The 72089-nt window shown below is 37.9% G+C and overlaps 1 non-coding gene and 2 pseudogenes across 1 annotated transcript; all 3 read right to left on the bottom strand.

Annotated features, from left to right (window-relative positions):
* Positions 1 to 21510: 21510 nt before the first annotated feature.
* Positions 21511 to 25357, bottom strand: LOC124975491 (dehydrodolichyl diphosphate synthase complex subunit NUS1-like; annotated as a pseudogene).
* A 351-nt stretch (positions 25358 to 25708) lies between these two features.
* Positions 25709 to 54834, bottom strand: LOC124975492 (40S ribosomal protein S4, X isoform-like; annotated as a pseudogene).
* Positions 54835 to 64068: 9234 nt separating this feature from the next.
* On the bottom strand, positions 64069 to 64142 carry Trnav-uac (transfer RNA valine (anticodon UAC)). The gene has a single exon. It is a non-coding gene; the product is annotated as a tRNA-Val (tRNA).
* Positions 64143 to 72089: the final 7947 nt, after the last annotated feature.

Consider the following 72089-nt stretch of genomic DNA (forward strand, 5'->3'; position numbering starts at 1 on the left):
TAGGGCTAGATAATCATACTAGCAAACATAAATTAAGCCTACCTGTGTGGCTTAGGAAGATCTGTAGGCCTTAAACTGACTAAAAATTTCTGACTCTGGCAGTTTCTCTTGATAGTTATCAGGCACATTTGCCTAAGAATCTCTTTTGTAGCTTTCAGTCTTTATTCTAGTGGTCTAACACAAGCGTATTATTAAATTACATTTAACTATTGTTTCTTTTAAATGCCCAAGAATGACTATGTTTTGCTTTTAACTATTTTGCTAGATGTTTAAGATCAATTGATTTTTTCCTGTCTTGTTAAGAATCAGCTTAGATCCCACAGGGGTCCCTGGCGAGGAACTTGAGAGCATCTTCTTAGCTCCTTTAGTGCCATTTGCTAGGTATGGTCTCCTTGATGAGATGGCTTCCCTTGGAAGTATCAGGGATGTTTCCTTTTTCCAATGACCCTCCTTTGCATCCTCCAGTGGTCACATCAATTTCCCTGATCCGGAGGTGGTGTGACCCAGAGTTTCAAAACTCCTTAGAGAAGTCCTCTTGTTCCCTGGATTCAGGATGACTCTGAGGGCAAGAGCCAAATATTCGTTTTTCTTGGCCTCTGTATTTAATCTGAATCTGTAAGTTTGATCTTAACCATCCAGCATGCCAACCTCACCAGTAAAAACAGTACTGTGATTTAACCTCAATATCAATATCTTTACAGTTACTTAACCTTTTCTTTAAGTGGAGTCTGTATTAGTACTGGAAGTTACCTTTATATACTCTCTATTCTGTAGGAGATGGCTTATTATCACACGTTACCTAGGTTGTGTGTTCTTGAAGCATTGCCACTGAAATACTAACAGGTAACGGTTTTACAAAATGAAATTAGCAAGAGTAAAAAGACATTCAGCTTGTATAATAGCTACCTTCAAATTTTTGCTGAACATTTTAGCTGTATATTATATCCCGTTTGAGGTCACAGTAATTCCACTACAAGAACAAATCCTTTGACTATAACTTTAAATAAGCTGACATCTGACTCATTTTGGACCCACTCTAACATGCAGTAAGGTGGGAGGCACAGCCTTATCTGAGGTAAGGCATGGCCCCTCACAAATCTTAAGTGTTGATCTTTGTCTTCCTTAGTATCATTTTAAGTTTACATATATTGTTTTCTGAGTCTATAGGAACATTTGTCAATACAATTTAACATTATATCCAAAACATGAATCAACGAAAGGGTGAGGGAGCTTTTAACTTTCCTTTTGTGTGGCATAGTGGCAAAATGTTTTTTATGTTTCACAATATTAAACTTTATACAAATTAGAATCTCACTAATATTTTGAAATACATTTCATTAAAATTTTTTTATCTCAGTATAAACAGTAACATATTTTACATGTAGCCTACTGATAACAGGTCCTGTATTAGAGCCTTAAATTATAAAAACAAATCCCCAATAAAATTTACTCATTATAAGTTTAAAATTACCATTACAGACAAGTTTAATTTTGAGAATAGGAGAATTTCTGCTTTAAAGACTTGTATACCTGGATGAAATGAACACAATTATTATACAAGTAATGACCATTCCTGTTACATTGATATGTTTATATTAACCAAATTTAGTTTTTAAAGAAAACTTTAGACTCTTCAATGTAGTACAATACTCTAACAGCTGTTGTTTAACCATAATTGTATAAACCCCAATTTTCAAGAGTAATTGATCTAAAGAATAAAACTTAACAGACATGATGTTAAGAGTAAATTAGTGTTTCTAAGAAATCCTTGTCAATTTAATATGTAGATTAAACTTTGGTTTACATCAGTACATTAGTATTTGACTTTAGGAAAAGTCTTAAGTAGTTTTAACTGATTGTATCACACACATATAACCAACGTAGTTAGACACAAACTTGTTGAAAGTTGCCCTTTACTTACACATAGACTGTCTTAGCACTTACTTAGACCCTCATGTTTACCACATAAGCATTTTCTTACCCAGAAAGATTTTGTTCTTCACTAAATGTATTTTCGTATTTAGAACCTTTTATTTTCTCTTTCCTATTTGTTGACCCCTGTTGTTTGCATCTTAAAACAACTCTTATGAAATTTCTGAATTTAGATAAATTACTCCATTTTAACAAGATTAAATATAATGTTGTTTATAGTACTCTAATTGAAACACAGTTGAAACTTTTGGAGCCTTTTATATAATATAGAACTGTACCTGTTAGGACTTAACTCTTAGTTACCTTGTTATTAATGATGACACAAAGCAATTTTAAAACCTTTTAATTCAGCAATCTATAAAGACATCAATAACATTTAAGTATGTTACCCCATGGAATTTAAGGAGTTAAGAGTACTTGATATTATTGAATAATTAACATTTTAACTTTGCAAATTAATCAGATGTCTCTAACAAACACATTGGAGTAATTTTATATATGTTAACTCTAATTTATTTATTTTACTGTAAAAACAAAATATCAGACAAGCATGTTGAAGAGTATCTGCCAGCTCTTTCATGTTGAAGAAAAGGCCTAGAAACAATTGATACTAGACATTTTATAAACATTAACATTTTATTAGTTTGATCACCTAGAGACATGCGAGTTATTTTCAAAGACATTTTTCTTTTATTAGTTTACCCAATTTAAATAGAACCTTTTTAAATCATGTGAATTAAAAGTATTTGGATCCATTTTTTAAATTTTAATTTTATGTGCACTTATTATTCATGTCAATTTTGTTATCAGGTACATACATAGATAACATGACATTAGACAATATAATATACACATAACACAAAAGCGAGGGCCTTGTAATGTTTATCTCCATTGCAATGTAACAGATGCTCAAAAATAACCCTAGAGTTTGATTAAAAAAAAGAACCAATCATCACATCATTAACCCAGGTATGTAGGATCAAAATTGTGAGTTCGAAAAATATAGCATTTAAGAAAAACAAAACAAAACAAGAATCCTAGAAGAAAAAATGATAAAGACCATTAATTATATTATGAGAGAGTGAGAAAGAGGTAGACAGAGCAAAGGAGTGAGAGGAAGGAGAAGGGAGAGAGACAGTGAGTTAGTTCTGTGTCACAGCCCAGGAGAAGTTTAAAATGGACACTTTTTTTTCCCCCTTCAGTCTCAGTTTGGTTCCCTGCTTAAAATGCTGCAGGTTCCAATGCAGGCTTCAGCAAGGCCAGGTTGGGGAAATTGCTTAGGGTCTTTTAACCCTTTTTTCTGGTTGGGAATCAGGTCAGGTTTGGATACAGAAAATCATGAAACATTATCTCCCACTACTTTTGAGGAAAGGGTATATCATACTCCTTACTATGACATGTCATAGTATGTTGGGCTGGTTAGGATTATTTAGGGTGGGGGTCATAAGAAATGCAACCAGACATGTTTTCTCTGTGGAGATGGATTGCTTAGGAATGTCCTGTTCTCCAGTTAATTGCAGAGAACAAAGAGGGGTGCTGGAGAGGGGTTATCTTTTACTATCTGTTCCGCATTTTCTCTGCCATTATCCCAAGGGTGGGAGGGGACTACAGGTTTTGTTTCACTTTCTTCTATAGACCAAGAGAGGAAACTTTTTGGATCTACATTCTCTGTTGGAACTCCCTTTAAACAAGCATAGATCACTGTTAGTATAGGATAAATGGTGCTGGTGGGACTAATCCGTCTCTCACTTCTACCTTCCTAAGGGGGGGCCATATCTGGGAGTGCGGTGGGGATCCAAGGCCTTCCACACCCATCAGGACCCAAATTGATGGGGTATGCTGCAAATGGATTCCTAGGAGAAATGGAAGACCCTTTTAAAAGCTCCGTGCTGATGATGATATACAATGGGGGGTGGGAGGGGGCAAGAATGGAGGAAGGAGGGACTGTATAGAGGGGAAAGAGGGGTGGGAGCAGTGAGAGGGAAGGAAAAAATAACAGAATGAATCAAACCTTATTACCCTATGTGAATGTATGATTACACAAATGGTATGCTGTTACTCCATGTACAAACAGAAACAACATGTATCCCATTTGTTTAGGATAAAAATAAATTAAAGAAAAAAAGCTCTGAGGGAACTCTGTGGGGAGTGAGAGAGGGCGATTCTTTCCAAGGGTATAGAGGGGGAGGAACAGATGGCAGGAGGCCTTTGTTACTCAGCAGGAGGTCTTTGTTAATATTGGTGTTTGTCTCCTCATCCTCAGAAGTCACAATGGAGGTTTGGGGGTCACTTTCTTGTGTTTTGGTTTCATTTAAGCCTGCAGTGTGAGAGAAGTGCCTTTAAAGCTGCGAGCTGCAGAGCTCTCTGCATAGGGGGGAGATTGGAGTAAACAAATCTCTCAAGATCAAAGAGAAGGACTGTAAAGTAACCTGCAATGAGTATCCCTAAGCCTAAGATAGAGGACCCATGGGAGGACAAAGGGAGCCTATCTTCCAAAAACAAAGAGGTGCTTAGGATCTGATAAATCTTGTGGTTAGTGGGAACTTCCATGAGTTGTTATGTCATAACTGTGGGTCTGCATAGTGTCTCCAGTAAAAATATCCAAAGAGGGAGATCTGGTTCTGATTTTGGAGGATGGATCCCTTATGTGAATTAGCCAGGAGAACCAAAATGGAAGATAAAGCCACTGGTGGGGGTGGGGGACACGTAACATGAGCCAGTTGTGGTGTGTGCCTTTTCTTAGGAATTAGGACAATTAGGACAAACAGGGAAGAAAAGATGGGGATAGGGATCCTGTGATCACCCTTACAGGATGGTCAGCACACCAAACATGAAGGGACCCTTACCAAATCAGGGGGGACTTACCAATCCCAAGGAGTGTGAATAGACAAGGCACATGGGATCCAAAATGTAGGGGTGCCAGGCTAGCTCAGGCACAGGTAAGGCCTTTGGAGCCATGACACCCAGACTCTGGGAGTTGGGTGAAAGCAGGCTTGTGGTGAGCAGCCTGCAAACTCATTTATTGTGGGAACAGGTATACATTTATAAGTTTCTTGCCCAATCACAATGTGCCATGGGGGATCAGAACACCAGGCTCCTACACAGGTTTCCTACATCAATTTGGGGCAGTTGTTTACTTTCCTAGGTAGGAGAAGTGGAATGATCCTCCCTGCAAGTTTACACATTTGAGACATAAACTGCTGTGAGCCAAGAACTAGGATTTCTCCCAATAAATCCACCACATGAGATATGAGGTAGAATCCTCATTAGTTTGCATAATCCATGTTAATAATATGGTTTTTCCATCCTTTTCCTTTCAGTCTGTGGATGTCTTTGCTTATGAGGTGTGTCTCTTGGATAGAGCCTTTTGTTGGGTGTTGTTTTTCAATCCAATCTGCATGTCTGATTGATGAATTTAGGAGTTTTACATTCAATGTTGCTAGTGATAAGTGATTTTCATTCCCTAACATTTTGATTTATTTCTGCTTTTTAATTTGAATTAGTTTCTCCTTTGGTTAACTATTCTTCTAGTGTAGGTCCTTTCTTTTCTGGTTATCACATTTATTTCTCATTTATTTTTCATGATACATCTTATTGAGTGTCTTTTGTAGTGTAGGCTTTCTAGTTGTGAATTCTTTTACCTTTTGCCTATCATGAAAACCTTTTATTTCTTTGTCAATTCTGAAGATTAATTTTGCTTGGTATAGTATTCTTTACTGGTGTCCATTTTATTACAGAGCATTTTACATATTATTCCAAACCCTTATAGCTTTGAGTGTCTGCATTGATATATCATCTGAGGTCTGGATTGGTTTGCCTTTAAGTATGACCTGTCATTTCCCTCTGGTAGCCTTTAAATTCTGTACTTATTCTGTATGTTGGCCATTTTCATAATAATGAGTCTTCATGTGGGTCCATTGTAATTTTTTATATTTGGGTCCTGTATGCCTCATGTATTTGATTTTCAATTTCATTTTTTAGGTTTGGGAAATTCTCAGTCATTGTTTCATTGAAAATGTGCATTCCTTTGGGTAGCATTTCCAAGCCTTCATATATTCTGATAAATCTTAATTTTGGCCTTTTTTGGGCTAACCTGTATTTCTTGAAATTTCTGTTCATGGTCTGCTAATGTCTTTTCTCCACAGTCAACTTTATTTCCAGGATTATATATTTTGTCTTCATTGGCTGAAACTCCATCTCCCAAGTGATCTCATGTGAGTGATGCATTCGATTGAATTTTTAATTAGGTTCTTTTGATTTTCAGAATCTATATCTCTTATTGAAGTTATCTTTCACTTCCTGTTTTCTCTCTGATTTCACTCTTTCCGTTGTTCTTTAACTCACAGGTCAGTTTAACTAAGAATATTTAAAACTCCTTCTCTGACCTTTCTATCACTATTGGGTCAATATATTTCATTACTGGAGTATCTTAGTTTCTATAGAACAATTTGTTTCCTTACTTTTTCATGTCATTTGTGTGTCTACACATCTAACTTTATGGGTCTGAGGGAGTAGAGTTTTTACCCTGTGGACTTGTAAAGTCTCTGAAAGTTTCCAGTACCCCAGCAGTTATGCAAGACAATAATAACAACAACTAATGCAAACAATATACAGCATTATACCAAATAGTTCCCACTATGATAGCTACAATGTTAATTGACACATAAAATAGAAATTATATAATCAGTTATTGCCTAAAACTATGGAACAAATCTAGATGCCCTTGAACAGAAGAATGGATAAACTAAAGTGGTGTTTATATATATATATATATATATATATATATATATATATATATATATATATATAATGGTTTATTACTCAGGATTAAACATGAATAAAATTATGGCATTTGGCGGTAAATGGATGGAGGTGGAGAATATCATTCGAAGTGAAACAAGCCAATTCCAAAAAACCAAATGTTGAATTATTTCTGATATATTAATGCTAATACACAAAGGGAGGTTAGGGTTAAATATACTTACTTTAGAATAGGTAAAGAGGAGCTTAGATAGGGGAGAGGGTAAGGGGACAGGAAGGATAGTAGAATGAATCGGACATTATTTCCCTGTGTATAATATGTAACAATCGACCAGTGGGATTCTACATCAAGTAGAACCAGAAGGAATGAGAAATTATATTCCTTTACAAATGGTGCATCAAAGTGCATTCTACTTTCATGTATCACTTATTAAAAAATAAAAAAATTAAAAACCCAACATGTTTGCCTAAGGATTTACAAATTCAAATAGAAAAGAGTGAGAGAACAGAAGTGATATAGAAGGTGATGATTTGAAGGGAGGAGGAGAGAAGACAGAAGTAAATAATGAAAGAAAGTATGAAAGAGAGAACAATAGAAATGGGCTCTTAGCAGAAAAAAAATGAGAAAGTAAATCAAGGGAAACAGACAAGTGAGAGAACAAATGTATATATAAAGTAAAAATATAAAAAATTAAAAGTAAGAGAATAGAAAATAAAACAGAAATACACTAATCAAATATCCTAGTATTAAAAAAAACTAATTCATGAAAAATAATGGGAGTACTAGAAAAATGCTAGAAGTGAAAAAAATACCAATATGAATATGTATAAATGTTTGTGAACCAGTATGGACACAATTAAAGGTACACTACCTTTCTCTTTTAGTAAGGTGTTACCCAATACTTCTAATACTGCTAATCCCTTTAATTTCTTTATCCTTTCACTTTGCTCATGAAGGTCTACTCTTGTTGGTGCCTCTGGCTGTGGCAGCAGCAGTGATCTCAGTATTTCTTCAATATTCCATTATATCCAACCTCCTGAGTCCTTAATCTGTTTTAAAAATCCAGTTTAAATTCAAGTAAAGTCCTCTCCAGTCCTTTTGTGCCCACCCACTGCCACATTCCACACATACAACCCATGAAGACTGTTGAGGGACAATGGAGTATGAAGAAATACACACAAATGTTTACAAAAAGAAAACTGGGACCAGGAGGGACACTGACCTCTAATGGAGGAACAGGGACCCAGACCTAGCACAGCACATTTAGTATATAGGCTTTATCTTCAGAAGGCTATTTGTGGGATAGTTTCTGCAAAGAAGGCAGGCTTGAAGTTCACAGCACTTGCAAGACATTGTGGTTATCTTATTATGCTCAGAATATCCTATCCCTATTGTCAGTCAGCTTGCATCTGACTTCAAGGTCAAGACAGATGTAGCTCCAGGCCTTTGCACAGAACTTCCTCAGGCAAGACATTACCATAGCTCCTGGGAAGTCTTTTCCTGTATGTTGGCACAGAAAGTTCCCAGGGCAAAGAGTAGTCACAGTTCCAAGACAGTCAAAGACCAGGTTCCAAGTCACTGCTCTCCGCATCTCTCCCTTGTTTATTTTATAATGGTAACCAATGTATGTCTACTCTGAAGTGGTGGACCTGGGATCAGATGAGTTGCAGCTGACTACAATAATATAACACACACAATATATCAAATATCAGCAAATTTCTCAGCCTAAACCCTAAAAGCTAGAAGGGCTTGGAACAACATATTTCAAGTTCTGAAAGAACATAGTTGCCAATTAATAACCTTATACCCAGCAAAACTAACCTTCAGCTTTGAAGCTGAAATAAAATCCTTCCATGATAAACAAAAGTGAAAAGAATTTACAAATAGAAAGATTGTGCTACAGAACATTCTCAGCAAAGTATTCCATGAGGAGGAAATGAAAAACAATGATGTATGTCAGTAAAGAATTACCCTAAAGAAAAAGCCAATCAAAGGAGAAACCAAGTCAAGTTAGAAATCAATAAGCCAAATGACTAGGAATACAAATCATATCTCAATAATAATCCTGAATGTTAAAGGCCTAAACTCATCCATCAAAGGCATAGACTGGCAGATTGGATTAAAAAGAAAGACCCATCAATATGCTGTCTTCAAGAGACTCATCTCACAGAAAAAGGTATCCACAGACAAAAGGTGAAAGAATGGGAAAAACATAACACAAACACATACTCAGTGAAAAACAGGGGGCTTTCATCCTCAGTTAAGATATTGTGAACTTCAAGCCAAAATTAATCAGAAGGGATAAAGAAGACCATTCCACACTTCTGAAAGGGACTATAAATCAGGAAGACATAATAATCATAAATATTTATGCCGCAAACAATGGCACATCTATGTACATCAAATAAATCCTTCTTAATTTCAGGAATCAGACCACAACATAATAATTCTGGGTCATATTAACATGCTGCTCTCAGGATGCATGAAAAAGTGCTTTCCCCTCCAGAGTTCTATCAATAGAGAATGTTAGCTAACCTTGGATTTTTGCCAATGGAGAGAGAGAAAATTGTCTTTTCATCCACAGTTTTAATTTATATTTCTCTTTTTGAATGAGTGAAGTGAACTATTGTTTTTATTAATACCAAATTTTATTTCCTTTTTCTGTTTTGAAAGGGTTATGATTTTGTCAATTTACATATTAGGATGTATTGCCTTTGTAATATGAGCTGTAAATATCTCCCTTAGTTCTCAGTCTTAGTTCTTAGTTTTTTTAAAGTTTGTTTATGATGCTTCTTTCCATTAAAAAATTTATTTTTATGTAACAAGAAGTACCAGTGAGATAAATTATGTCTTAGGAATTTTATGTCATGAAAGGTTAGATAGTTCTTCTTACCTACAGATTTGTAAAGAAAAAATTTCAAGTTTTCTTCTTATTATTTAATGGTTGTGTTATTTAAAAAAATATCCTTGGTACATATGGAATTTATGATGGTATTTGAGGTAACACAGGGATATTACATTACTTATCCCTATAACATTTATTTTTTACTTATTTTTCCCTGTGATTTAAGATGATGTCCTCTTTATACATTCAATTTCTATATGTATCTTAGTGTACTTACATCTGGGCATTCTGTTTTGCTAATAGACTAGTATGACATTCTTAAACTATATTGGATTTTAAAAAAACTCAATGTGTTTTAGTGTTGGTCCCATTTCTATGTTTACTTTTTTACTAAATTAAGCACCAGGTGAAATAGCTTAAAACTGTTAAGTTTTCATTGAGAATTTGTTAAATTTAGAAATTAATTTACACAATAATATGATCCTTCTATTTACAAAGGTTAATTTTTGTCTTCAGTGGGCTTTTAAATTTTGATTTTTAATAGGTCTCACATTCTTTATTGATAAATATATTAATATACATTTTGTTACTGTTATATATGAAATATTTTCTTCCATTAAATCTTCCAAAATCATTTGAATATATGTAAACTACTGATTTTTGTATGTTGATTTTGTACTTGGTAATCTAATTGAGCTTACTGTTTATAGTAGCTGTTAATCTAATATCTCAAATCTAAAAAAAGAAAAAAATAGCAAGTTATACTTCATCTGTTTTTTGTTATTCTTGTTTTCCATTTGTGTTTGATATGTCAAATACATTCTACTGTCATGTATAATTATAAAGTACAAATAAAAACTTTTTAGAAAAGATAAAAAAGAATAACAGAATTTCTATACATATCACTTATTGATAGATTTTTTTTATCCATTTACAAAATATTAAGTTACATATGTAAATCCCCAACAAAATTTGCTATTTCTACATAAGTCTGAAAGAGACTACTGCTATAGACAACTTTAGTTTGGAGAACAGCAGTCCAGTAATTGACTCTCCTAAGGTTTACAATTTAAAAGACTTATATACTTGGAGAAAATGAATACATCTTGTATACAAACAAAACAAAACAAAACCAACAATAGCAGCATCACAATACACTGATGCCTTTATATTAACTAAGTTAAACTTTCAAGGAAAAGTTTAGAATCTGTAGTATAGTGTAATAATCTAAAATAACAGATGTTTGTTTAGCCAAAGTTGTACAAACCCTAATTCCTTTAAGACTTCTTCCTGTAAATAGTGTAACTTAACAGTCACATGAAATTCTCTTGATAGATAGGAGCAGACTAATGTTTTAAGAAAACCTTGTACATCAACACATAGAGCATTAAATTTTGGTTTATGTCAGTGCAAAATATTTGACCTCAGAAAACTATAAATAACTTCAACTGATTGTGCTAATTATAGCCAACTGAACCACACACAAGCCTGTTTGATATTTACCCTTCATAAACATTTTGAAACTTATTTAGACACCCTATAACCTGTTACTTTACCATGAAAATTACTTTCTTATACAGATACAATTTTCTTCTAATTTCCATACAAAATTTCCATATTTAGAAATTTCTTATATCTCCTTCCTAGTGGCCAATCATTTCTTAATTTATATTCTGAAACAATCCTTATGAAATTTCTGAATTTTAAAATTACTCCTCTTAATAAGATGAAATACTTGATGCCATTTCTAATACCTTAATTGAAACACAACTGAAATCTTTTTGCACTGTTTGCATATAGAAATACACCTGCTCAAATTTTAACTAAACCTTCTTTTAGTGAAGACTGAGAGATGAAGCAATCTCAAAATATTTTTCATTTACCAATTTATAAAAACACATTTAATAAACAAAAATGAATATTACCTCATGGAACTTAAAAATTCAAGCATGCTTCATTTTATATTCAGCAGCTAATGTCTTAGCACTTAACTTTGATAATTAATCAGATATCTCCTCTTACAAATGCATTTATGAAGATTAATCTCACTTATTTTAAATCTAATTTACTTTTTTTACAGTAAAATTAACTTATCAGACAGATGTAGTTATCATTATTAGCCATCCTTTCCCTGTTGAAGGTAAATTTGAGAAGTAATGGATACTACACTTCAAACATTTTACAGAAACCAACACAGTATTAATTGCCTGATCATCTAAGAAAATTTGTGCATAATTTTAAAGACACCTTTACTCTTATCTTTTTAACTAATTTAAATGGAACTCTTTCTACCAAAGATTTGAGTTACACAAAGCTAAAGGTATTTCGATCCTTTCGCTTTTTTAAAATTTCATTTAATCAGTGCTTATTTATCTACATGCCACATTTGGTAACTTATAAGCAATTATAGACAGACACATAGATAGACAATAGACAATACCCAGGTGTGCATAAATATCCACAAAACCCAATAAGAAACAAGGATTTGTGAGCTTTCCCTTGAGTAATTGAAGTATTAATAAAGACAGCAGAAAAAACAGGTAGAGCAAAAAACAATCAAAGAAACAAACACACAAAAAAACAACCCCTTCCCGAAATTATGGTTAGAGAAAACAAGACTGATCATATCAAAATATCTTTAGATGTGCTGGTTGAAACATGAATTCACCATAAAATGATGAACTCAAAAAAAGACAAATACAAAAACTTTAGGAAAAATATTTTTATGGTCTAGTAAAGGAGCATGTGGAACATCTTTATGGGACTAGACTATGATTCTGAATCAAATTAGTCAGATAATAAAAGAATGTGGGAGGTCATGAAATCCTTATGTAAAGATTCTCATTTTATTTACCTATTTTTAAAATTTTATTTATTTTTATTTCTAGAGACTACATTTTGATTCATTGTACACAAATGGGATACAACTTTTCATTTCTATGATTGTACACAATGTAGATTAACACCATTTTTGTAATCATCCATGTACATAGGGCAATGATGTCTGTCTCATTTCACTATCTTTCCTTTCCCCACCTCACCTTCCTTTTACATAATCCAAAGTTCCTCAATTTTTCTTATTCCCCCAACCCCCCCATTAGGTATCAGCATCCACATATCAGTAAAAACAATCGACCTTTGGTTTTTGGGATTGGCTTTCTTCACTTACCATGATGTTCTCCATCTCCATCCATTTACCTGCAAATGCCATAATTTTATTTTTATTTATCACTGAAAAATGTTCCATTGTGTATATATACCCACATTTTCCTTATTCATTCATCTGCTGAAGGGGATCTGGGTGGTTCCATACCATAGTTATGAATTGAGCTGCCTTTCACATTATGTGGCTGTGTCACTGAGTATGCTGATGTTAAGTTCTTTGGGTATAAACCAAGGAGTGTGATAACTGGATCAAATGGTGAGTCCATTCTGAGTTTTCTGAGGAATCTCCATACTGCTTTCCAGAGTGGTTGCACCAATTTGCAACTCCACCAGCATTGGAGGAGCATGCCTTTTTCCCCACATCCACACCAACATCTATTATTACTTGTGTTCTTGATAGCAGACATTCTAATGAGAGTGAGATGAAATCTTAGGGTGGTTTTGATTTGAATTTCTCTAATTACTAGAGATGTTAAACACTTTCATGCATTTGTTGATCACTTGTATGTCTTCTGTGAAGTGTCTGCTCAGTTCCTTAGCCCATATATTGATTGAGTTCTTTGTATATATTAATATAACATATTAATATTATAGTATATAATAATACTATATAATTATGTATAAGTATATATTGTGTATTACATATTTTAATTATGTAATATTTTTGCATTTATTTCTATGGGATTAATTTATCTACATATTTTTTAAAAACATCCTGAAATAACTTCATCAAAATTGTGCTGGCCTCATAAAAAAGTTAGGAAATATTTCTGCTTTTTCTATTATCTAGAATAGATTTGACTATCTTAGTGTCATTTCATACAGATTTGGAAAAATTCATGTGTGAAACCACCTGGTTCTGAGGTTTTCTTTATAGGAAGATTAGACAAATTCAATTCTTTTGTTGGACTATTCATATTTTAATTTTCTTCTGTCAACTTGATATGGTGCTTTATGTGAAGAACTTGAATGTTTAATCCAAACTGTCAAATACATTGGTAAATTGTTTTCATGTATCTAGTTCTGTGTTTGTTGTCTGTGGGTATGTTCCCTTTCAAAACATTTATAACAAACATATAGCAATACTTTTCAAAGTATTCCATGAAATAGAGAAGAATGGAACCCTTACAAAGTCATTTTATGAAGCTAGTATCACCCTGATACCAGAACTGGAAAAAGTCGCATCAAGGAAAGAAACCTAGACCAATATCTCTGATGAACATAGACAAAAAAAAAATTCCTTAACAAAATTCTGGAATATCTCATACAAAAACATTAAAAAGAGAGAGCACCATTGTCAAGTGTGGTTCATCCCAAGGTGCAAGGTTTGTTCAACATCCGGGAATCAATAAATGTAATTCATCACATCAATAAACTTAAGGTTAAGAATCATATAATTATTTCAATAGATGCAGAAAAGGCATTTGATAAAATATAGCACCCCTTCATGAGCAAACACTAGAAAAAATAGGAATAGTGGGAATAGACCTCAACATTGTAAAGGCTATCTATGTTAAGCCCATGACCAACAACACTCTTAATGAAGAAAAACTGAAAGCATTCCATCTAAAAACTGGAACAAGACTGATATCCACTCTTTCACCACTTCTATTCAACATTGTCCTTGAAACACTAGCCAGAGCAATTAGACCCAAGAAATTAAAGGGATATGGATAGGAAAAGGACTTGCTGATGACATGATTCTATATAAAGAGGATTCAAAAAAAATTCACCAGAAAACTTCTACAGCTAAAAAATAAAATCACCAAAGTAGCAGGATATAAAATCAGTATGCATAAATCTAATGCATTTATATTCACAAGTGATAAATCCTGTGAAACAGAAATTAGGAAAACTAACCTTTTCACAATAACCTCAAAAAAAAAAAAAAAACCTAGGGAATCAATCTAAGAAAAGAAGGGAAAGAATTCTAAAATGAAAACTACAGAACTCTGAAGAAAGAAATTGAAGAAACCTTTAAAAGATGGAAAGATCTCCCACATTCTTGGATAGGCAGAATTAATATTGTCAAAATGGCCATACTACCAAAGGCACTATACAGATTCAGTGCAATTCCAATTAAAATTCTAATGACATTCCTCATAGGAATAGAGAAAGCAATTATGAAATTCATCTGGAATAATAGAAGGCCCATAATAGCTAAAGCAATCCTGAGCAGAAAGAGTGATGCAGGAGGTAGCACAATACCAGACCTTAAACATTAATAACATTAATAACAGAAGGCATGATATTTGCACCAAAATAGACAGGTAGACAAATGATACAGAATAGAAGATACAGAGACAAAACCACATAAAACATAGTTATCTCATACTAGAAAAAGGTGTCAAAAACATACAATGAAGAAAAGATAGCCCCTCCAACAAAAGGTGAGAAAACTGGAAATCTATATTCAGTTAAATGAAATTAAATCCCTATACCTCACCCTGCACAAAACTACACAAAATGGATCAAGGATCTAGGAATTTGACCCAAGACCGTTCAGCAATAGAAGAAAAAGTAGGCCCAAATCTTTAAGTTGGTGTAGGACCAGACTTCCTTAACAAGGCTCCCAGAGTGCAAGAAATAAAAGCAAGAATCAATAAATGGGATGGATTTAAACTGAAGATCTTTTTCTCATTCAAGGAAAAAACAATAATGTGAAAAGAGAGCCTACAGAGTGTGAGAAAATCTTTTCCACACCCACTTCAGATAGAGCACTAATCTTCAAAATTTATGAAGAACTTTAAAAACTTTATACAAAAAAATACAGAGAACCCAATCAACAAATGGGCTAAGGAATTGAGCAGACACTTGACAGAAGAAGAAATACAAGGAATCAACGAACATGTGAAAAAGTGCTTATCATCTCTAGTAACTAGAGAAATGCAAATCAAAACCACCCTAAGATTTCATCTCACACCTATTAGAATGACTCTTATCAAGAATACAAGCAATAATAGGTGTTGACTAGAATGTGGGGGAAAAGGTATTCTCATCCATTGCTGGTGGCATTGCAAATTGGTGCAGTCATGCTGGAAAGCAGAATGGAGATTCCTCAGAAAACTTGGAATGGATCCACCATTTGACCCAGTTACCAAATGCCTCGGTTTATACCCAAAGGACTTCATATCAGCATACTACAGTAACACACTCACATCAATATTTATAGTTGCCCAGTTCACAATAGCTACATTGTGGAACCAACCTAGATGCCCTTCAATAGAGGAAAGGATAAAGAAACTTTGGTATATATACACAATGAAATATTATTCAACCATAAAGAAGAATAAAATTAAGGCATTTGTGGGTAAATGGATGGAGCTGGAGAATATCATGTTGAGTGAGGTAAGCCAACTCCACAAAAAACAAAGGCCAAATATTTTCTCTGATAAGTGGGTGAAGTGGCAGGGGTAAGAGAAGAATAAAGGAACATTGGATTATGTACAGGGAAATGGGGTGGAAGTGGGTGGAGGAAGGAAAGATAGTGGACTGAGACAGACATTATCATCCTATGTACATGTGTGATTACACGAATGGTTTGAATTTACATTGTGCACAACCATAGAAATAAAAAGTTGTAACCCATTTATGTGGAATGAATCAAAATGCAGTCTGTAAAAAAGAAAATAAAATAAAAAACATTGATACCAATAATTTTGATTTTGTTTTATCTGTATCATTCTTGTTAGGGCTTAAATTTTATTCTTTTTTTAAAGAATCAACTTCAATATCATTGATTTCACACTTACATGTGTTTTGTATTTTATTAATTTCTGTTCATATTTTCACATTTTTTTCAACTTACTTGCTTTTTATTCTCTAGTCTTCTGAGACTAAAGTTTAAGTAATTGATTGCTTTTCAGGCCTTTTAAAATTTTATATAACTTTTGCAATAAAGTCTAAAAATTATTTCCAAATACTGCTTTAGCACATTCCCCAAATTTGAAAATGCCCTATTTTAATTTAGTTCAATAACATTGTGTAATTTCTATTTTGATATCATATTTGAAAAAGGATTATTTAATAATGTATCATTTGTAGTTGAATATTTTCTAATTTTTTTGTGTCATTTATTTCTAACTTTCATTCTTTGTGATTGGAGAGCACACTCTGAATTAGTTTAATCTCTAGAAATATTTGAGTCTTCATTTTTAGATTGAGTTGGTTTATTATAAATTCACATGTAAAACTACTTTTTGTGTTTGACTTTTAGCTTTAACAGGTACATGAGTTCATTGCATTTCTGGGATGAAGTCACTTGGTTTTATGTATTATTGTTTTTGTATATGGCCAACCTCTATTTGATAATTTAATGTTGTGGATTTCTTTGTCTATACTCACAAGAGCTATTGGTTTATGGTTTTCTTTCTTAAACTGATTTGTCTCTTTCCCTCCCTCCTACCTTCTTTCCTTCTTTTGTATCAGGGTAATCACTTGTCTCATGAAATGAACGTGAAAGAATTCCTTTTTTTTTCTAATTTCTGGAAGGAATAATGTAGATCTGATGTTAGTTTTTCCATAGATATTTGGTAGAACTTGCCAGTGAAACCATCCAGCCCAACATTTTTCTTTTCAGAAGATTTTAAACTGTAAATTCAGTTTCTTTCATGTACATAAGACTGTTAGTTGCCTGTATTTCCTTGGGTGAGTTTGGTAGATGGAGTCATTTGGGAAGTGCTGTTTCATCTCCAGGTGGGGCCTGTGTGTGGAGCTGTGCTTAGGCCTCCATGCCCTGCCCCCATTGTCCTGGGGTGTTTGGTCACAGCCCCTTCTTCACTTCTGAAATCAGTAATTTCTGCCACTTATATTATTTACTCTTTAATAGTTTCTTTACTTTTTGTTAGTCTGACTAGGAGTACAATTTTAGTCAACTTTTCAAAGGATCAGCTTCCAATTTCATTAATTTTTCTTCATTTTTTTCCATTTTCAATTTATTTCTGCTCTTATGTTTCCTTCCTCTTTGTGCTTTTTTTTTTTTTTTTTTTGCTCTATTCTTTTAGGTTTCTAGTTCTTCAGATGGAGGCTCAGATGATTGAGGCCTTTATTTTTTCTAATATAAGAATACAATACTCTGTTTCCTTCTTAATACTGCATTAGCTCATAGCCTACTAATTTTGACATGTGACAATTTCATTTTCATTTAGTTTCTCCTTTTTTAGATTTTAAATGATTTTTATTTGTGCATTCTTTATTTCTTGTTGGTTTTGTGAGAGATATAGCTTATTTATTAGTCTGTTTAAGGAATCAATTTTGACTTTTTTTCCTCTTTTATATGTTATAATTGTATTGTTTATGTTTATTATTTTTTCTTATTTTACCTACATTTATTCTGTATTATCTATCTCCTGAAAATGGAGACCTAGCTCATTAATTAAGCCTTTTCTTAAATGCATTTAAGACCATACAGTCTAAGTGCTACCTTTACTTTTGGTATTAACAAATTTGGATAGGAGTCATTTTAATTATAATTTAATATTACTTTTACATCTTCTTTTATTATATAGAAGAACCACAAGTTCTTCAGAAGTGCATTAGCTTGTTTTTTCTTTTTTTTTCTAGGAAGAAACACCCCCCAAAACCAAGAATCTAAAATAAACCAAATGGGAATGGTTACCTTTTCCTGTACTTAATTTGTGTAGCCGTAGGTCCCCAGGATCTGGTCCACTGTGTGATGAACATCACTGCAACATCCAGTGTGATCAAAATTATGGGTTCTGTTGAGGGGCAATAGGGGATTAGAAAAATAAAAATTCACAAACAAAATTTTTGAGGATTGGGGCTGGGGATATGACTCAGTGGTAGAGCGCCTGCCTAGGAAATGTGAGGCAGTGGGTTTTATCCTCAGCACCACATAAAAAAATAGATGAATAATATAGAATTAAATAATTTAAAAATAAAAAAAAGATTTGAAGATTAAGCTCACATCAGGTGGAGCTCTGCTCTCTGATGAAGATGCATATCTAAAGAGCTATAATAGTAATCTTGATTTATATATTTCTCATTATCAGGTTAAAGACTATGCAAGCATTATTCTTTGTATTCAAGAAAGTTACAGAAACTAGAACAATTGTGTAGCTTTTCTGTAGTTGAAAACCACAGTTGCAAAGTGCAGTGTTAGGAGCTTTGTGTAGTTCTCAAGAAAATCCATTTTTAAAAGTTACTGTATGAATCTACCTTGTACAAAAACATAGAAAAGATGTACTCCTTTTGTGTACCATGAATCAAAATGCAGTCTGTAAATTAAAAAAAAATTAAAAATAAAAACAAATAAATAAATAAAGTTAACATAAGGTGGGCAGACTCAGAAGAAGCAGAGCTCATGAAACATTGTTGTTTCATGTGAAATATTGTTTTTTCATGTTGACCTTTGCAAAGAAGTGTCCTAGACACCAATGGGACCATCACCTTTTAACAAAGCTTGGTTCAAGAGTCATGCACACAAAACTCTGCAGTTCACAAGTGCACACTTGAAGGGATGTTTATTAGATAGCCACTTCTGGAAACAGTATGCAGATCAAGTGACTAGGGACAAACCTCCAGGACTCTTCTGTGCCACCTTGTGGGTTTTAAACCTCCAACCCTCTAAGAAGGTGGAGGCTTCTGAGCAAATGTCTATCACTGCTGAGCAGTTTGGTCTCCACATAGCATCCTTTTTATGTGTTCTGGCCTCTGTGTCTGGTTCTCTCACTGTCCTTACTTTGAAATTCGTGCATAGGCTTGTGTGTAGCTGGTCTTGTTCTCATTGCGGCCTAATGCTGACAGAGCATTGCTTACCGATTCATCTGTCTGCAGGTGGACATTTTTTCAGGGTCCAGTATATACAGCTAACATGTGGTGTTTTACGTATGCCACCATGTCAAGCTCATCATGTGCTGTTTATATCTTTCTTATCTTCATGGACTTTTCTTGTCTGTTTTATTGGTTATACAAGGATTGGCTGGTGTGGTGTCTAACTCCTGAAATCCCAGCATCTCAGGAGTCTGAGGCAGGAGGATCCTAAGTTTGAGGCCAGTGTAAGCTACTTAGTGAGGCCCTACACAACTTAGCAAGACCCTGTCTCAAAAGAAAAAATAAAATAAAACAAAATAAAATAAAATAAAAAGAGAGGGAGAGAGAGACATTTTAAGACACCACACTTTAATAATAATGTGTCCGTTTTTGAGCAGCGGTCCCTAGGTGGTCTTGCTAAGTGCATCTACACTTAGGGTGTGCCCAGTGCCCATGGGTTCATCCTAGGCTTTCTTTTACTCTGGTAACCTTCCTGCCTGACACTGGCCCTCTGCCAGTATTGTGGCAGTGGCACCAGCCTGTCTTGCCTTGCTTCCTCTTCTGTCCCCATCATTTTGCTCTCACCCTCTCTGGTCTCATATTCGACTTACAACTGCGTCTGTGTCTCTGGCAATCTGAATGTTTTCCTTGACTTGCTGTTGGAGCCAGACTTTTCCTCTCACCTGGGCGGTGGCCCTGCCCCTGACCCAAATCCTGTGTGGTCCTCTTGCTCGTCTCAGCCTCACACGTGCTGATGCTGGTCTTCCCTGCTCCTGTGTCCATGCAATCCTCTTCAGTCCCATGAGGCTGGCTGGGTAACATGGCACACAGTGCTGACGTTGTGATGGTGTGGCACATTTGTACTTCCATGTCACCAGGGAAGCTGGCCCACGAGGCTGCTGTGCCCTGTCCTGCTTCTCTGTGGTGATGATTTCCCTGCCATGTGCTCCAGGCTCTGTGCAGTCCTCCTGGTGTTGCTCTGCAGTCCCCAGTCAAGTGACTTGGCCATATCCGAGCTCCAGCCTCCTCCTTCCCATCTATGCTTCTGAGTTTGGAGGACTTCCTTCTACCTGAAGAACTGCAGTTTGTTTCAATATGGAACACTGGGGACAGGTTCCCTCCTGGGTCTTTGTCAGAAACTGTCATTATGTATCAGACCGTAGCTGAGCCCAAAGGTCCCAGGGAAAATAAGCATTGGCTTGTGTCAGCTGCTTTTCCGGGGACTCCAGTCCTCACTTCTCCCTGATCTGGGAGGGCTTTGTCCCCAGGCACCACAGACTGAAAGAGATTCAGCTTTGCCACATTTTGGTGAACTCAGTGCTGCACAGGTGAAGCCTTTAGATGCAGCGAAGCTGTTGTGGAGGCCCTGGGTCTCCATCTGATTACTCCAGCCTCCTGGGACCACCTGGGTCTGTGCCGGTTTTTCCCCCAGAACTAGCCACTAAGTGGACAAGCTTAGCGTGGATTATATCCAATTTACCTTATTGTAACATGATTATATAAGAAAATTTTTATCTAACTATATAATATGAACTGTATATTTTATGATGCATACCTATTTATTTTAGCGGGTATGTCCTATTTATTGTCCTAGAAGCTGCCTGGCTGGGGGTGGATGGTCTATATCCTGAGAAGCCTCAGCAAGGGCTCTTAGGGTCTTTAAAAGGTGAAGGGAACTTGCTCCCTGCACCACAGGTGTGTGCTGTGCCTGATGGCTCAGGGGGCCCAGGGCACTGTCCAGGTTCTCTACGTGCATGCACCAGGTGACCCTACTGGGTTTCAGGCCCATAACTCCTGGACAGAGCCCAGAATGTAGCAGCGAGGTTCACTGGGCTTCCAGGTGAGACTCCCTGCAGTCTGTCACCCTCCCTTGGCACCTGCCCTGCAGTCACAGAGATGTGGCCTCCTCAGCACCATCCCAGCTGCCCTTGGTTAGTGGCTGAGTGCCTTTGCTGTGTTCTTTCTTTGAATAACTGGAGTTATTTCACACCCCTCACTTGTCCCTCGCAGGTGAGAGCAGATAGACCATGACACGTCAAGGGGCCATGGGGAATGCCTGGCAAAAGTCCTGAGCAGTACTCACAAAGTCTGCTTTCCCATCTTCTGGGGACAGCACCTTCACTGCCAAATGGCAATTTAAAACTCGATCATCTTCGTCGTTATATTTGCAAACACTGGTGAGTACTTGGAACAATCTAGACCCAGAAGTTCCTGCTGTTGTTTTAAAATTTCATCATCAATCTGGAATTATTTCTTTTTTTATTTCTTACTTTTTCTTTTATTATTTATTTTGATTCATTGTACATAAATGGGGTACAACCGTTTGTTTCTCTGGTTGTATTTTTCTTTTGAAAATACCTTGGTGGTCGTAGACACTAATGTAGGAGACACCCATGGCCATACACCACACCTCGATGCTGATGATGTCCTAGAAACTGGGCTCCTGCTCCTTGCGGTGATCACCAGGCCCATGTGTACAGGCAACTTCTACAGGAAATGGCCATCTGTGCACCAGTGCATCCAGGTGGGCAGTGGCCCAACCAAGCCCCCCAGTGAGGGTGCTGGTGGTGACAGGGGTTCCTGCCTACTGCCTGGTGCTTATGAGCATAAAGCCGAGTGGTACTAGGGCTGCAGTGGAGGCTGCACGGTAGCAGCACCTCCAGATCCAGTTCCAGGTACCAAACCAAAAGCAGAGCCAGGAGGTGAGCTGTGCCACAGGTAGAGCAGCACATGGAGCACCAGCTGCACCACCTCCTACGCACCCGCCAAACTCTTACAGTGTTTAGGCTCCCATGAGTGCCTCCCAAGCACACCGTGGCGCGGTGGCTTTCATCCTCCCCTGCTGCCATCACGGGCGTCGCTCCGTGTCCCCCCACCTGCCGCAGGTCCTAGCCCCTTTCCACGGCTGACACTTTAGCTTTCCCCCTCCGCCATCTTCCTCCTCCTTCCCAACTTACTCATTCTTATCTGTAAATCCAAGTTATCAGACAGGTGTAGTTACCAGTATTAGCCGTCCTTTCCCTGCTAAAGCTGAATCCTAGAAGCAATGGATATTATACTTCACACATTTTACAGAAACCAACACACTATTAGTTGCCTGTCCACCAAGGAAAACTTATGCATAATTTTAAAAACAACTGTACTCTTATCTCTTTAATCAATTTAAATGGAACTCTTTTACTAAAGATTTAAGTCACATCCTCCCAAAGGCTTTAGGATCCACACCCTTTTTCACAATTTTAATTTTTGAATGCTCATTAATCTACAAGCCAATTTTTATAAATTGTAAGGGATTATAGACAAAGACACATAGATAGACAATATATAATACATAAGTATATATAAATATACATAAAAACCAACAGAAAAAAAAGGAGTTTTGTGCTTTCCCTTCAGTAATTAAACTCTGAATAAAGATAGCAGGAAAAAAACAAGTAGAGGAAAAAATATGGTTAGATAAAACAAGACTGATCATTACTAGGTATATTAATTTATGTTTGTAGGATTGAAACATGAATTTGCCATGAAACCATGAACTCCGAAACAAAGATACATAAGTTCTGGGAAAAAAAATTATTTCAGCCATAATTACTGTAGTAAAGGATCATGTGAAACATCATTATCAGACCAGAGTGTGATTTTTGGATCAAACTAGGGTCAGTCAGATATTGAAAGAATGGGGGAACCCATGAAATCCTTAGGTAAAATTCTCAAGGTAAAGAAGTTTCATACATATGAGATCTTCCCATTTTTCCTCCCTGTGTTGCAATGTTTAGGTAGGAACTTGAGAGAACAGATACATGGAGTACAAGATAAAATAGCCATTTAGGTCCCACAGCAGTTAGAATTTTAAAGTGACACTTGTTTCTCCTCTGGACCCAAACCAGTTTTGGACAATTGCCACTGCAGCTTACATTCCAGATGCAAGTCTTACAAAGACAGATATCTGACAGAAAGCTAAGCAGTAAGGAAAGATGCCATTTTGAACCTAAGAGGTAAAGATCATTGAATAAGGAATCCTAACCCAAAGAGATTCATGGGGTTGTCATAGATAGTGCCCATGAGAAACAAGGGGAAGTTTTAGTAATGGTCACCCAGAACATTGAGATTTGGGGAAATTGCTTAGAGGCCCCATGTGGGATCTTGTCATTGCATAGAGGTGATTTTGGGTATAGGGACATAAAGGCTTGGGTTCATGGGACTTCTGACCCCTCACTTTATGTCCTGCAAAAGAGGTCCTCTTGCGGAATGGTATTATAATTTTGGTTTCCATTCAGAGACCATTGACCTGAATTCCCTAGCTCATATTGGGGCACATAATAATTTTTTAAAAGGAGTTTTATCAAAATTCTCAAGGTGGAAGCATTTCCAGTGGTTGGAGGATACTTCCAAGCATGGATAACTGAACTAGAGATGGTTCTTAACATATGGGCTATTCTGGAAGAGAAGAGGGTTTCTGTTTGTCAGTTGGTTGGTTTTGGGTATTGCTGGGGATTGAACCCAGGGCTTTGTACATGTTAAGTATGTTCTGTAGCACAGAGCTATGTCTCTGCCTTAGAAGAGAGCTTTTAAGTTCTGTAATTAAGTCCCTGAATTCTATCCAAAGCATCCCTCTGGGGAATTAGGGACATCTCATTGGTGTCCCCATAGAAATCCTGCACTAAACTTCGTAGCCAGATAACTCTGACTGATATACTGGGTGTGCACCACATCCTTTGAGTTCCCATGACCAGGACCATGAGTACCTTCTGTACCAATTTGGGCATATGCAATATTTCTCTTTCCCTTTCTCAATACAGCCTTTTGTCTTGATGTGGACCCTTTCCTTGGACTTTGTAACTTCTCTAAGTTTTCCTCTGTCCATAGCACCTTGACAATTATTCTGCCTTTTCCAGTGGTGTCTATCTCCCTACAGATGCCAAAAAGAATCCATGTAACCTTATTTGTGAGTGGCCACTAAATGGCATCCCAGCTGTCCCTATCCTACTTTTTGTAGTTTTAGTAAACCCAGAAAAAGGAAAAGACTGGTTTTGTGTTAGTATGTTTTCTTTTGGCTGATGGTAAAATAGATGAGTAACAAATGCATCTAAAATCCCCTATTCCCCACAGGGAATTTCTGATAAACATGTAAAGAAAAAGGATATGTGTTTTGGATGAGGTGGTGCCCACAAGCAGGGAAAAGTGATTGACGGAGAAGTGATTGACAGAGAAGGAACAAAAATCCCTAGGTGGCAGGAGAAGTTTGGGAAGGAGCACAGGTACAGACAGTCAGCAACATGTTGATATTTGATTCAGCTAATCTCCTTGTGGGTAAGCCATGAGGTTGGGGTAATTGGATGGTTGAATAATGTGCCTGTGTGGGTGAACTTTTTCTTGTGTCCAGCACAGATTAAGTTTAACTGTGGCTCACTACGATTATCCTGTCACAGGAGTCTTCAAGTGGCAGGTGCCCTACTTGCTTGACCCATGCCCATTGAGAATGTGGCAAGGAACCAAGAACTTTGCCATGACATGATGAGCAAGTAAAGTAGTTGAGTAATGAGGGAGAGCACTCAGAATCACCAGGAGATTAACACGACAAACAGTGGAGCTCCAAATGCCAAAAGGCCAGGTTAAGCACATGGTGGGGGCACTGAACCACAATGTAGAGTTTGGCAAGGTCTCGGGGTCTCCACCCTTCTGAGCTATAGAGTTCCCAATGATGTGAACAGGGGCACCTTCTGATCAGGAGCATTCCTGGTGGACACTCAGTTGCTCCTCAGTGTGCATGTGGTATTATCAGAAAGCCTGATAGAAAATGCAGGTAGAATTATGTGGGTGCAATCCAGTGTCCCCAGAAAAGTGCTTACCTCCTGGCCAGCCGGCAAAAATCTTATTGTCATTATGTCCAGATGGGGTCCAGGTTCTTGGTGTCCCAAACCAAAAACTGAGCAAGACATATTCAATTAACAGGCAAAGTACAGATTTATTGAAGGTGAAGGTGAAAGTAGCACTCCGTTAGGTAGAGTGGAGTGGGCCAAGAAAGAGAGAGGATCCCAAGGCCCTAATATATGGAAATTAGGGTCTCATATGGCAAACTGTGAGACATTCTCTTCCCTTTATGGACCTGATTGAAACCTTACCCCATTTGCTCCCATTGGTTACTTTATGATTCTTTTTTTTTCCATCCTGCTACATTTTAATTAAGTACAAAGACCTCTACTCTCCAGGCATGTCACCTAGAGTCCATTTATTTACCCACTGCTCTGTTTGGCCTCCAACCTCTTGTCTCTCTCTTCAGCAATGGTGAGACGGATTCCTTTTCCTCGGGGAAGAGAAATACATGGTTTGTTGCCTTTGCCAATAACAAAAATGTTGGAGAGCCAGGTGGCAAAGCCATTGCCATTGGCATCTTTCACAGGAACCACGTCAAAAGAGCCAGGATGTCTCTCTCTGTGTTGGTAATCACACCAGTTCTTCCCAAGTTAGCACCTCTGGTCACCATACACAGGTTACCAGTGTCAAACTAGATGAAATCAGTCATCTTGCCTGTCTCCAAATCAATCTGAATGGTGTCATTCACCTTGATTAGGGGATCAGGGTAGCGAATGGTTCGAACATCATGGGTCATCCAGATGAGGGATTCCTTTTGTGCCCTAAAGATCTTTCTCACATTGCACAACGTGTACTTGGCTTCCTCAGGTGTAATGTGATGAATAGCAAAGTGCCCCTTGGTGTCATAGATCAGATGGAAATTCTCTCTAGTCTTATCAATGCTGATGAATCAATAAACCAGTGGGATAGGTTATATCAGTTCAGACTTTGCCATCAATCTAAGTGAAGTGCTGTATGCAAATCTTTTTTACTTTATCTCCTGTAAGGGCATACTTCAGTCTGTTCCTTAGAAAAATGATGAGAGGAAGACATTCTCTCAGCTTGTGGGGACCAGTGGATAGACAAGGAGCAAACACGCCAGTCAATTTGTCTAGCATCCAATGCTTAGGAGCTGCTACCTGCTTCAGATGCTTCTTGGGACCATGAACCTGGCAGCTCTAGGCATGGAAAGGGCACTGGTTACATTAGAAAACCTAATTAGAACACTGTCCACTTTAGCCCCAATGGTCATGTTAAAATACTGCACATGTGGTGGGAGTTGTCATGGTGATAAGTCCTCCATGGCAGGAGTTGTCATGGTAATGGGATTTGTAGTAAACTGGAACAGGATTGGTCTCCTTGTCTTTTCCTCCAGCAACTTCTTTCTAATAAACTGTCTTTGCCATTTTTGTGTCTCTGAACTCCTACCTAACAAAAAACACCCTAAGGGAGGAAAAGAAAGGAAGAAATGAAGACCAAAGCAGAAAGAAGTGGAATAGAGCCTGCCAAAGTAATAGGAAGATTAGCAAAACTAAGAGTTAGGTTTTTGAAAAGATAAACACAATTGACAAATCTTTAGCTCAACTAACAATAGAGAAGACACAGATAAACAAAATAAGAAATGAAAGAAGAGACATTACCACTGATATCACTGAAATGCCAAGAGACTACTATCAGTAATTACATGCCAATCAAGTGGGTAACCTAGGGGAGATGGATCAGTTTCTAGGCATGCAATGTAACAAAATTAACTCAGAAAGAAATAGAAAATCTGAACGAACCAATAATGAGAAAGTGAATCAGAAATGAAAGCCCTCCCATATAAAAAGCAAGATCCTGATGAAATAACTGCTGATTTTCTTCAAGCATATAAAGAACAACTAATACCAATCCTCTCAAACTCTCTCAAAAATTGAAGGAGAGAATACTAATAAACACATCTTACCAGGCCAGAATTACCCTGATACCAAAACCAGGAATGAAACACAAGAAGAAAAGAACAGGTCAATGCCTCTGATAAACATAGATGCAAAAATTCTCAACAAAATACAAGCAAACTACATTCAACGGCTCATTAAAAGTAGCATTCACCATGATCAGATAGGATTTATCCCTGGAATGCAAGAACTGTGCAACATACACTAATTAATCAATGGGATACACCACGTTATAGGGAGGAAGAACACAACCAATTTATTATCTCAATAGGTGCAAAAGGGACATCCTACAAAATGCAGCATCTTTTAAAATCATTAATTACTCTCAACAAATTAGGTATAGAAGGAATAAACCTCAACATAATAAAGATCATTTATGTCAAGTCCTCAGCTAACATCATTTTCAAAAGCAGAACATTGAATTTAGTTTTCAATTCTCAGGAAGAAGATAAAGACACCCACTCTTGAGGTTCCCAAAAACTCAGTCCTTGTCCCCAATGCCAAACCAAAAATAAGGACACAGTATTGAGAAGAAAGAAAAAGAAGTTTTATTGATTTACCAGCATAGGAGAAACGTAGCAGATTTCTGACCCAGGGGCTGTGATTCTGCCCATCAGGAAGAATAGGGGCTTTTAAAGAGGTGAGTCAAAAGCAGCATTTCACGTGTTCTCTGTTGCAGTTGTAATTCACTTGTTAATTTGGGAGAGAGTCATTTCACAGATCTTCTGGTACCATCCCCAAACTATGGACTACTTTTTTCTTATGATGTGTATGCACTCAAGGACAAATGAACCTGCCTAAAATGAGGAAGAAAAGTATTCTTGTTTCCTCTGAAATTGGGAAGAAAGAGAGATTATGGAGGAGCAGGGAGAAAGGAAGAAAAAGAAACATATGCATTTAAAAAATAAGGTGCTGTAGCAAAGTAGCAATGATTATATTGAAAGCATAAGGTGGGCCACAATTACATTTCCCCTCTGTCAGTTTCTACATTCCATTTCTAAAGAAAAATGGTGAAGACATCTCCAAGCTGCATCCTGCTGAATGAGGGTGAAGATGGGGGAAGTAACCCAATGTCCTTGTTCTCTATCAGGTGAGGCATGGACAGTTAAGAGTATTCAGCATCAGAGCATCCTGAGGTCCACAGGGGCAGATGGCAGCTTACTGGACAAGGAATACATAGGGCAGAGATCATGCTAGGCAATAATAAGCAAGAGAGCAAAGCATTAACCTTTTTTGGTAAACAATTAGCACAAAAAAATTAGAATTTCAATCACTCTCTAAAAACCACAAAGACAGTAACTGGTAATTATGTCAGTGAAAAACATATCAAGTTTATCAATGTAGGAGGTAAAGAAGATTTGTAGGTCTACGAGATCTGGCTCAAATTAACTCAGGACAAACTTGTGACTCTAGATTGCTTTGTGACCATTATTATTGGGCACTTCCACACAAGAACATTTCCCTTAGAGCCTCCAGCTTTACTTTCCATTGGTAGGGCTGACACAAGTGTTCATCTTAAGTGACATTAAAAAAACATTGTTGTGCTTGCCTCACAAGCACAAGGCCCTGGGTTCAATCCCCAGCACCAAAAAAACCACAAAAACAAAAACAAACACAAACAAACAAACCAAACCAAAACAAAAGATAACCCCAAACCCCCATTTTTTTCTATTTAAATGTTCTTGTAGAACTTTATTTAGGCTATACTCTCCTGTCAAGTGTTTAAAAACAAATTGGTGAAAACCAACCATGTTCTATCTACTGCTTACAAAGAGTCAACTGAGATTCCTCATAGATAACTCTTGGGGATGTGTTCAAAGCCTCTTGGCTCCTTTAGCTTCTCTGTACAGTGGTGTCATCTGCCAGGATGGGTCAGGGTTTTGCTGATCATATGTGTCTTCTTTTGGTAGCATTATTGATATGTCCCTCTCCAGTGAACCTCTTCTTTGCAGAATATGGACTTGGTTTCCTGTTCTGTAGGGTCCTCTTGATCTCTTTGATCAGCAGATATGGTGATTCACCAGAGTTGCAGGGTCTAGAGGGTCTCATTATTCCCTGGGTAGCTGACCTTAGAAGTGAGGTCCAAAATGTTGGCTGTTTTTCCTTAGTCCTTTCACTTCCTTGAGTTCAGTCTGCAAGTGTTTGGTTTTAAACATCTGGTAGACCAGTTTCACCAGTCTTAAAGTGGGAGAAAAGGTTACAGCTTCAATATCTATAATTTTACAGTCACCCCTTTCATTTAATTGGACTGAGGATTAGTACTGGAAGTTAGCATTACATACTCTTTGTTCTATACCTGATGACTTATTATCTCAAATTAACTTAAGTTGTTTTATTAGAAGCAGTGCCAACAAAATGCTGGAAAACTCTAACAGGCAACAGTCACAAATTTAGAAGGAAAATAGAAAACAAAATTAATAGAGCAAAAAATATTAATTTTGGTAATAGGTATAAATGAAGAAAAATGATTTCTATACTTTTGAACAATTACTTCTATATCATATCCCCTTTTTTTGAGATCACAGTAATCTTCTCAACAAAATTGGTCTTATGAACACAACTTTAAATGAGTTGAAATCTGGCCTATTTTGGAGTCATTCTAACAGGGACTGAGGTGAGAGGCAGAACATTATCTTAGATAGGGTGGGGCTCTTGACAAATTACAATATAACAGTACATCCAAAACATCAATGTAACATTACAACTGAAACATGAATCAAAGGCTAAGAGAACATCAAACTTTCTTTTGTGGAAAAAGTTGCAAAATGCTTCCATGTTTAATAATTTCACTTTTAAAAAGATCAGACTCTCATTATCTTCCAAAAGTACACTTAAGTTCCTATTCCAGTGTGAAGAGTAACACAAAGTTGTATACATATAACCGGCTACATTTATCCAGCTATAAAACAGCAAATGACATGAATAAATACCAAACAAATTTGTTATTTCTATAGAAATACAAGATTATTACTACAGATAGCTTCAGTTTGAAGAACAACAACTTGGTAAAATTGTCTCCCCTAAGCTCTACATTTAATAAGTTCAACTTTTAATGTACAATTTAGAACCCATAGTGTATGGTACCAATAATTGTGGTCTGCATAAGTTAGCAGTAGTAGCAAAAAAATAAAAGAATAGCCTTGAATCTCTTAGATATTTAGGAAACAGTGTTAAGACTTAGTCAAAAGTGTTGTACTTAGTCAAAGCAAATAGATCTAAGACAGGTTGTCAAATGACAGCGTGTCTCTTCTATGTCAGATAAAATGTATAAAAGAGAGCACTGATTGGTTACCTTGCCAGGAAACATAGGTAAACATTCATTTTATAAACTTTTACATAATACTTACACAAGGCTCAGCTAGATATAGTTCTCAGATGAATACTTATATATAGTCATATATATTCAGGGTGTCAACTATATTTTTATAACTTCAAATACTAGTTTTTAATCTATGCAGTTAGAAGTAATCATTTAAAAGATGTTTAAACAGGTAAAACCAAATTCTTTTAAGAATTAGTTTCCATGAGTAGGAGAACCTAACAGATGCAAGTAAAATGTAGATAAGAGCAGATATCTATCTTGATACATAAGAACAGATTAATGTTTCAGACTTTGTTTCATACCAGTACATTAAAGTTCAAATAATTGCATTAATTATAGTCAATAAATCACCAATGGAAACTTTTTCAGATTTATCTTCTGCAAACCTTCTTCAATTTAGACATTCATCACTTGCCTTTTACATCCTTAATTTTGTCCTCTCTTAAATCTTGGGCTTTCTTCCAAAAATATTACTTTACCAAACACAAAACTTTCTAATCCAGAAACACTGCTTCTCATTTTACTAATCTTTTTTCTTTCTAAAATATATTTTCCTATATAACATCCTTTTACATTTTTTACTTTCAAACCCTTTCTTAAATTCATATTCTGAAACAATTCTTATGAAGGTTATCTGTGAATGGACTATACACAACAAATTTCATCACAGGAGAGGAATCAGACAATCTGGCATATAAAAAAACTGTGCCTTAATTTTATTCCTCTCTCAGATTGCATTCAAGGGGTTGGAGTACAGGATATTTGAGCATGACCTGTCTCCCTTATTATTATCACAATGCCACCAACTTTAAGTGAGTTCCCCACTGTTGATTGTACTGAGATCCCTTTTGGGCCTTTATCTTCTGCTAGACATATCGCTATGCACTGAAGGAGGCCCCTCTTATCCATTTCTTTGGGCTTCCTTGATTATCCCCTTGTGGAGATTGCCTAGAAAATATGGGTTGCCCTTCAATTTCTTCCTATTTCTTTCTGGGTCCAGTTGTTTATTCTGCCAGCCTTCCCATGCACTCAGTTTGATGGGATTCCCTCATATCAAGAATTGCTTTGCCCCAGTGATGGGTGTCCCCTGATCAAATGCCTTGTCAGACCTTAAAAGGGGAGACCATTCCTCCCCCCAGGTTATGAACTAACAGTGCTGGAACCCACTGACTTGTTCTTTGTGACCGGCAGCCTTCATCCCCCATGGGCACAAGGAGCTGGAAGGAGGACAGAGACCAGGTCCTTTTTTGCCAATTTCTATAGCCCAGGCAGCTTTTCTGATATTTTTCCCAGCATAGGCCTAGTTTTCTTGATCCACAATGAGATGTTGTGTGACTGCCTGGGGCCAGGCCAAGAAAAAGTGCTGGCGATGTTACCACTGGATTTTAAAGATTTAAATCCCTTTTAACACTGTCTTCCAGGGTTCTTCTATCCTTGTGCACCAGAGGTAGTGCCTTGTGCCACCTTCAACTTATTTCTTGACCTTTCAGAGCCCTTATCATGCAACTGCATAAATGCCTGTACATACAGAATGTCTTTCATATACTTTACCCTGACAGATCAACTTCAACTTGAAGATTGTATCATAATCCAGAAAAACATTCAAAGGCCAGATTGTGTTACAGTAAAACCTGTTTTCTTAGACAGGTCTATTTATCCAAAATGTCTCTGCTCAAGTGACTATCAGTGAGATCAATGTACCATGGCCCATGTCTTAAAGGGCTTGTAACAGTTAAAAAAAAAACAGATAAGAGAGGATGCCCAAAGGCAGGAGTGACAGAGGGGAACCTTTAAAATAGACAGACCTGTACATGTACACGTTCTTCCAGTTATTTTTAAGTTTGACAAACTATGTCCAACTGCAAGATTGTATAATAATCCAGAAAGCTATTCAAAACCCAGGCCATTATGATATAATATTAATTTAGAATGACTTATACCTATAGGTGCACCTTTCCTCAACACATTTTACCTCTTACAGACCAACTCAAATTGTAAGATTGTACAAAAGGAAGCACGGAGAGAGACAAACAGAAAAAGTCCCAGAACCACAGCTGGCAGACAGGAATCTTTAAAACAGTGCAGCCAAGACCTTTCCCAAGAGACTACCTACAGGATGAGTACAATATTGGGCATGTCTTCAAAGGGGCAGTATCAGATACAAACAAAACAAAAACACAGACAGACAACCAGAGGGAATTCCCAAGCCTAAGGTCAACAAACTGATGAAAATCTAGAACAGAGAAGGAGGGGGTAAATATTCCTAGGTTTTCGAGTCACACTTAAATATGACTCCTACAATAGTGGTGCCAAAGATGTCCCCATAATGACAGATCAGAAATTACCATAAAGTGGAACCAGATGTGTATGATCAAGGATGTCAGTTTTCACATCAGAGGACATACCAGATGACCAAGGGTGTCAGGATTTTACTGAGTTGGGTTTCCTTTTTCTCAATGCTGGAGCAAGCTGTACCATTCAGGGAGAGAAGGCAGGAGTTTCCTAAAACAAAAGGAGCTCCACCAACTGCTCAGATGTTCCCTTAATCCCTCCCTTATTCACAGAAATACCTCCTCTTGATTGGTATGGAGATCATTCCCTAATTCCCCTGAGTTTGACTCAACAAGTTCACGAACCACCTTGCATGTTCAGCATGGAAGTGGGGTTTCTGGAAAGTCAAACCTTCCCAAAATATCAGAAGTGGGGGTGGCTCTTGGATCTCACCTGGGGTATCAAATTTGTTACTGAAAGCTCAGTTCTTATTCTTAATGCCAATCCAACAATGAGGACATGATATTGAGAAATCGGAAATAGAAGTTTTATTGCTTTGCTACCAAAGGAGAAACACAGGGGACTTTTATTCCCAGAGACTGTGATTCTGCCTATCAGCAGGAAAAGGAGATTTTAAATAAGTGATTTAAAGGCTACATTCCACATGTTCTCTGTTGCAATTTTAATTCACTTGTTAACCTGGGAGATAATAATTTTGGAGATCTGGTGCCATCACCAAGTCCTGGATTACTTTTTTACTATGGTTCATGAGTACTCAAGGAAAGATAAATTTGACTAATATGGGGAATCAAATTAATCCTGTTTTCCCTGAGATTAGGGAAGGGGAGAGATTAAGGAGGAGCAGTGAGAGAGGAAGAGAAAGAAATGTGTCTATTTACAAAATAAGTTGCATGGAGATTTCAAGATGGCAGAATAGAGAAGGTTGTTCCATGGCATGAAACCAAGAAAGCACTTAGGCAGTTCTTCAGAAGGGTGGGTTGTGGAGAGCAGTGACTTGGACCATCAACTTTGACTGCCTTGGAGCTCTGGCTGTGCTTTGCCCTGTAAACATTCTGTGCAAAAGTGCATGACAAAACTGTCCAGAAGCTATGATAATGCCCTGCCTGAAGTTCTGTGCAAAGATCCTGCAGTATATCAATCTTGAACTCGAGCTCATACACCAGAGACATGGGATAGAGAATTCTGGGCATAATGATAAAACCAGAATATCTTGCAATTGCTGCAAAATTCAATCCTGCCTGCCTTGCAGGCCCTTCCCCATGAAACTATTTGATGATAAAAACCTAAATAATAAACATGCTGTGCTAGCTCTGCATCCCTCTTCCTCCATCAGAGGTCAGTGTCTCACCTCGTTCCAGTTTAATCTTTTTAAATGCTTGCACGTCTTTCATAATCCCCCATCAACCCTCCCAAGTCCTTAGGGTTTGTCTATGTGGGTCAAGGCAGATGGTGCCAGGACAGGGTCTGGACAAAGGCGATCTTCAAGTATTATATGAGGGTACATTTTTGAGGAGGCAGGTCAGATAGAGAGGTAAGGAGTTCAAGTATATCTCTGGGTTTAAAACATGGGACATGCAGGTTCTGAAGAGAGGAACTTTATGTACAAATGCTTAGAATAATCCTTAAAGCTTTAGTTATGAAAGAAAAAGGATAGGGGGAGGAAGTTTTCAGAGAAAACATAAACTATAGCACCACACCTTAAAAGACTGATTTTACTAAGTAAAAAATGGTTAAATGCTCCTATGGAGGCATCACAATACCAGACCTCTAACTGTACTACAGGGCTATGGTAATAAAAGCGTCATGGTATTGGCACCAAAACAGACATGTAGACCAATGGTATGGAATAGAAGACAGAGAAAAACCCACATAAATACAGGTATCTCATACTAGACAAAGAGGCCAAAGACATTTACTGGAAAAAGGATAGTCTCTCAAAAAATAGGGCTGGAAAATTTGGAAGTAACATTTAACAACATGAAATTAAACCTTTATCTCTCATGCTGCATGACAATGAACTAATGGTGAACTAAAGACTTAGCCAGTAGAACATAGACCCTGTGACTACTGGAAGTAAAAGTGGACCCGAATCTTCACCATGTCAGTCTCGGATTTGACTTAAGAAGACCCCTAATGTAGGGGACCTCTCTGCTACATCCCATGTGGATGAGAAAATGGTTAACTGCTTGAGGAGGATATTGGCTCTATAGCACTCAATTTCCCAAAAATGTATCTACTCAATAAACACACAAGAGCCAATATTCTTTTTAAATGAGAAGGAGCATGACGGGTCTGGTCATACCAGCTCTGGCCTCTTACAACAACACCTCACACAACTCTCTTTTGTTTATAATATATAGGTAAATTGGGTAAGGACTGGGAGGAGCCTCTTCTGTGATGGACAGGATAGGGTAGAGTTAAGGGAGCTATTCTCTTAAGGGTAACTATTACAAAAGGAGACAGGGAACCACTCCCACGCAGTGCCACACATTCCCTGTCAGTCCCTAGAAGCCAGGCCTCTGCATCCCAAGGTTCAAACCAGTCTGATTCTGCTAAGTATGAATGGCGTCCCACACCCTAATGTGCAAGAAGTTAAATCAAGAATCAATAAGTGGGATGGACTCAAACTAAAAAGCTACTTTTCAGCAAAAGACTCAATCAATGTGAAGAGAGAGCCTACAGATTGGGAAATAATATTTACCACATGCACCTCAGATAAAGCTTTAATCTCTAGGTTATATAAATACTCAAAAAACTTAACAACAGAAACACCACATATAACCCAATCAATAAATGGGCTAAGAAACTGAACAGACACTTCACAGAAGAAAATATACAATGAATCAACAAATACATAAAAAAAATTTCAACATCTGTAGCAATTGGAGAAATGCAAATGGAACTACTCTAATGTTTCATCTTATTCCAATCAGTATGGCAATTATCAAAAATAGAAGCAACAATGAATGTTGGCAAGGATGTGGTGGAAAACGTATACTCACACATGGTTGGTGGGCATGCAAAATGATTTAAGCATTATGGAAAGCAGTAAGGAGATTCCTCAGAAATCTTGGAATGTACCCATCATTTGATTCAGTTATCCCACCCCTTGGTTTATATCCAAAGGACATAAAATCAACACACTACAGTGAGGTAGCCACATAAATGTTTATAGCAGCTCAATTCACCATACCTGAAATATGGAACCAACCTAAATACCTTTCAACAGATGAATGGATAAAAAAAAAATGTGATATAATGCTACGGTTGTGGCTCAGTGGTAGAACCCTTGCCTAGCATGTGTGAGTTACTTGGTTTAATTCTCAACACCACATATAAATAAATTTAAAAAAGCAGTTCCGTCAAAAACTAAAAAATGCTTAAAAAAAAAAGAAATGAGAATGTGACATATAAAATAGAATATTATTCAGCTTAAAAGAGGAATGATATTATGGCATTTGTTGGTAAATGGATTCAGTTAGAGAATATCATGCTAAGTGAAGTAAACTAAACTCATAAAAAGCAAAGGCCAAATGTTTTCTCTGATATGCAGATGGTAAATCAAAAAAGGGTGAGGTAGGAAAGAATAGAGTAACTTTATATTAGATGGTAGTGAAGGGAAGAGAAGAATTATGAGGATAGGAATGATAGTACAGTGAAACAGACATTATTACCTCATATACATATATGACTACATGACCAATGTGATCCTGCATTTTGTATAATCAGAAAAATGAGAGATTATACTCCATGTATGTGTGATCTATCAAAATGTATAAATGCACTCTGCTGTCATGTACAAATTAGAGTAAGTTTAAAAAATAGTTTAAAAAAGGCTCCCACATCAGATTTTCCACCTTAGCTCAAAACAGCAGCTTTCCTTAATTCCTAAGCTCTGCTAGATATCTCTCTGTCCTAGATTTAAATCAAAAATATCAACTTCAGAAGTGATTATTCAAAATGGGCTTGAGATCAAAGGAAAGAAAAAGTTTCACTTTTTCATTCAAGGCACTGTGGGACCTAAATGAATGCTGTCTTATCTGCTCAGCCTACTATCCTGCATTCTTAACAAGTTCCTCCCTAAGCACTACAGCACAGTGAGAAAAATGGAATTATCTCATATATACACATTTTCTTTTTTTGACCATTTAGGACTCTCACATTTTTTAAATACTGGATTGACCCTTTTCTTAACTATCTAATCTGACCACAAAGTGAACTCTGACCTGGTAAAAATGTTCTACATGCTGATTTTGTTAAAGTAATTACAGCTGAGTCAGTTTTTTAGAACTCCTCTTTTAAAATTTTCTGTATTTTTGAGGTCATTGTTTTATGGTGATTCACTTTTGTTCCTAGATGCATAAATTAATATATTTTGCTGATCAGTGTTCTTTAATCTAACTCTAGAGGATTTTATACTCTTTATTTAGAGCCCAACTTTTCAAAGCTTGACTCTCAAGTAACTTGAAAAACCTTTATTTACAAAATCCTAAAATGACCTAGACATGGAGATATTGGAAATAAGTCTGAAATCAATCAAAGAAAAGTGACCACCTGAACCTTTAATTTCAGTATCCATCATGGATCTCTGACTTTACATCTAATATTTCCTACTGTACAGCCTACCCTATGTGTAAGTAATAATGTAAAGGTCTGATAGGCTCAATTTAATTTTTTTATTCCTTTTTTTATTGTAAACAAAAGGGATACATGTTGTTTCTCTGTACATGGCGTAAAGGCATACCATTTGTGTAATCATAAATTTACATAGGGTAATGTTGTTTGATTCATTCTGTTACTTTTTCCCTTCCTCCCACCCCTCCCACCCCTCTTTTCCCTCTATACAGTCCTTCCTTCCTACATTCTTGCACCCCTCCCTATCCCTAACTCTAACCCTAACACTAACCCCTCCCACTCCCCATTATGTGTCATCATCCAGTTATCAGTGAGATCATTTGTCCTTTTTTTTGAGATTGGCTTATAAATTAGCGTGATATTCTCCAATTTCATCCATTTGCCTGCAAATGCCATAATTTTATCATTCTTCATGGTTGAGTAATATTCCATTGTATATACATACCACAGTATCTTATCCATTCATCAATTGAAGGACATCAAGGTTGGTTCCACAATCTGGCTATTGTGAATTGAGCAGCTATGAACATTGATGTGGCTGTATCTCTGTAATATGCTGATTTTAAGTCCTTTGGGTATAGGCCAAGAAGTGGGATATCTGGGTCAAATGGTGGTTCCATTCCAAGTTTTCTAAGGAATCTCCACACTGCTTTCCAGTGTGGCTGCACTAATTTGCAACCCCACCAGCATTGTATGAGTGTACCATTCTCCCCACATTCTCCCCAACACCTGCTGTTACTTGTATTTTTGATAATTGCCATTCTAATTGGGGTGAGATGGAATCTTAGGGTGGTTTTGATTTGCATTTCTCTTTTTACTAGAGATGTTGAACATTTTTCCATATGTTTGTTGATTGCTTGTAGATCTTCTTCTGTGAAATGTATATTCATTTCCTTAGCCCATTTGTCGATTGGATTATTTGCATTATTGGTGTAGAGTTTTTTGAGTTCTTTATAGATTCTGGAGATTAGTGCTCTATCTGAAGTATGATTGGCAAAGATTTTCTCCCACTCTGTAGGCTCTTTCTTTGCATTGCTGATAGGTTCCTTTGCTGAGAGAAATCTTTTTAGTTTGAATCTATCCCACTTATTGATTCTTGCTTTTATTTCTTGTGCTTTGGGAGTCCTGTTGAGGAACTCTTGTCCTAAGCTGACATGTTGAAGACCTGAACCTACTTTTTCTTCTATAATCTGCAGGGTCTCTGGTCTGATTCCAACGTCCTTAATCCATTTTGAGTTTAGATTCATGCATGGTGAGATATACAGGTTTAGTTTCATTCTGTTGCATATGGATTTCCAATTCTCCCAGCACCATTTCTCCATTACATATTTTTGGCCCCTTTGTCTAGTATGAGAAAATTGTATTTATTTGGGTTTGTGTCCATGTCCTCTATTCTGTACCATTCATCTGCCTTTCTATTCTGGTACCAATACCATGCCATTTTTGTTACTATTGCTTTGGAGTAGAGTTGAATATCTGGTATTGCAATACTACCTGCTTCACTCTTTCTGCTAAGGATTATTTTAGCTCTTCTGGGTTTTTTAATTCTTCCAGATGAATTTCATGGTTGCTTGCTCTATTTCTGTAAGGTACCTCATTGGGATCTTAATTGGAATTGCATTGAATCTGTATAGCACTTTTGATAGCATGGCCATTTTGACAATATTAATTCTTCCTATCCAAGAACATGGGAGATCTTTCCATCTTCTCAGGTTTTCTTTAATTTCTTTCTTTAGTGTTCTGTAGTTTTCATTGTAGAGGTCTTTCACCACTTTTGTGAGATTGATTCCCAAGTATTTTTTTTATTTCAAAGCTATTGTGAATGGGGTAGTTTTCCTAATTATTCTTTCCAAAGATTCATCACTTTTGTATAAAAATGCATTAGATTTATAAGCATTGATCTTATATCCCGCTACTTCACTGAATTCACTTATGAGATCTAAAAGTTTTCTGGTGGAATTTCCTGGTCCTCTAAGTATATAATCATATTATCTGCAAATAGGGATTGTTTGAGTTCTTATTTTCCTATTTGAATACCTTTAATTTCTTTGGTCTGTGTAATTGCTCTGGCTAGTATTTCAAGGACGATGTTGAATAGAAGTGGTGAAAGAGGGCATCCCTGACTTGTTCCAGTTTTTTAGGAGGAATGCTTTCAGTTTTTCACCATTTAGAATGATATTAGCCATGGGCTTAGCATAAATGGCCTTTACTATGTTAAGTAATGTTCCCACTATCCCTATTTTTTCTAATGTTTTGTGCATGAAGGGGTGCTGTATTTTATCAAATGCGTTTTCTGCATCTATTGAAATAATCATGTGATTCTTGACTTTAAGTCTATTGATATGGTGAATTATATTTATTGATTTCCTGATGTTGAACCAACCTTGCATCCCTGGGATGAAACCCACTTGATCATGGTGCACTATCATTTTAATATGCTTTTGTATGCGATTTGCTAAGATTTTGTTTAGAATTTTTGCATCGTTGTTCATTAAGGATATTGGTCTGAAATTTTCTTTCGATGATGTGTCTCTGTCCTGTTTAAGTATCAGGGTGATATTGGCTTCATAGAATGAGTTTGGGAGGGTTACCTCCTCTTCTCTTTTATGGCATACTTTGAGAGGTTTGGAATGAGCTCTTCTTTAAAGGTTTAGTAGAACTCAGCTGAGAACCCATCTACGCGCACTGTTCTTTGTTGGTAGGCTTTTGATGACTTCTTCTATTTCATTACTTGAAATTGGCCTATTTAAATTGTGTATGTCCTCCTCGTTCAGTTTAGGCAACTCATATGTCTCTAGAAACTTGTTGATGTCTTTGAAATTTTCCATTTTGTTGGAGTATAGATTTTCAAATAGCTTCTAATTATGTTTTTTATTTAAATCGTGTCTGTTTTAATATACCCTTGTTCATTCCAAATTTTAGTGATGTGGGTTCTCTCTCGTCTTCTCTTTGTTACTGTGGCTAAAGGTTTATCAATTTTGTTTATATTTTTGAAGAACCAACTATTTATTTTGTCAATTTTTTTATTGCTTCTTTTGTTCCAATTTCGTTGATTTCAACTCTGAATTTAACTATTTCCTGTCTTCTACTATTTTTGCTATTGGTCTGTTCTTCTTTATCTAGGACTTTGAGCTGTAGTGTTAGGTCATTTATTTGTTGAGTTTTACTTCTTTTATTGAATGCACACCATGAAATAAATTTTCCTCTAAGTACTGCTTTCATAGTGTCCCAGAGATTTTGATATGATGTTTCTTTTTCTCATTTACCTCTAAGAATTTTTTAATTTCCTTCCTAAAATCTTCTGTTATCCATTCATCATATAATAGCATATTGTTTAATCTCCAGGTGTTAGAGTAGTTTCTGTTTTTTACTCTTTCATTTATTTCTAACTTCAATCCATTATGATCTGATAGAATACAAGGTTGTGTCTCTATGGAATATTTTACTGAGACTGTTCTGTAATGCTGGCTTTCTTTTTGTAAATTCTTTTAGCTTTTGTTTTTTCATGGAAGGATTTTATTTCATTGTCATATTTGAAGGTAAGTTTTGCTGGATATAAGATTCTTGGTTGGCATCCATTTTCTTTCAGGGCTTGAAATATGTTGTTCCAGGCCCTTCTAGCTTTTAGGGTCTGGATTGAAAAATCTGCTGATATCCATATTGGTTTCACCCTGAATGACATTTGGTTCTTTTCTCTCACAGCCTTTAAAATTCTGTCTTTATTTTGTGTGTTAGGTATTTTCATTATAATGTGCCTTGGTGTGGGTCTGTTGTAATTTTGTGTATTTGAGTCCTATAAGCCTCTTGAACTTGATTTTCCATTTCTTTCTTCAGATATGGGAAATTTTCTGATATTATTTCATTGAATAGATTGTTCATTCTTTTGTTTTTTTTTTTATCTAAGGCTTCCTCAATCCCAATAATTCTCAAATTTGAACTTTTCATGATATCCCATAATTCTTGGAGATTCTGTTCATGATTTCTTACCAAATTCTCTGTTTGGTCAACTTTGTTTTCAAGGTTAAATATTTTGTCTTCAATACCTGAGGTTCTGTCTTCCAGGTGTTCTATCCTATTGGTTATGCTTTCTATGGAGTTCTTAATTTGGTTTATTGTTTCCTTCATTTCAAGAATTTCTGTTTGTTTGTTTTTTTCAATATCTCTTTCAGTTTATTCCAATGATCTTTTGCTTCCTGTATTTGCACTTTTAACTGTCGATTGGTGCGAACATTCAATGCCTGCATTTGCTCTTTCATCTCATCATTCAATGCCTGCATTTGCTCTTTCATCTCATCATTTGCTTCCCTGATCATTTTAATTATGTACATCCTGAACTCCCTTTCTGTCATTTCTTCTGCCATGCTGTCGTTGGATTTTATTGATGTAACATCTAGATTTGGTTGGGGCATTTTCTTCCCTTGTTTTCTCATATTGTTCAGGTATCAGTGGATCATTAAGATATTGCAGATTTCCTCTATCGACTTATAATGTCCCTGAAGTTTTCTAGTATATCCCCTCTTAGCCTTCAGTAGCCTGAAATCTTGGAGGAAGTTGATAATGTTGTGGTCCACAAGGAAGCTGCCTCTCTAGGGGTGGTGGCCTTCAGTTGGGGTATATTCCCTGCTAGTAGGCAGAGGTGCCTCACTTGTTGACCAATGGTCATTCAAAGGGGATCTAGGCTGTGGGCTGAGGCAAGACCTGTTTGGGCCTGTGTCTCTGGTTTTTCCATCCTTGTGGGAAAACCTCATCCGGCAGGTAAGACTCACCTGTTGGGGAAGTCTCGCTGGTCAGTTTCCCTCCTAGAGGTTCTCCTCAATCCACAACTACCTCCTGGGCTGGGCTGCCTTCCCCTGCAATGTTCTCAGGGACCCGGACCTACCTCCTGGGCCTGGGATCCTCAACCTTCACAGACAAGTCCCCTTAGGCTGCCTTTCCTCAGAGAATCTGCCCACAGTCCTGGAACATTCGCTCCGCCCCTAATTGTGTCTATGTGCATCTCTTCCAACAAGAAGCCTCCTAGGTCCTGGGACCCTCCTCTGCACATAATCACCTGGCTATGTGACCCCTCCTCTTAGGAGCCACCTGGAGCCCCATGCAGTTGCTCTGAATCCCAGAGACCTGCCACTTGTCTCTTCCTCCGGGCAGCTGCCTGGTGTTCTGGTGCAGTCACTAGGAGTCCAAGCAATTCACGGTGTGCCTCCTTCTCCCACCAACTGCTCGTAGCCCTGGGCAGTCACTCCGAGTCCATGTGACCTGCTGTCCTCTTCCTCCTCCTCTGGGCTGCCCCCCGGGTGTTCAGGAGAAGTCACTCTGAGTCCAAGCGAGCCACTGCACTCCTCCTCCTTTGGTCAGCTGACTGGAGCTCTGGTGCGGTCCTTCCAAGTCCAAGTGACTCGCCGCACTCCTACTCTGGGCAGCCCCCAGGTGTTCAGGAGCGATCACTTTGAATACAAACAACTCACCACTCACCTACTCCTCTGAGCAGTTGCTCAGAGCTCTGGTGCAGTCACTTGGAGTCCAAGTGACCCACTGCACTCCTCCTCCCCCTCCCGTCAGCACCCCAGTGTTCAGGAGTGGTCACTCTGAGTTCAAAGTGCTTGCCGTGCAGCTTCTCCTCTGGCAGCCACCCGTAGCCTTGGTGCAGTCACTCCAAGTCCAAGTGACCTGCCGCACTCCTCCTCCTTCTCTGGGCAGTCCCCCCATTGTTCAGGAGAGTTTGCTCTGAGTCCAAACAACTCACCATGGACCTCTTGCTCTGTCAACCGCCTGTAGCTCTGGTGCAGTTCCTGCAAGACCAAGCGACCCACCACACTCCTCCTCTTCCTCTGGGCAGCCCCCTGGTGTTCAGGAGCAGTTGCTCTGAGTCCAAACATCTTGTCTTGCAGCTCCACTTCTGGACAGCTGCATGGAGCCCCAGTGGTTGCTCCGAGACAAAGCGCTGTGCTAGCGGCCTCCTCTAAAATGCTCCCAGTTCTCCAAGTTCACAGTGGGGTGAGGGGTGTCTCGTTGGGCAACTCTACTTCACAAAGTTCCCTGTGTTCCGGGACTATTGCCACATCCGGCATGCCTCCCCAACGGGAGAGACTCACCTGGCAGCTTTGAGTTGATCCCAAGTCTCTCAATATCTCCTCTTTTGAATCCTGAGTCCTGGAGCTACATGAAATGCAGCCACCCTCTAGTCCACCATCTTGAAACCGGCTCAATTTAATTTTTAATATGTTAGGTCTAATAGAGATTTTAATCAACATTTTTAGCATTGCCTTTTACCTGTGGAGATCTACCTATAAGTGGCTTCTAGATCTCTGTTTCCTGTCTTTTTTATGTATGTGTGCATGCCTGTATATTGTATGGTTGGGTCTATGTATGTGCTTGTTTCCATATATCTTTCACATGTTATCAAAACTGGCATATAGATAAATGAGCGCTCATAAATCAAAGTTTAAATAAGAAATGGATCCAAATGCATTTTAGTTCATGGAACTTAAAACAGTAGTTCCACTTAAATTATATTAAGAGGTGAGAGTAAAGGTGTCTTTAAAATTACTAACTCACAAGTTTTTCTAGGTGGTCAGACAATAGAGTGTTGGTTTCTATTAAATGTCTAAAATGTAATATTCATTGCATCTTGAACTTTTCTTCAATAGGAAAGAGACGGATAATACTATTAAGTATAATTTTCTGATAACCCAGTTTTATACATAAAAATGAGTGAATTTAATTTAACATAAATGGGATCATGCTTGTCAACATGTTCTGTAAAGGAGACCTCTGATTAATTTACAAATTTAAAATGCTAAAACATCAACTACTAAATGTAAAATCAAGAACTTTTAACTTCTTAAATTCCAGCAGGTAATAAATTTAAACATTGAATGTGTTTTCATAAATTGGTAAGTAGAAAATATTTGAGAATTCTTTGTTTTTGAGTCTTCACTCAAAACAAGGTTACTAAGAGTTAAGAATCTTTCAGATATAATTTTATATACAAAGGGTAGAAAAATTTTCAGTTAGGTTTCAATTAAAATACCATAAAATATGTATTCCTTCTTACTAAAGTGGATTAATTTATCTAAATTTAGAAATTTTATGAGGATTTTTTAAAATATGACTTTTAAAAGGTGTCAACAGCAAGGGAACACACATACATGTGTTGTAGGTATGGAAATATATTGCAATATAGAAAGTAGAAAGAAAAAGAAATGTTTCTGGATAAGAAAGTCTTTTATGTGGTAAAGTTAACAATTTTAGAATGCTTAAGTATGTCATGTATGTTTAGTGGAGGATAAATCTCACAAATATTTGTGTATCTAAGTTTGTCATAATTAGTACCATCAGTTAAAGTTATTTAAGGCTTGTTCCTAAGTTGAAATATTAATGTACTGAAGTAAACCAAAGTTTAAACCTCTGTATCTTAAAGTACTAAGGAGCTCTTTTTTTTACAAAGTTAAGGACATATTTCAGACAATGTATTTCAAAGGTATATTCTTTTAAAAATATTTTATTTGGTTCTAATTAGTTATACATGACAGTAGAGTGCATCCTGACCCATGTCAGTCCTCATCTTTGTTCAATCACACTCTCCAGCCTCTCCTCCTCCACCAAGCCTTCACTGGTATTTCTGTGTGGTCTCCCAGGTAGCAATAGCCAGTTTGTTCCTGCTCCTTACCCTGCTCTCTGCATGGTGGATATTCCCCTAGTCTTCAGGGTCCTGTGAAGTGAGAACTGACCTATGGAGGAGGAATCAGTTCCAGAGACGTCAAGTCCATAGGCCAATGTGTGTGTATCCTAGGTGCTGATGCCAGTCATCTTGATGGTGGAACCTGGAGTTCGGTTGTAAAAGCAAAGTTTATATCAAGACTGGAAACAGACATGAGTTGTATCCATCAGTACAAATCAAATGTAACTAAAGACAGATTTTGAAACCAGAACAGTTGTTACTTCTAATTTGCACCTGTTGCTCCATATGGTATGGGGATTGGAGTAGGGGAAGGAATATTTTATCACTGATGTTTAGAATTTGATAGGCCTTTCATACATTACTTACTGTTTTTAAACTCTGCACAGACCACACCTCTTTATTGCTTATAGGGAGAGGGGAGGGCAGATCTTTCCTGAGGTCCTTTTGGGTGTCCCCAGAAGTCACTTTTGTCCCAGGCAGAAGGGCTGCAGGTATCTGTTCCCCTCTCTAGCTGCCACCCTCCTCTCTCTCCTTCCATCACTCCATCCTCCCGCAAGGTTCTGTGTCTGGTCCCCACTTTTCCAAGAGGTTGTCCCTGGCAAGATGAGGCAGTGACCATCCCCTGAAGTTGTTCTGGAAGGACAGGCTGCAGTGGCACCGAGGAGCCTGACTTGAGGTCCTGTGATCAGCAGTGACAACTCCTTCATCTCGTGGCAGCCTCTGCCATCCTGACAGGCCTGGCACACACCTCCTCAGGCCACTTCCCTGGTTTCTCTGCAGGGCAGCTTCCTCCTGTGCTCTGGGGGTCAGAAATGTTTTTCCCTCTCCTGCTGGGGCACTGGTTTCTCCCACCACTGTGCCCCACTGCCTAGCTCAGAAACTGTCACACGCAGTAGTTGGAAAGCCCAAAGGATGCCAAGTCCATGGGATGCTCCTGGATGTAGGGGACCACCCTGAGGCTGAAGGGGCCATAACTCTCTCTATTACTGACCTTTAGGTCCTTCCCACAGGGCAGAGATCACACTGAGGCCAGGGGAGGTGTAGGTTGAGTTTTCAGGCCCCATAGGGGCCAGGCATGGTCTGTTGCAATGTGGCTTGAAGAAGAGACCAAAGATTAAGGTAAGTGAAGTGGGCAGAAAGGAACCTCTAGGGTCTTGGATGAGGCCAGAGAGTCAAAGGCCTATTGGGGGTTGTGGTGGAGTTGTGGGAATCATGAGCAAAAGCCCTACAGGATCAAGTTGTGAGCCCCATGAAGGTATAGGAAGTCTCCCCTCAATGAATTTCCTGTCCCAGTCACTGGCTAGGTTAATGACCAATTCATGTGATTGGTCCAGGTGGATGGTGATGGAGCTGCCTCACTAGGTGACAGTTGCTGATCATGGGAGGTGGCAGGGGATGTTCAAGAATTTGCCCCTGACCTGGGTCCAGGGCCCAGGGAAGACCCTTGCCCCACACTGGGTCCATATGGTCTTCACAGGAACACACATGCTGTTAACTTTTACTCTTGGGAGTTGGGGTCGCCCTCCCAACAAACTACCCTCTGGGCACAGGAGCTCAAGTCCCCGTGCCTGGGAACCTGCCCTGACTGTGGGTCTTCAGTTCCTTTGGCCTTCCCATCCACAGGGACTAGCAACCACCTGAAAACCATGCCTGAAGCACCCTGACCTCCAATGCCCTTGGAGGGCATCTTATGCCTGACCTCCCCACTTTCCCACACTGCTTCACAGTTTGAACACCCGAGGACACTTGCTCTTAGAAGAACTGACAATTTACCACAAAGGACTAACAGTCTAAGGTGAGAAACTGCAGGTGATGCTGATGGGGTGAAGGCTTTCGTGTGTGTCTGCATGTGTGTGCTCCTGCACATGTGCACACATGTGGGGACATTCCCTGGTGGAACAGAGTTCCATGAACAGGTCACCTCAGAGATGGTGCTGTGGAACTCAGAGGTTTCCAGGCCATTTAGCAACAGCTGGATGGGCCACAGGAGGACTCCACACTCTCCAGGCTTCAGGAAGCAGCATGAGGTCATCACTGCCCCCTACCCCATTCCCCAAGGATCTCCAGCTGCTTCCCAGAATGAAGGTGGGGACTGCACCCTGGCTGAGGTTCTGGTTCTAGGCTGTGCCTGCCTGCAGGCTGCTCAGCTAACAAGGGCACAGGCCGCTGTGCATGGGACAGGTGCAATACCACACTGTTATGATTGGGGACTGGACAGAAAGTTCAAACCCACAGAAAGGTGGAAGGCCAAAACAGTTTTTGTTTGTGGTCCTGTGATTGAACCCAGGATGCTCTACCACTGAGCAACCTCCAGCCCTTTTAATGTTTTACTTTGAGACGCAGTCTCTCTAACATATGGAGGGCTTGCTAAGTTGCTGGGGTTGGCCTGGAATTTTCACTCCTCCTGCCTCAGCCCCGAAGTGCTGGGATCCCAGATATGCACCACCATGCCCTGCAGTCCACAATATTCTTGTGTAGTTCTTCACAATTGGTAAGATTTAGTGTCATTTGTTTGCCACTCTTCTTATGTATGCATATTTTTATGGAATCATTTGAAAGTAATTTGCAGACATCGGTACACTTCACCTCTATGAAGTTCTGGCTAAGCATTTGTAGCATTAAATTTTTATAGAAAACATCTGAGCAAGTTCTCACATCAACAGTCTGTGTACATTAGGAAACCAGAAGAACATCAAACAAATCTAAAGCAATCAGAAAGAAGGAAATCAGAAAGGCTCATATATTCATTTAAGGACACTGGGAATCCAATCAGAGTCCTTACATGTGCTAGACAAGCATTCTACCACTGAGCTGGATGCCAGCCAGGGAATCACAAATATAAGACTAGTGACCAATTAAGTTGAAGGCAGACACAATGAAAGGAAAATCTATTTTTTAGAAAAAAACTTTACTGCTGCAAGTTGTGGTGGTGCACGCCTGCAATCCCAGCAGCTGGGAAGACTCAGGCAGGATGAATGCGAGTTCAGAGTCAATCTCAGGAAAAGCAAGGCACTAAGCAACACGGTGAGACTCTGTCTCTAAACAAAATACAAAATATGATTGTGGACATGGCTCAGAGGTTGAGTGCCCCTGAGTTCAATTGCCAGTATGCCCCCCAAAAAACAGGTTTAGAATTATATCTTCATTGTTTAGATTAATTATCTGACTGGGAATGGTGGTGCTCACCTGTAATCCTGCCACCTCCAGAGGTTGAGGCAGGAGGATTGCAACTTCAAGGTCAACCTATACAAATTATCTTGACCATGTCGCCAAATAAAACATAAAAGTGACTGGAAATTGCCCTGGAGAGTGGCTCAGTGGTAGAGCAGTTACCTAGCACATGTGAGACACTGTGTTATATTGTCAGCACCACATAAAAATAAATAAAGTAATATTCCATTTTGTATATATGCCACAGTTTCTTGATCCAGTCACCTATTGAAGGGCATCTAGGTTCATTTCACAACTTAGCTATTATGAATTGAACTGCTATAAACACTGATGTGGCTGCCTCACCATATTATACAGATTTTAAGTCTTATAAGTATAAACTGAGGAGTGGGATAATTGGGTCAAATGGTGGTTCCATTCCAAGTTTTCTAAGATAGCACCATACTGTTTTCCAGAGTGGTTGCACCAATTTTCAGTCCCACCAGCAATGTATAAGTGTAATTTTCCCCCCAAATCTTTTCAACACTTATCATTGCTTGTATTCTTGATCATTGCCATTCTTACTGGAGTGAGATGATATGGAAGAGCAGTTTGATTTGCATTTCTCTAATTACTACAGTTGTTTTTTCATATGTTTGTTCATTGATTGTTTATCTTCTGTGAAGTGTCTGCTATGTTCCTTAGCCCTAATTAGAAGACATAGAAATGAAAATAGAAAAACAAATTAGTTAAAAGTATTGTGTATGTCTGCAACTAAAATATATACATATATATATATAAAAGACTGGGAATGTGTCCTTGTGGCTGGTGGCTTATTCCAGGATCTGTCAGAGGGTCTGCTTTTGGGGACTGCTTCTGGCACCAGTGCTGTTGGTTGTGGTCCTCCTAAGGTTCTTCCTGACAAGAATATTTGAGAGCAGAACTCCCCTGGGAAGGCAGTGGAGATGTGGCATCTGGAGGGGACAGAGTCATAAAATGTTATAAAGTTGGTGACCACAGGCACGGATGGGATCTGTGGGAAGAGGAGTAAAAACAGCCTTGGCATGGACTCACTTGAGGTGGTAGGAGATCCTGCCTTTTCATGCACCAGTCACAGCGAGTCATTGTGCTCACATTGTGCTTATTTGGGGGTTGCTAAGACGCCAGCAGGCCCCGTGCCTGGGCAAAAAGTTCTCAGGCTTGAGTCCTCTGAGGCAGATGGTGGCACATGGATGATGTCTGCCACACTCAAGCACCTTCACCCAGAGGCGTGGTTACTCACTGAGCTCCTCACCAGTCAGGGACTACAGTGGTGGCTGAGTCCATTATCTCTTCCTTTTTAAATATATTTTATAGTTGTAGATGAACACAATGCCTTTATTTCATTTTATTTATTTTTGTGTTGCAGAAGATCGAACCCAGTGCCTCACACTAGGAAGACAAGCCCTCTACCACTGAGCCACAACCTCATCCCCCACTTCTTGTACGTGAATTAACTTTTTCATAAGAAACTTTCCCTTCTCTCTTGCTGTTTTAGAATGTCACCGTGGAAGCCAGTATTTATCAAAAAAATAGATAATTTGTGAACTTGATTATATATGTTAATATTTTAATTATTATTGCATACTCTTTGTACAGGACCATGGATTTCATTGTGGTAAATCTGCATGTTCATACATTGTGCTTGGATGGTAGCTTGCCCTCTTGACTCCCCTAATTCCTTCCCCTTTCCTAATGGTCCCCTTTCCATTTTCATGTTGTCTTTGTTTTTCTTCTAGATCCAACATGTGATACTCGCCTTTCTAAGTTTGACTTAATTCACGAAACATGATGATCTCCTGTTCCATCTCTTTTTCTGTAAGCAACATGATTTTGTTTTTCTTTATGGCAGAATAATATTCCATCATGGACCACCTTTTCTTTATCCATTCAACCACTGATGGGTGTCCCACTGATCCTACAACTTCTCTGTTGTGAATAGTGCTACAGTAACGGGGATCATGCAGGTTCTCTACAGTATGGACACTTTGATTTCTGAACATATGTTCCCAAGGTGAGTCCAGTTGGACTATGTAAGAGATCTACTTGTGATTTTTGAGGAAATTTTTTATTGTTTTTCATAGTGGCTATATTAATTCGCATTTCCTCCAACAGAGCATGAGGGTTTTTTTCCCCCACTTCCTCTCTAGCACTTGCTATATTTTTTCTTTGCTCCTCTCTTTTTGGTATGAGGGATTGACCCCAGGGGCATGTAACCACTGAGCTACATCCCCACTCCTTTTTAATTTTTAAATTTTGAGATGGAGTCTCACTGAGTTTCTTAGAGTCTCATCATGTGGCTGATGTTGAACTTGAACCCAAGATCCTCCTGCCTTAACCTCTGAAGTCTATAGGGTTACAGGAGTGCACCATGACTCCTAGTTTGTTTTCTTGATAATAGCCATTAAGATGGGAGTGAGAGGGAATCTCAATGTAATATTTATGTTCATTTCCCTAATGGCTAAGATATTGAGCATATTTTGTGCACTTACTGGTCATTTTTCCTTCTTCTCTCAAGTAGTGTTTGTTCAGCTCTTTTGCCCGTTTATTAGCTGGATTAATTTTTGTTGTTGATTTTTGGTGTTCTCTATGTACTGTGGATACTCACGGGGAGGAGCATCTGGCAAAGCTTTCCTCTCATTCTGAAGACTGTCTCTTCACTCTCTTGATTGTCCAGTTTGCTGTGTAGAAGCTATCTAATTTGAGAACAAGAATCTGTGAATTCTTGTTTTTCTTTTCTGTTCCATCAGAGTCCCATTCAGGAAGTCATTATCTGTACCTGTATCTTCATGTGTTTTTCTCTAGCAGTTTCACAATTTCAGGTCTTTGTTAAGGTCTTGATCCATTTTGAGTTGACTTCTGTGCAGGGTGAGGGACAGGGTTTTAGTTTCAATCTTCTGAAGGTGGAGGTCCAGTGTTCCCAGCATCATTTGCTGAAAGAGTCTGTCTTTTTTCTAGTGTATGTGTTTGGCCTTTGTGGAGAATTGGATGATCGAAGATGTGTGCATTTATTCCTTGGTCCATTCTTCTATCTCATTAGTCTGCATGTCTATTTTCATGCCAGTAGCACACCATTTTGTTACTATGGCTCTAGAGTATATTTTGAAATTGGGTATTGTGCTGCAGTTGGCAATGGTTACTTTTGTTCAGGGTTGCTTTGGCAATGTGGGGTCTTTTATGCTTCCTTGTGAATTTCAGGATGGTTTCTTTTTCTGATTTGAATAGAGCATCCTTGATATTTTGATGGAGATTGCATTCAATCTGTAGATTGCTCTCAGTAATATGGTCATTTAACATTCTCCCAGTCCATGAACATGGGATAACTTCCCATCTTGTAGGAGTTTCAATATCTTCCTTCACTATAAAGCTCTTTTACCTCCTTCAGCTTATTTGTAGAAATTTTATTTTAATTTTTTTAGTCTTTTATGTGCTGCTTGCCGCTTGCCGCTAACCAACGGGACAAACGACATGTACTCTTCAGAAGTTGATGCAGCAGCTTCCACTTTATTCAGATAACACCCTCAATATATAAACAGTCTCATGCATATGCAATTGTAACCAGATATGTCCATCCAATCCTATTAACGGTCAAGCGATCATGAGCTCAAGCATATATGTAAGATATATCTGTCCACACGCTAGGCAGCTGAACTAATTATCATACAGTGAATGGTAAATGCTTCCTGTTTTTCTCAAGGTGCATTCAGCACGCCATTTGACTCTCTGCAAGTTGCCATCTTTGGATGCATGTGGTTTAACACTGGGCCCCAGGTTTTGCCCACCACATTTCCCCCTCTCTGTTTATAAAGGAGACTGTGCCTGTCTTAGGTTGTCCATGGTAGAGCAACATCCTTACCCGTCATTGGACAATGAGGCTCTAGCCCTAATTTCCTGTCTTAGGTCGGTATGAGCTCCCCATGATTCTTACTCGTCTTTGACTACTGGTCTAGCACATTTAATCAGACTTGGGGGGATGAGCCAGCATCAATTGCGATGAGAGCTTGGTGAATAATGGCTGTTTCTCTGCACTGATGTATATGCATTTTGTATAAATACTGTATGCACAGAACAGATACAACACACAAGAGAACTCCCGCGGACAAAAACCCAAACCATTCTTTTCCCCATTGAACAGCAGACTGGAAAAATGTAGCCAATTGTTGTAAAAATAGGAGGATATAGAATAGTTGGTAAGGGGTACAGGATAGGGCCACGTCTTTACTATCCCCCAGAGTTCATGTGAGTCTCCTCCATTAACTTGGTGAGAAATCGCCAGCACCATCAGCGGGAGAAGCCTCCTCATCTTCTTCCTGTTTTTGGGTCTCTGTTGAGGCCTTGACCAATCTCCCCGGCACCCAAATTGGCGATTGTGCGTTCTGTGGGAAAACACAAACAGACCCAGGGGTGCAAATTAATACCAGTTCCGGGCCTTTCCATTGTCCTGATAGAATGTCCTTCCAGAGAACTTGAGGTAGATGTTTTTTATTAGGCTCTGAATGATGGACAGCAGCTGATCGGCCCTCAGAATCAAGATTTTAAAAATTTAAGATGAACAAGGCAACAGATAATTTGTCTTTTGGGGATCAGTATGATGTCCCTATGCCCCCTTTTTGTTTATAAAACATGTTTTTAAGCATTAAATGGGCATGCTCAACAATGCATTGTCCAGTAGGATTATAGGGAATTCCTGTGACATGTTGAATACCAAAGGTGGAAAGGGATACTTTTTATGCCTTAAGGATTAATTCTGTCACACATTCAGTAAACAAGGATAAGACCTTGCTAGGGGCATAATTCATGTGAACCCATAGAATAGGACACTTTTGCCAAAACACTCCTGTGGGTAACTTATTTGTGGCCAAGACAATGAATGATAAAGGCTTAGCTAGGTCAATACAATCAAGACGATCCTTTTCCATAGCTGTTTCAACAAGCTTGAGAGCTGTTTGAGCCTTAGGGGTAAGCACCCGCTTAGAAAGGGGGTCAGAATCACCTTTAAGAATATCAAACAGGGGGCCCAAACTTGAGGTGGGTAAATGAAGGTAAGGTCTAATCCAATTAATATCACCCAAAAGTTTTTGAAAATCATTTCAAGTTCTAAGTTTGTCCACATGAATGGTAATTTTTATGGGTTTAACCATAGTTGCATTTATGATAGATCCCAGGAAGTTTTTGGTGTCTGTCATTTGTACTTTATCAATGCCATTATGTAAGCCCCATCTTTCCAGTGACTTTAGTAAGGAATTATAACATTGCTCTAAGACAGGTTTTTCTTTATGAGCTAGCAAAATATCATCCATATAATGATAGATTAAAAGCTGAGGGTTAACTTGTTGATACACACCAGGGTGGAAATTAATCTGATTACCTTGCCATTCATATGGTCCTTGGCCTGTCAGCATGTTTGGATTCCATTGAGGATTGCCTGCAACTGCATTACATCAGGCAGTATCAGAACATAACTCCTGGTTAGCCACCTTCCATTTTAATGTGGCTGCACTTTTGTAAGGATTGGAAGCCATACCCAATCCTCTTAAAGTCTGATCTGTCTGTTGAAGTGGCCAGGCTTTGGGCCATTCTGCAATTTTGATAATACTTTTGTCAGCCCCAGTATCTAATAAGTCCTCAAAACTTTTGCCTTCTATCACTAACTTTGTCATAGATCTATCTTTTAAATCCAATGTTAACATGACCATATTTTGGCCAGTAGAACCTAATCCTTTATTTCCCATAATAATATTCTTTGATGGATATTGATCATGGCGGCTGGGTAAGACCAACAATTGTGTTATGCGATCACCCTGAGCTATTATTGCTACACTTCTGGGTGAAGAAGCAAGGATTTTTATTTCTCCTGTAAAACCAGGGTCTATAACTCCAGGGACAATATTTAATCCTTTTAAATCAGATGAACTCCTCCCCAGAACTAGTCCCACTGTTCCTTTAGGTAATGGGCTGACAACCAAAGTTGGTATTTGTTGTACTCCCATCTCTGGAATTAATACCGCTCTGGCGGAGGTACAGAGGTCTGAACATCTACTTTCTCTTTCAGAAGTTTGACTTGATTGTTCTTCTTTTACAGTTTCTAATATCTTTTCCCCTTCTCTTAACTGTTCTTGAAATTTTGGTTTTTTGGAAGTCACACAGAAATGAACTAATGTCCATATTGCCACAACAAAAACAAACAGAAATGAAACAAGAAAAGGTAACATAAATAACACCTTACACACCACAACAACAACAAACAGAAACAAAACAAGAAAAGGTAACACCTTACACATATTCATTCACTACAGGACGTCCTTCGCTGTCTCTTGGGACAGTCTTTCATTACATTCCCTCTCTAGGGGAATCTTCCATTAAAACCTTAAGGCCACCATTTCCTCAAATATGGAAACCTTCTCATTAATTACGCTAGCGAAACTGTCTTTTACTTACCTGAGAGCTCACCATTCCCGGTATGGGCCACCACTTGCTGCTTCCCGCCTGCCGCCGACCAGTGGGACAAACGACATGTACTCTTTAGAAGTTCATGAAGCAGCTTCCACTTTATTCAGATAACACCCTCAATATATAAACAGTCTCATGCATATGCAATTGTAACCAGATATGTCCATCCAATACTATTAAAGGTCAAGCGATCACGAGCTCAAGTATACATGTAAGATATATCTGTCCACACACTAGGCAGCAAGACTAATTATCATAGAGCGAATGGTAAATGCTTCCTGTTTTTCTCAAGGCACATTCAGCACGCCATTTGACTCTCTGCCAGTTGCCATCTTTGGAAGCATGTGGCATAACCCTGGGTCCCGGGTTTCGCCCGCCACAATTATGAATGGGATTGTTTTCTTGGTTTCCTTCTCAGTGAGTTCATTGATGACATATAGGAACGTTACTGATTTTTATATATTGATTATGTAACCAGCAACTTTGCTAAATTTCTTGGTTCTAAGATATTTTTGGTGGACTTTTTAGATATTTCCAGCTATTAGAATAATATCATCTGCAAAGAGAGGGAACTTCTCTTGCTTTTTTCCTATGTGTATCCCTCTTATTTCTTTCTCTTGTTTGACTGCCCTGGCTAAAGTTTCCAATGTTATTGAAAAAGGATGGTGGGAGTGGATACTCTTGTTCTATTCCAGATTTTAGAGGGATTGCTTTCAATTCGTCCCATTCAATGTGATGTTGGCATTTGACTTATTTTACAGAGACTTTATTGTGTTGAGGTATTTCTTGTGCAACCAGGTTATTCAGTTTTTGCCTTAAGGGAATGTTGAATTTTATCAATGTTTTTATGCATCTATTGAGATGATCTGTAGGGAACATTCCTCAAACTAATCTGACAACAGTCACTGACACCATGGTCTAAGTAAGTCAAACAGCCTGAACAGAGAAACTGAGGTAATGGTAAAGACTCACCAAGGAATGCATGTCTTTGCAGCTGCTGAGGCTGAGTTTGAACTGAGGGGAGGCCTCATTCTGTCATGCATCACAGAAAGCTCTGATGTGAGTGCACCTGCACTGCCTAGCCTCATGCCCTTCACTGGAGCTTGGCATTCCCCCAGTCCTTTTCTTCAGACCTGTTGCTGGGCAGAATTACTTAGGCATACTTGGTTTGTTTGTATTACCTCAACCCTTGACGTATAGTTCACCTACAGGCTGACTCTGTTATACTTTAACAAGCGTGTTAACCTGATTGGATAATGTGCCTATATATGTTCTGTGCAACCCTAAATAAAATTAGATCTGTGCCTTCAGAGTTCAATCTCCAATGTGTGCTGGGTAAGGCTAGGTAGGGTAGGCATCATTCATCCTCACCCTCAGCAAATGCATCTCTGAACAGCTACAAGTGGCATCCAAACAGGGACTTGCTGACATTTCTCCCTTGCTGACATTCTTCAGGTGGGGTAAGTGACCCTTTATAATGGGTAATTTACCTCCTCCAGCAAAGGAGCCTCAAGTGAATGCTTTGAAAGAGTTATTATGGAGCAGACAAGTTAAGGTGTCTGAAAAGGAGCTAATAGCATGTTGGGAAAAGGTTCAAAAAATAGTTCCTTGGGTTTCGGCAGCTAAGGTCTGGGAGCCTGAAGTTTGGAGAAAAGTTTTATATGTTGCTAGGAAGGCAGAAGTGAGAGAAAGTTTTGTCTCACCAGCATCATTTTATCCTATAATGGCAATTTATGCCTGCTTAAAGGGAGTTTCGACAGAGAATGTAGATCCAGAAATTTTACTCTCTCAGACTATAGCAGAAAGTGAAACAAAACCTGTAGTTCAGCCCAGGAAAGACTGAGGGAACCACGTGGAGATAGTAAAGAATAGCCCCCCTCAAGCTGCTTCTCCTCTTTCTCCGCAAGTAACTGGAGAACAGGATATTCCTAAGTCATTAATCCCGGTGGATAAAACTGTTTGTCCACATTCCTCATGGCCTCCTCTGCCCTATCCAAAGCAAAAGAGTAAAGCGAGAGCTCCCTCTGGTGAAAAAGGAAAGTTCCCATGTGAGAAACTTTACAAAAACGTGTGATTCTAAAGACCTTACTGCAGGTTTGAATGTGTGGCCCTTCGCATCATCTTTTAAAATGTATTTGGAGCTTAATGATGATGTAATTCAAGCCTTTCCAGCTAATCTTGTAATAAATGCTCAAAGGTTGCTAAGGTGGTATCTGCAACCACCTGAAACCATAAAATCATTGAAAAAAGCCACCCTGGAGGACAGCATAAGATCTCCATACTTTGATCAGATGATAGATTGAATTAGCCTGAATTTAAACTGTCCCTATGACTGGATGCAGCTGATGCATGCCTGTTTGCCTAGAGGGCAATTTTTACTCTGGAAAGCTGCTTATATTGATCAATGTGAACAACAAGCAGAAAGAAATAGAACAACTGATGTCCCTTTAAACATGGATTGTTTACAGGGTAATGGAATTTACATACCTCTAGCTATACAGGCATTGGGACCGCCCAATATTTTGATCAGGTTTGATCATGTGCTCTCAAGGCTCTAGGACAGGTCCCTACTAAGGAATATTCTAAGCCATTAGTTAAGCTAATCCCAAGGCCTAATGAAAGTTTGGCAGATTTTGTGGCAAGAGCCACAGATGTAGTTAATCACAAGGTAGAACTAGCTGCAGTGGCAGAAGAGCTACTTAGAGAGCTGGTATTTGAAGGGAGAAACATTTGAATGCTTATGAGCAATAGCTCCAGTTAGAAATGGAGACATGGATGATTGGTTGTTAGCATGCGAAGGTGTAGGAACAAATTCTACTCAGGCTATGGCATTAGCAGAAGTGTTAGCTGCTTCCTTAGATGTAAAGGGAAGGTTTCCAGAGAAAGACTTAAATATATGCTGCACTTGTGGAGGAAAGGGACAGTTTGCAAGAGAACGCCCATCTAAAAACCCTAAACAAGGTCAATCACGGAAGATCCCGTCTTCTAAATGTCCAAAATGTCATAAAGGTTTTCAGTGGGCTAGAGACTATAGATCAAAATCAGATAATATGGGGAAGCCTTTAAACTGGGGGATAAAGGCAGCCCTCAGTCCCGCAGTTGAGAGGGACAAATAATCCAAAAGTAATGTGGACAATTCCAGTGCAAATCAATAAGCCTAGAATGCAAGTTAAGATCAATGGAATAACATTTAATGGTATAATAGATACAGGAGCTAATGTAGCATTATTAAGAGCATTATTAAGAGTGGAAGAAGATGTCAAAATAGGATGAAAAACAGAAGAAGGACCTAATGTTCAGGGGATAGGAGGACTACAACCTTCCCCAAAACTTAAATATCCTGTAGTTTGGGAGGACATGGATGGTAATAAAGGCTCAATTACTCCTTTAGTTGTGGAAGGATTACATAACAACTTATTTTGCAGAGATTTATTGGGAAGTATGGATGCAGTGATCGCCACAGATGATAAAGCCTCCTATGATGATATAATTGTTTATGACAAGACAGGTCAACGTGGGAGATACCCCCAATTCTAAAGGCCACTCTCCTGCTTATTAAGTCAGATCCCATAAAATTGCAATGGGACACTACAGTCCCCTTATGGGTGGAACAGTGCCCATTAACTCAGGAAAAGCTCAATCATTTAAATTTATTAGTTGAATAACAATTAAAATCTGGTCATATTGAGTCTTCTATTAGTTCCCATAATACTCCTATATTCATTGTTCAAAAAAGAGTTAAAAATAAATGGAGATTATTACATGACTTAAGAGCCATTAATGCTCACATGAAAAAAATGGGGCCTTTACCATCAGGGCTGCCACACCCATCCTGTATACCAAAAAATTGTTATATTACAATAATAGCTGTTAAAGTCTGTTTCTTTTTGATTCCTGTACACCCAGAAAATAAACCATATTTTGCATTTACTGTTCCCACAGTTAATCATAGTCTGCCCTCAGAGAGGTTTCAATGGACAGTATTACCTCAAGGGATGAAAAATAGCCCTACAATGTGTCAACATTATGTGGCACATGCGACAAGATCATTGAAGGGATTATGAAACAAAATTCATTACATGGACAATATCCTAATAGAATATCAGGATGCAGACATATTAAATAAATTATTTAACCAACTACATCAAAATTTATTAAATTTGGGCCTTAATATTGCTTCTATCAAAGTCCAAAAGGTGCCAATTTACTCTTTTTTGGGGGGTATGTTGCATCAGACAAAGTGCACCCTCTAGAGCCACAGTTACAGATTGCAGACTCCTATTCTTTCACTGAATTACAACAATTATGTGAAAACATTAATTGGATTTGTAAAGCCTTGCCAGTCACTATAAATCAATTACAACCAGTATTTATGCTTTTTGGAAGACTCATCTGATCGTAACAGCTTTAGAATTATGACTAAGAAAGCTAAGGATACCAGAAAATTGATAAATAAGCAAATTCAATCATTGAACTTAGGACGATATGATCCCCTCAGACCACTTCTGGGTATAGTCCTATCTACAAGATCTACTCCTACAGGGTTAATTGATCAATCAGAAACTTTATATTTGGATACATTTGGCTAGAAGTAAATTGTCTAAGATACACTCATGAGTGCATACACTGTTACTCTTAGCTCAAAAATTACAAAATATAATGTTCTCCATATGGATGGGAACCTAATACTATAATTCTCCCTTTTTCACATGATCAATTTGCCTCATTACTAGCTAACAATTTAAATTGTGAAATATTGATGGAAGGATTTACTGGAGAAATCATTTGCCTAAAGACAAACTTCTTCAAATTTTGAACACTTTACCTATTGATACTCAACAAGTTTTTCCTCAGTCTAAACCTTTGCCAGAAGCCACAGTAATTTTTATGGATGCAAATAGAACTTGTTTGGGAATATTAATGATATCACCCACAAAAAACAAAGAGTAATAAAGGAAAACTTTAATGGAGTACCACGATTAGAAGAGTTATTAGCAATAATTAAGGCATTTGAGGTTTACCTGGAATATTTTAATCTCTTTTCTGACTGCAATTATGCAACTCAAGTCGCAAAAAATCTCCCATACTCTACTCTTAGACCTTCTTTTTGCCTGCTGGATCAAGCGATGGACACATTAAAGCTTCTAATAGAAATTTGAACTAATCCTTGGCTTATTCAACATATAAGTTCACATACTAACTTACCAGGACCTCTAACTAAAGGCAATTAGAGTATTGATAAATTAATGATGTACATAGATTCTTCTCCAATTCAACATGCAAAAGAGCTACATTGTAGATTTCACATATCTGCTCATTCTCTACATCGTTTGTATCCAGATCTAACTATTTCCTCATGCAAACATTTGGTCTGAATGTGTGCTAAATGTGCACCCTTGTTGCCTTTAGAACCTCTTAAATTTCAAGGTGTAAATCTTAGAGGTCTACAACCAATTAAGTTATGGCAAATGGATGTCACTCATTACCTTCTTTTGGAAAATTAAAATTTGTTCATGTATTTATAGATACATATTCAAGATAAACTTATGCTACTGCTTTAAGTGGTGAGAAAACAAAACATGTCATTCAGGCATTAAAGGAAGCATTCTTGATAATAGGAATACCTTGGTCTTTGAATACAGATAATGAGCCATGTTTTGTTATTTCTCAATTTAAATAATTTTTGTACATCATGCAACATTCGTATTCTTACTGGTATTCCTCATAGCCCATGAGGACAGGCAATCATAGAACATGTAAATCATTCTTTGAAAGCTCAAATATAAAAGGAAAGGGGGAACTCATCCTCCCCTGGAGAAAGATTAATATCTTCCCTATTTACCTTAAATTTTTTAACTTTTTGATTCGCATGGAATATCCCCTGCCTATAAACCCTGGGGATCACTTCTATCATCTCCATCACCATTACCATTGGTTAGATGGAAAGATCCCTTGACAAATGAATGGAACAGTCCTCATCCTCTTCTGACCCAAGGTCGAGGTATTGCTTGTGTCTTTCCAGAATTGGCTACATTGCCCATCTGGGTACTGGCAAGAAATATCAGACCAGCAACAATAACAAAAGCAGATGACACCACCGACAAGACAGATGGAGCAATTGAAGATTGAGGGTGAAGATGCTCAATTCACCCCAGGACCAATACAACGAACAAGATGCCCATGCTTCAGAAGACATCATGCCATAACATGGGGAGATTTGAAGAATCTGATGCATCAAGCAGAACAGATGCTGCCGGAGGCCAATCCAGGGCCTGTGACATTATTCCTATTAGTGCATGCTATTATCACAGCTAATTCCAATGCTCATGTCTCTGTGCTATCATCTTCTTTTTTAACTGATTGTGTTCATGATAGTATTTCAGTTTCTTTGGCAGAAATTGCTAATTCCTCAGAAATTTGTATCCATCAAGATACACATATGAGCATGGTGCTAGGATCTTACCTTTTACCTGTTTGTCACCCTGTCCAAGAGATAAGGAATATGACAATGTTTACGGCCATCAACAAAAGTATTTCCTATACAGAATGCTATGAGTGGAATAAGCCTACATGGGAAAAACCCTCTAATACTATGAAATTCCTGACTCTCATAGTGGCCATTAATCAAACAGAGACATGTGCTGAATTTAAAAATTCTAGCAGGAAATTTAGGGATGTAGAAATCCTTCTTTCTGCTGAACTAGTTAGTTATGCATATGCACATGTTTCTTTTCCTTTTGGCTGGTTCTTTTCCTGTGGACCTTACACATTTAATTATAGTCCAGCCAATATGTCACATGGTATATGTTGTTGTCTTAGCAGACTTACTGTACTTCTACCCTTGTCTCATGATCTTTTAGGACACCATCCCTCTCAGAGAATCAATAAGTGAGCCATTCCTCTTGATAAAAATTGTGATGACTCTGTAACTTTGTTATCTAAGGCAGAGTATGATGTGTTAACATATTATTTAGTGCAAATTCCTCCACTGGCTCTAGGGTCATATGAAAAAGTCATGAAGTTAGCCTGTGCCATGGTAAAAAATATTAATTATACCTCTCAGGCTATTGCAATGCTCAATGAGGAACAAAGGTAGCATCATCAAGCTATTCTTGATAATAGAGCTGCCATTGATTATTTGTTGCCATTACACCATAAGGGCTGTAAGGAACTTAGGAATATGTGTTGTTTCAACTTAACTGGTAATAGTAATTCTAATTCCAAAGAGCTAAGTCATTTAAAGGACATCATTGATAACATTCACTGAGAACCTGGAAATATAGGCCTGCAAGATTGACTAACTTCTTGGTTACCAGACATGTCTTGGTAAAAGCAATTCTTTGTAACTGCGCTCATACTTATATTTGTTGTACTCTTATGCAAGGTATGTTCTTGGCATCTTTCTTGAAAACCCATTGATTGTCTGTTCATGTATTTATTGCTACACACTGTTCTGACCCATTGGACTGGGGGACTGCATTTATGCAGCACCACCCTATTTGATTACTAGAACTTTGTAGTAAGTTTTTAAATCAGGTAGTATGATACTTTGACTTCGCTCTTTTTGCTCAAGATTATTTGTTATCTATTGTGGTTCCATTATTTTAGACTATTTTTCTATTTATGTGAAAAATATCATAGGTTTGATGGGAATTTCATTAAATCTGTAGATTCTTTGGGTGGACTAAAAAATGTGGACTATCTTGTAGGTGCTGGGGATAGAGCATGTGGCACTTTACCACTGAGCTACATCCTCAGGCCTTTTAATATTTTATTTTGAGACTGGGTCTTGCTACATTGTTGAGGCTGGCATTAAACTTGTGATCCTCCTGCCTCAGCCTCTCAAGTCACTGGGATTACAAACACGTTCCACTGCACTTGGCTTGTATGAACACTTTTAACAACATCAATTAGTCCTTTTAATTGATAAACATGGAATATGTTCCCATTCATTTTTGTCTTCAATTTCTTTCATCAGTATTTTACAGTTTTCAATGTAGGAACCTTCACTCTCTTGGTTACACTTATTCCTGATTATTTAATTTCTTTACAATTATTATACATGAGATTGTTTTATTGATCTTGTTTTTCAGAGAGTTTGTTGCTAGTGTGTAGAAATGCTATTGATTTTAGATGTAGATTTTGTATCCTGCAACTTTATCAGATATGAAAAGCCCTGCTATCTTGTGAGATCCATGTGAATGCTAAGTTTTTTCCCCATCCTTTTGTTTAGTCTGTGGATGTCTTTGCCTCTGATGTGAGTCTCTTGGAGCATATTATGGGTCTTGTATTTTGATCCATTCTGCCAGTCTATGTCTTTTTTTGATGAGTTTAGGCCATTTACATTCAATGATATTTGAGAAATAAGTTTTATTCCCTACCTTCTTGATTAATTTCCCATTTTTAACTTGAATTAGGTTTTTCTTTAATTGAGCATTCTTCTAGTGTAGTTCCTCCCTTCACTGGTTTTCACCTTTTCTTCATGAAATATTAGAATATTTTGTAGTGCAGAATTTTTAGTTATGTATTCTTTCAATTATTTTTATCATAGAAGGCTTTTCCTTCATCATCACATCTGAAGCTTAGTTTTGCAGTGTATACTATTCTTGGATGGCATCCAGTTTTCTCCAGAGCTTGGTATGTGTTATTCCAAGACCTCCTAGCTCTAAGGGAATGGGTTAAAAAATTAGCTTAGATCTGAATTGGTTGCTCACTAAATGTGACTTGACATTTATTTTGGAAGAGTTTAGAGTTCTATAACTATTTTGTTTAAGGCATATTCCTAATGTGCCTTGATGTGTTTCTGCTCTAATTTTGTATTTTTGGATTGCTGTGTGCTTCCTGTGTTTCATTTTCCAATACCTTCTTTAGGTTTGGGGAAATTTCAGTCATTATTTAATTGAAGAAATTTTGCATTCTTTTGACTTGCATCTCCAAGATGTTATCTATTTTGATGAATTTTATTTTTTGTCTTTTCAAGTTATCCCAAAATTTTTGGTAGTTCTGTTCATGATCTCTTAACATCTTTTCTTCATGGTCAATGTTATTTTCAAGAATATGTACTTCTCTTCATTGCCTAGACTCTGTCTTCCAACAGTGCAGTCTACTGGTGATATTTTCCATCCAAAAGTGCAGCCTACTGGTGATATTTTCCAAGGAATTTTTTATTTGCTTTATTGATGCCCTCATTTTGAGGTTTTCTGCATTTTTTTCCTAGACTCTCTATCTATATTTTTCTTACAGTGCTGGGGATTGAACCCAGGGCCTTGTGCTTGTAAGGCAAGCTCTCTACCAACTGAGATATATCCGCAGTCCTTTATGTGCCTTTTGAAATGATCTTCTACATCCAGTATTTTCTCCTTTACATCATACTTCACCTCACATATCATTGTAAGTATGAACATTCTAAACTCCATCTCTGAAATTTATCCCACTGTAGTGTTGACGAATTCAGTTTTTGATGCATTTTGGTTTGTTAGAGGCAATTTATTCCCTTGGTTTTTCATGTTGTTTGTAAGCCTATCCATCTAAAATTTGGTTTTGAAGCAGTAGGTTTTCTACTGGAATTTTAGTGTCCCTGAAGGTTTCCAGTACTCACAATAGGGAGATACAGATAGTAATAACAACTGATACAAACAAGCTAATGAAGAAAAGGGAAAAATTCAAATTGCTATAATTCACAAATTAAAAGGAAATATCACCATGGAACACTAGTGAAATACAGATGATGACATTGAAACTCCAAACTCCAATCAAATAGAAAATCAACAGATTGAAGAAATCAACAGATTTCTAGAGAAATATGACATACCCAAATTGAATCAGAGGGAGATAGGAAATTTAAACAGATAAATTTCAAACAATGAATTTAAAGACTCCATCAGAAGCCTACCAACAAAGCAAAACCCAGGACTAGATGGAGTCTCACTGAGTTCTCTCACACCTTCAAAGAAGAACTTACACCAAATTCCCTCAAATTATTCCATGGAATAGAACAGTACAGAACCCTTCCAATCCCATTTTATTAAGCTACTATCACCCTGAAACAAAAACCAGAAAGACACACCAAGAAAAGAAAACTTTAGACCAATATCGCTCATGAACACAGATACAAAAATTCTCATTAAACTTCTTGCAAGTTGCACACAAAAACAGATGAAAAAGATAGTGCTCCATAATCAAGTGGGGGTTATCCCAGGGATGCAAGGTTGGTTCAACATACAAAAATCAATAAGCATAATTCACCATGACATGCATCTCAGAAAGCTGTTATGTGAGTGCACCTGCACTGCCTAGCCTCATGCCCTTCACTGGAGCTTGGCATTCCCCCAGTCCTTTTTTTCAGATCTGCTGCTGAGCAGAATTACTTAGGCATACTTGGTTTGTTTGTACTACCTCAACCCTCCACGTATAGTTCACCTACAGGCTGACTCTGTTATACTTTAACAAGCGTGTTAACTTGATTGGATAGTGTTCCTATATATATCCTGTGCAACCCTAAATAAAAATAGATCTGTGCCTTCAGAGCTCGATCTCTGATGCCTGAGTAAGAGTGCTGGGTAAGGCTATGTAGGGTAGGCATCGTTCATCCTCACCCTCAGCAAATGCATCTCTGAACTGCTACAAGTGGCACCCAAACAGGGACCTACTGACATTTCTTCTTGCTGGAATTCTTCAGGTTGGATAAGTGACCCTCCATAATGGATAATTTACCTCCTTCAGCAAAGGAGCCTCACATGAATGCTTTGAAAGAACTATTATGGAGGAGGCAAGTTAAGGTGTCTTAAAAGGAGCTAAATAGCATGCTGGGAATAGGTTCAAGAAATAGCTCCTTGTGTTTCTGTGGTTAATGTCTGGGATCCTGAAGTTTGGAGAAAAGTTTTATATGTTGCTAGGAAGGCAGAAGTGAGAGAAAGTTTTGTCTCACCAGCATCTGCCTGCTTAAAGGGAGTTCTGACAGAGAATGTAGATCCAGAAATTTTACTCTCTTGGACTATAGAAGAAAGTGAAACAAAACCTGTAGTTCAGCCCAGGGAAGATTGAGGGGACCACGTGGAGATAGTAAAGAATAGCCCCCCTCGAGCTGCTCCTCCCAGTTCTCTGTAAGTAACTGGAGAACAGGACATTCCTAAGTCATTAATCCTGGTGGATAAACCTGTTTGTCCACATTCCTCATGGCCTCTTCTGCCCTATCCAAACAAAAGAGCGAAGCTACAGCTCCCTCTGGTGAAAAAGGAAAGTTCCCATGGGAGGAACTTTACAAAGATGTGCAATGCTAGAGACCTTACTGCAGGTTCGAATGCGTGGCCCTTCACATCATCTTTTAAAATGTTTGTGGAGCTTAATGATGATGTAATTCAAGCCTTTCCAGCTAATCCTGTAATAATTGCTCAAAGGTTGCTATGGAGGTATCTGAAACAACCTGAAACCATGAAATCAGTGAGAAAAGCCGCCCTGGAGGACAGCATAAGATCCCCATACTTTGATCAGATGATAGATTGAATTAGCCTGAATTTAAACTGTCCCTTTGACTGGATGCAGCTGATGCGTGCCTGTTTGCCTGGAGGGCAATTTTTGCTCTGGAAATCTGCTTATATTGATCAATGTGAACAGCAAGCAGAAAGAAATAGAACAACTGCTGTGCCTTTAAACGTGGATTGTTTACAGGGTAATGGAATTTATGCACCTCTAGCTATACAGGCATTGGGACCGCCCAATATTTTGAGCAGGTTTGAGCATGTGCTCTCAAGGCTCTAGGACAGGTCCCTACTAAGGAATCTTCTAAGCCATTAGTTAAGCTAATCCAAAGGCCTAATGAAAGTTTGGCAGATTTTGTGGCGAGAGCCACAGATGTAATTAATCACAAGGTAGATCTTGCTGCAGTGGCAGAGACGCTACTTAGAGAGCTGGTATTTGAAGGGAGAAACATTTGAATGCTTATGAGCAATAGCTCCATTTAGAAATGGAGACAAGGATGATTGGTTGTTAGCATGCGGAGATGTAGGAACAAATTCTACTCAGGCTATGGCATTAGCAGAAGTGTTAGCTGCTTCCTTAGATGTAAAGGGAAGGTTTCCAGAGAAAGACTTAAATATATGCTGCACTTGTGGAGGAAAGGGACAGTTTGCAAGAGAACGCCCATCTAAAAACCCTAAACAAAGTCAATCACGGAAGATCCCATCTTCTAGATGTCCAAAATGTCATAAAGGTTTTCAGTGGACTAGAGACTATAGATCAAAATCAGATAATACAGGGAAGCCTTTAAACTGGGAAAAAAAAGGCAGCCCTCAGTCCCACAGTTGAGAGGGACAAATAATCCAAAAGTAATGTGAACAATTCCAGTGCAAATCAATAAACCTAGAATGCAAGTTAAGATCAATGGAATAACATTTAAGGGTATAATAGATACAGGAGCTAATGTAGCATTATTAAGAGCATTATTAAGAGTGGAAGAAGATGTCAAAATAGGATGAAAAACAGAAGAAGGACCTAATGTTCAGGGGATAGGAAGACTACAACATTCCCCAAAACATAAATATCCTGTAGTTTGGGAGGACATGGATGGTAATAAAAGCTCAATTACTCCTTTAGTTGTGGAAGGATTACATAACAACTTATTTTGCAGAGATTTATTGGGAAGTATGGATACAGTGATTGCCACAGATGATAAAGCCTCCTATGATGATATAACTGTTCATGACAAAACAGGTCAAAGTGGGAGGTACCCTCAATTCTAAAGGCCACTGTCCCGCTTATTAAGTCAGATCCCATAAAATTGCAATGGTACACTACAGTCCCCTAATGGGTGGAACAGTGGCCATTAACTCAGGAAAAGCTCAATCATTTAAATTTATTAGTTGAAGAACAATTAAAACCTGGTTATATTGAGCCTTCTATTAGTCCCCATAATACTCCTATATTCATTGTTCAAAAAAGAGGTAAAAATAAATGGAGATTATTATATGACTTAAGAGTCATTAATGCTCACATGAAAAAAATGGGGCCTTTACCATCAGGGCTGCCACACCCATCCTGTATACCAAAAAATTGTCATATTATAATAATAGATGTTAAAGACTGTTTCTTTTCAATTCCCCTACACCCAGAAGGTAACCCATATTTTGCATTTTCTGTTCCCACAGTTAATCATAATCTTCCCTCAAAGAGGTTTCAATGGACAGTATTACCTCAAGGGGTGAAAAACAGCCCTACAATGTGTCAACATTATGTGGCACATGTGAGAAGACCATTGAAGGGTTTATGTTACAAAATTCATTACATGGACAATATCCTAATAGCACATCAGGATGCAGACATATGAAATAAATTATTTAACCAACTACATCAAAATTTATTAGATTTGGACCTTAATATTGTTTCTAACAAAGTCCAAAAAGTGCCACCTTACTCTTTTTTGGGGGGTATGTCACGTCAGACAAAGTGCACCCTCTAGAGCCACAGTTACAGATTGCAGACTCCTATTCTTTTGCTGAATTACAGCAATTATATGAAAACATTAATTGGATTCTTACAGCCTTGCCAGTCACTACAAATCAATTAAAACCATTATTTATGCTTTTTGGAAGACTCATCTTATCCTAATAGTACTAGAATTATGACTAAAAAAACTAAGGAGACCAGAAAATTGATAAATAAGCAAATTCAATCATTGAACTTAGGATGATATGATCCCCTCAGACCACTTCTGGGTATGATCTACTCCTACAGGATTAATTGATCAATCAGAAACTTTATATTGTATACATTTGGCTAGAGGTAAATTGTCTAAGATACACTCATGGGTGCATACACTGTTACTCTTAGCTCAAAAGTTACAAAATATAATTTGTTCTTAATATGGATGGGAACACAATACTATAATTCTCCTTTTTTCACAGGATCAATTTGCCTCATTACAAGCTAACAATTTAAATTGTCAAATATTGATGGAAGGGTTTACTGGAGAAATCATTTTGCCTAAAGACAAACTTCTTCAAACTTTGAACACTTTACCTATTGATACTCAACGAGTTTTTCCTCAGTCTAAACCTTTGCCAGAAGCCACAGTAATTTTTATGGATGCAAATAGAACATGTTGTGGGGAATACTAATTATATCACCCACAAAAAACAAATAGTAATAACGGAAAACTTTAATGGATTACCACGATTAGAAGAGTTATTAGCAATGATTAAGGCTTTTGAGGTTTGCCTGCAATCTTTTAATCTCTTTTCTGACTGCACTTATGCAACTCAAGTAGCAAAAAATCTCCCATACTCTTCTTTTAGACGTTCTTTGTGCCCACTAGATCAAGCGATGGACACATTTACGCTTCTAATAGAAAATTGAACTAATCCTTGGCTTATTCAACACAATAAGATATCATACTAACTTACCAGGACCTCTAACTAAAGGCAATTAGAGTATTGATAAATTAATGATGTACACAGATTCTTCTCCAATTCAACAGGCAAAAGAGTTACATGTTAGATTTCACATGTCTGCTCAGTTTCTACATCATTTGTATCCAGATCTAACTGTTTTCTCATGCAAACATTTGGTCTGAATATGTGCTAAATGTGCACCCTTGTTGCCTTTAGGACCTCTTCAATTTCAAGGTGTAAATCCTAGAGGTCTACGACCACTTAAGTTATGGCAAATGGATGTCACTCATTATCTTCTTTTGAAAAATTAAAATTTGTTCATGTAATTATAGATTCATATTCAAGTTACACTTATGCTACTGCTTTAAGTGGTAAGAAAACAAAACATGCCATTCAGGCATTAGGGCAAGCATTCTTGATAATAGGAATACCTTGGTCCTTGATGACAGGTAATGAGCCACATTTTGTTAGTTCTTGATTTAAACAATTTTTGAACATCATGCAACATTCGTCATCTTACTGGTATTCCTCATAACCCATGAGGACAGGCAATCATAGAACGTGCAAATCATTCTTTAAAAGCTCAAATATAAAAGGAAAGGGGGAACTCATCCTCCCCTGGAGAAAGATTAATATCTTCCCTATTTACCAAAATTTTTTTAACTTTTTGATTCACATGGAATATTCCCTGCCTATAAACACTGGGGACCACTTCTATCATCTCCATCACCATTACCATTGGTTAGATGGAAAGATCCCTTGACAAATGAATGGATCAGTCCTTATCCTCTTCTGACCTAAGGTCGAGGTTTTGCTTGTGTCTTTCCAGAATCAGCAACATCGCCCATATGGGTACTGGCAAGAAATGTCAGACCAGCAACAATAACAAAAGCAGATGATACCACCGACAAGACAGATGGAGCAATTGAAGATTGAGGGTGAAGATGCTCAATTCACCCCAGGACCAATATGACAAACAAGACACCCGTGCTTCAGAAGACATCATGCCATAACATGGGGAGATTTGAAGAATCTGATGCATCAAGCAGAACAAATGTTACCAGAGGCCAATCCAGGGCCTGTGACATTATTTCTAATAGTGTGTGCTATTATCACTGCTAATTCCAATGCTCATGTCTCTGTGTTAACATCTTCTATTTTAACTGATCGTGTTCATGATAATATTTGGGTTTCTTTGGCAGAAATTGCTAATGCCTCAGAAATTTGTATCCATCAAGATACACATATGAGCATGGTGCTAGGATCTTACCTTTTACCTGTTTGTCACCCTGTCCGAGAGATAAGGAATATGACAATGTTTACGGCCATCAACAAAAGTATTTCCTATACAGAATGCTATGAGTGGGGTAAGCCTACATGGAAAAAAACCCTCTAATGCTATGGAATTTGTGACTCTCATAGTGGTCATTGATCAAACAGAGACATGTGCTGAATTTAAAAATTCTAGCAGGAAATTTAGGGATGTAGAAATCCTTCTTTCTGCTGAACTAGTTAGTTATGCATATGCACATGTTCCTTTTCCTTTTGGCTGGTTCTTTTCCTGTGGACCTTACACATTTAATTACATTCCAGCCAATATGTCACATGGTATACATTGTTGTCTTAGCAGACTTACTGTACTTCTACCCTCGTCTCATGATCTTTTAGGACACCATCCCTCTCAGAGAATCAATAAGCGAGTCATTCCTCTTGATGAAAATTGTGATGACTCTGTAATTTTGTTATCTAGGGCAGAGTATGTGTTAACATTTTATTTAGTAGGAATTCCTGCACTGGCTGTAAGGCCATATGAAGAAGTCATGAAGTTAGCCTGTGTCATGGTAAAAAATATTAATTATACCTCTCAGGCTATTGCAATGCTCAATGAGGAACAAAGGTAGCATCATCAAGCTATTCTTGATAATAGAGCTTCCATTGATTATTTGTTGCTATTACACCATAAGGGCTGTAAGGAACTTAGGAATATGTGTTGTTTCAACTTAACTGATAATAGTAATTCTATTTCCAATAGCTAAATCATTTAAAGGACATCATTGATAACATTCATTGAGAACCTGTAAATATAGGCCTGCTAGATTGGCTGATGCGGGGGCATCTGGAATTCCATCCAGTGCTTGACAATGATCTCCTGGAGGATGATTGCAAAGGCTCATTCTAAAAGGAATTGCTTGATGTTTTACTCTGAAGCATGGTGTTTTTTCTGCTGTGTTTTTCTGATAATATATTACTCATTTCAGTCTGAATGAATTACTTAAGGGGATGAGGGGAATACAACAAAAATTCCAGAAAATATTACTTATAATCTGAAAAACAATGGATCTTTACCACTAACAAAATTAAAAATAATTTTGCAACCGTGCAATGAGTCCCTGAAAGCCTCTGGAGAAAATAGTTATAGATCTGCCTTTGTCTCCAACAGGCTGGTTAAATTCTGATGATGGTGGTGGGGTAAAAGAATAAGGTTTTACAACATTCCTTCCTTTCTACAAAGAATAGGTCACCCCTATAATAAACGTTGGTGCACAATGCCCTGTTCTGGAAAAAAAGAGCTACATAAGACAAGGTAATTTATTCATTAAAAAACAACAACAAAAAAACTTGGCTATGAGAACCACTGCGACCACTGCCCTCCTGTAGCCCTTAACTCAGCAATTTAGATATTAACCAGATGGACCTAGTAGAGATGGTCACATGAGATTACTTGTCTATCTCTTTAACTGCAAGAATAATAAGAATAGTCTTAGGTCACATAGAGTTTAGATATTAAAGAAATAAACATTGTATTAGCTCATGGATGTAGTTAGATATTCTTAAAATAATTGTGATTATGTAAGGATAATCTGTAAGGTTACT

The sequence above is a fragment of the Sciurus carolinensis genome, unplaced genomic scaffold, assembly GCF_902686445.1.
Source record: "Sciurus carolinensis unplaced genomic scaffold, mSciCar1.2, whole genome shotgun sequence".
Lineage (NCBI taxonomy): Eukaryota > Metazoa > Chordata > Mammalia > Rodentia > Sciuridae > Sciurus > Sciurus carolinensis.